At 38.9% G+C, this 70,437-nt stretch overlaps 6 protein-coding genes across 6 annotated transcripts; all 6 read left to right on the top strand.

Moving 5' to 3' along the window:
* The first annotated feature begins 17,920 nt into the window (after positions 1–17,920).
* Positions 17,921–18,694, top strand: LOC134842548 (large ribosomal subunit protein uL14-like). The gene is made up of 2 exons (XM_063858941.1): positions 17,921–18,151; positions 18,467–18,694. Exons 1-2 carry the CDS (start codon positions 17,930–17,932, stop codon positions 18,662–18,664), a joined length of 420 nt encoding a protein of 139 aa, XP_063715011.1. The 5' UTR covers positions 17,921–17,929; the 3' UTR covers positions 18,665–18,694.
* A 104-nt stretch (positions 18,695–18,798) lies between these two features.
* On the top strand, positions 18,799–27,416 carry LOC134842539 (serine/threonine-protein kinase 26-like). Its single transcript, XM_063858929.1, has 7 exons — positions 18,799–18,926; positions 19,016–19,138; positions 19,291–19,476; positions 20,518–20,784; positions 21,516–21,701; positions 25,907–26,100; positions 26,379–27,416. Exons 1-7 carry the CDS (start codon positions 18,888–18,890, stop codon positions 26,755–26,757), a joined length of 1,374 nt encoding a protein of 457 aa, XP_063714999.1. The 5' UTR covers positions 18,799–18,887; the 3' UTR covers positions 26,758–27,416.
* A 2,274-nt stretch (positions 27,417–29,690) lies between these two features.
* LOC134842531 (glycosyltransferase 25 family member-like) lies at positions 29,691–34,210 on the top strand. Its single transcript, XM_063858917.1, has 6 exons — positions 29,691–30,139; positions 30,375–30,487; positions 30,743–30,817; positions 32,977–33,168; positions 33,482–33,678; positions 33,992–34,210. Exons 1-6 carry the CDS (start codon positions 30,065–30,067, stop codon positions 34,153–34,155), a joined length of 816 nt encoding a protein of 271 aa, XP_063714987.1. The 5' UTR covers positions 29,691–30,064; the 3' UTR covers positions 34,156–34,210.
* A 2,901-nt stretch (positions 34,211–37,111) lies between these two features.
* Positions 37,112–51,869, top strand: LOC134842521 (uncharacterized). Its single transcript, XM_063858907.1, has 7 exons — positions 37,112–37,305; positions 37,438–38,612; positions 39,383–39,802; positions 41,259–41,419; positions 44,372–44,592; positions 46,154–46,327; positions 51,601–51,869. Exons 1-7 carry the CDS (start codon positions 37,117–37,119, stop codon positions 51,817–51,819), a joined length of 2,559 nt encoding a protein of 852 aa, XP_063714977.1. The 5' UTR covers positions 37,112–37,116; the 3' UTR covers positions 51,820–51,869.
* Positions 51,870–52,918: 1,049 nt separating this feature from the next.
* On the top strand, positions 52,919–55,403 carry LOC134842511 (uncharacterized). The gene is made up of 2 exons (XM_063858895.1): positions 52,919–53,219; positions 54,566–55,403. Exons 1-2 carry the CDS (start codon positions 52,943–52,945, stop codon positions 55,153–55,155), a joined length of 867 nt encoding a protein of 288 aa, XP_063714965.1. The 5' UTR covers positions 52,919–52,942; the 3' UTR covers positions 55,156–55,403.
* A 2,773-nt stretch (positions 55,404–58,176) lies between these two features.
* Positions 58,177–59,779, top strand: LOC134856329 (lysosomal acid lipase/cholesteryl ester hydrolase-like). Its single transcript, XM_063872692.1, has one exon. It carries the CDS (start codon positions 58,486–58,488, stop codon positions 59,728–59,730), a length of 1,245 nt encoding a protein of 414 aa, XP_063728762.1. The 5' UTR covers positions 58,177–58,485; the 3' UTR covers positions 59,731–59,779.
* The last annotated feature ends 10,658 nt before the right edge of the window (positions 59,780–70,437 follow it).

Raw genomic sequence — 70,437 nt, 5'->3', positions numbered from 1 at the left:
GCAGAGAGGACACAAGGTAATAGAGTGGACTTCGTGGAGCCTCAAAGGAACAAACGACAGTCAACACCGTTACCAGCAACCAGGGAGGCCGCTATTACGGCACCGGTGGGGGCCAGGGCCATTGTAAAGAATGGAACAGTGAACACAACTAGTGGTCCAGGGGACTCCACGACTCACAATAACGTGGGACCGGATGCCATGACTTGGGCAAGCACCTGGGAAATGATGAACAGGACGCTAGAAGCCTTCGCCACGAGGAACACCGACTCGAGTGACAGAGGAGGCAACAAATCCAGGAAAACCTTCAAGAAACCGAAAGAGTTCAAAGATGATTCAGATGGATGCATTGACACTTGGGTAGAAGTCATGAGGTTGCACTTAGAACAAGACAACTTGAACGATGAGAGGCAGGCATGCTCAGCGATACTGAGCAATCTGGAAGGAACGGCATTGAAATGCGTGGTTGCGAAGAAAGAAGAGGAACGCGACACAGCGGACAAAATCTTTGAAATATTGTTAAACAGATTCGGCTCAGGCATGAAGGGTCATCAAGCGATGATGCGATTTGAAAAGAGGAGACAAAGGGATGATGAATCGATAGACAGGTTCCTAGATGATCTCGAGAGTTTGAGAAGAAGGAGTGACCCGGAAGAATCTACCAATCGAAGGAACTTCAGCATCGCCTCAAAGTTCATTGATGGGGTAAAGAGTGATGACTTGAGAACGATGTTAGCAACGTACTATACAGTGTCGAAAGACAGTGCACCAACTCCAGAATAGATGAGGCAGAAGTCAAGAGAGTACATGCTGATGAAACCCAAGAAATACTCGTACTCAGACAACAGGAACACACAAGGGGGAAGTCAGCCACAGAGGTCGTCATGGTACAAGCCCAGAGATGACATGGACAAACGCAGGTCATGTGCTAACTGCGGGTCGGCGGATCATCATGTGGCGGATTGCACGACATACAAACAGGGCATGAAGAGTTTGGGATATGCACCCGAAGAAGAAGATATGAGCCAGATGGAAGAACACGAGTTCTATTGTGGCTTGATCATCAAAATAGGTGCAAGATGCTTCTTCTGCAACCAAGAGGGGCACTTCAGGATGGACTGTCCGTTGTTTTGGGAAGCGGTCAAGAACCAGAGTCATCCAAAACACAAGTTGGCGCTAGCAGCAGTGCAGAACCAAAGAAATAGACAAGGTGAATTTGAGACGAAAGACCTAGAAAGACCAAAAGCGGAGCTACCAACAAAAACAGTGAAAGCTGTAACACAATTTAATAGTGCAATAGAGGCCACGGCGAAGAACGCACAAGAAATAGATTATGAGAAGGCGGCAGCGGAGGCCATCAACAAAGTGAAACAAGACCTAGCAGCGAAAGAAATAGAACAACGACTGAAGCAAGAGATCCAGAGACAGAGAATGAACGAAGCATTAAGTAGCTCACAAACAATACCAGAAGCTGCTGAGGGGTCGACAAAAAAAGAAACTGCAACACTGTAAAAATGGTTACAGGAAAGCCATTTGGCATAACAAAGATTGGGGCAAGAATAATGTCAATAATCACTGTGGGCGGCCACGAAGTAACGAGAAACTTAAGCGAACCAAGTGACCAGACAATAATGCACATTGATGTGTACGCAGATTACTTGAGTTGTATAAGTCCACAAACGACTTCTAGAGCGTTGAGAGCACTACTCACGAGAGGGGGTAGCAAGTCGGTACGTGTTGATAACAGGTACACGGAAGCTTATGGTCCACATGAAGTGATGCTAAATATAGATGGAATCAACATCTATACCAAAACAATGATAACATGTGATGAAGACCTAATTGGGCAAATCTACGTGGGAAAAGAAGAGTTGAAAGTGAGATCGATCGGACACTGCGCCATGCTTGAAGAAGATGCGATGCACATCGGGACAGAGGCAGATGTGACAGGACACGTGCTAGACATAAGTGGCAAAAAGACTCAGTTACGTAGGTTACTTGATACGGGAGCAGTCTTGAGTGTCATACCAATCGAAACTTGGGAACGAATGGGCTTCAACAAAGATGATTTGATAGATTCGAGAATACGGTTGTCAGCTGCAAACAAAGGGGCCCTGCGGGTGTTGGGCAGAACGCCGATAATAGCCCTCAATCTGGGTGAACGTAACCTGTGGATGAGCTTTCTTGTGGTAGAAAACCTAGATGAGTCTGACCAATTTATTTTAGGCAGAGACTTCATCAGGAACTTTGATGTAGCGATTGATCTAAACAACGCAATGTTCAGGATACGGAACCCGGATAGGAGGTACGCAATCAAACCGGTAAATTTAATAATGGCAAATGAAACCAAAGCACCGGTATTCTGCAACCAAGAGGGGCACTTCAGGATGGACTGTCCGTTGTTTTGGGAAGCGGTCAAGAACCAGAGTCATCCAAAACACAAGTTGGCGCTAGCAGCAGTGCAGAACCAAAGAAATAGACAAGGTGAATTTGAGACGAAAGACCTAGAAAGACCAAAAGCGGAGCTACCAACAAAAACAGTGAAAGCTGTAACACAATTTAATAGTGCAATAGAGGCCACGGCGAAGAACGCACAAGAAATAGATTATGAGAAGGCGGCAGCGGAGGCCATCAACAAAGTGAAACAAGACCTAGCAGCGAAAGAAATAGAACAACGACTGAAGCAAGAGATCCAGAGACAGAGAATGAACGAAGCATTAAGTAGCTCACAAACAATACCAGAAGCTGCTGAGGGGTCGACAAAAAAGGAAACTGCAACACTGTAAAAATGGTTACAGGAAAGCCATTTGGCATAACAAAGATTGGGGCAAGAATAATGTCAATAATCACTGTGGGCGGCCACGAAGTAACGAGAAACTTAAGCGAACCAAGTGACCAGACAATAATGCACATTGATGTGTACGCAGATTACTTGAGTTGTATAAGTCCACAAACGACTTCTAGAGCGTTGAGAGCACTACTCACGAGAGGGGGTAGCAAGTCGGTACGTGTTGATAACAGGTACACGGAAGCTTATGGTCCACATGAAGTGATGCTAAATATAGATGGAATCAACATCTATACCAAAACAATGATAACATGTGATGAAGACCTAATTGGGCAAATCTACGTGGGAAAAGAAGAGTTGAAAGTGAGATCGATCGGACACTGCGCCATGCTTGAAGAAGATGCGATGCACATCGGGACAGAGGCAGATGTGACAGGACACGTGCTAGACATAAGTGGCAAAAAGACTCAGTTACGTGGGTTACTTGATACGGGAGCAGTCTTGAGTGTCATACCAATCGAAACTTGGGAACGAATGGGCTTCAACAAAGATGATTTGATAGATTCGAGAATACGGTTGTCAGCTGCAAACAAAGGGGCCCTGCGGGTGTTGGGCAGAACGCCGATAATAGCCCTCAATCTGGGTGAACGTAACCTGTGGATGAGCTTTCTTGTGGTAGAAAACCTAGATGAGTCTGACCAATTTATTTTAGGCAGAGACTTCATCAGGAACTTTGATGTAGCGATTGATCTAAACAACGCAATGTTCAGGATACGGAACCCGGATAGGAGGTACGCAATCAAACCGGTAAATTTAATAATGGCAAATGAAACCAAAGCACCGGTATTCTTGAGTAGGAGGGTGAGGCTAAAGGCGAACGAGGCGGCGATTGTAAGCTTACGAATGAAAAATTACAATGAACAAAGTGACAACAAGCAGGTATGTGTAGTCCCAAACCCAAATAGTCAAAGTGCTGCTGTTTTAGGAAGATCCTTCTCAATTACGAAGAGCGGCCTCTGCGTGAGTGTCTTGTTGAATACCCTTGACATGCCAATCACGATACAGAGGGGGAGGAAACTGGGATATGCTTTACCTGTTAAAACTTGATATGATATGACTGAAAACCATAAACAAAATGAAGTTGTTGATTGTCCCAATCATAGGGACAAAATTTGTATCTTGAGACGATTGAATAAAATAAAAGATTCATCAGGTCTTGTGAAGTCACTTAAGTCAGAGACGGACGATGGACTATCGAGCTGTTCAAATTTCCCGGAACGGCCCACATTAGACGAAATACAGGGTGATAAACCGGTCCTACCGGATATTGAACACTTAAGGGGCAAGTTCACGGACGAACAGCTCGAAGCCATCAAGGACGTACTAGAACGGAACGAAGAAGTTTTTTCAAGACATAAAGCAGACATCGGGTGTTGCAATTTTGTTGAGCATGAAATAGAACTTGAGGAAAACGCAATACCGCACAGGGAGGGGGCGAGGCGCATGACCCCACACAAATCGGATGCGTGTAGAAAGGAGATTGAAACGCTACTAGAGTATGACATGATAGAACCATCCAAATCACCGTGGGCGTGTGGAGTAGTGATGGCCAAAAAGAAAGGCGGCCAGTTAAGGTTTTGCTGTGACTTTCGATACCTGAACTCCGTCACGGTGAAGGATGCCTATCCCATACCTAGGATTGATGAGAGCCTCTCGAAGTTAGGTGATGCAAAATTTTTTACGACTCTTGATTTAGGCTCGGCTTTTTGGCAGGTACCGCTGAGGAAGCAGGACAGGGACAAGACAGGGTTTGCCTGCGAGTTGGGTCTGTTTCAATGGAAACGGATGCCATTTGGACTTTGCAATGCCACAGCCACGTTTCAGCGGTTGATGGCATACGCGCTGATAGGCGTGACGAAGAAGTACGGCAATCTGGTAATGTGCTATGTGGATGACGTGGTAATAGCGACACCCACACTAGAGGACCACATTGAGAGACTCGACGAAGTTTTTGCGTGTATGAGGAGGTCGGGGCTGAAGTGCAAACCATCAAAGTGTGAGATACTCAAGGACTCGATAAAATACTTGGGCAGGATGGTGGACAAACACGGCATCAGACCAGATCCAGACGCGGTAGAGGCAGTCCTAACTTGGAAATCGCCGAAAACGGAACACCAATTGATGAGCTTTCTGGGTTTTGCAAACTACTATAGGGAATTTGTCAAAGGCTACGCAGACAAGGTTTATCCGATGCAACAGTTAATGAGGCACAAGGGCAAGAAGTTCACGTGGAATAACGCAGCAGAAGAGTCATTCCAGAGAATAAAGAAACAGTTGTGCGAGGCACCAGTACTAGGGATGACAACAGAGAAGGGGATGTACGTACTGGTAGTAGCGATATCTGGAATCCTCCACCAAGAACAAGAGTGGAACGGGAAGACAGTCTTGAGACCGATAGCGTACGGGAGCAAAGTCCTAAGTGACACGGAAATGAAGTACGGAGCTCCGAAAGCAGAGATGTTCGCGGTGGTTACCTTTGTCGAGAAATATAGGGCATACCTAGGCAGCGAGCCATTCAAGTTGCGAGTCGACAACCGGGCACTAAGCTGGCTGAAAACGTACTCAATGGACCAAAGTTACATTGGGAGGTGGATAGTTCGCCTGGACGGATACAATATGATAATTGAGCACAGAACACGAGACAAACATCAAAATGCTGACAGCTTGAGCAAGAAGACGGAGTTCTACGAGAGACAAGAACAGAGGGAGGCAGATAGACCTGAAATCAAAGATGGCTTCTCCTTCATGGACAAGGAAACGTATGACAGTCTTCCTCTCACGAGATGGTTGGACAAATCAGGCAAACCAATAGAAGATCACCCCGAGTTACCAAAGGAAACCACAAAAAAAACAATCTTAAGAAAGAACCGAGGGATGCCTATAGGAATAATGCTTAAGTCAAAGATCGTGAGGGAGACGCTCAAAGCAAAAGGCTACGATCTCAACCAAGTAGAAACGGGGGAAGCACAAATAGACGAGGACTTAAAGGGGTTACTCGAGAGACTAGCAGATGATAAGCCCGTGAGTCAAGATAACTGTAGAGAGGAACCTGAGGTCACAACCCTGCGGAAGAACGGAACTGCTAGTGATAGAAACACCTCGAAGGTGACTAATCTAGATGGGAAGGAAGTGGTGCAGTCACTGGTTGAAAAGATCCCAGCTGAATTACTTGAACAGACTAGAGTCAGGAGAAAGAGAGTGGAATTCAAGGAAGAAGCTGAATACCTGGGACCAGGTCAAGAGTCCGGGGAGCGGTCCACGTCCACAGAAGAAGAAAACACTGAAGGAGAAAATTTGTCCGGGGAGCGTGAAATGTGGGATGTGGATTCGGAAGCGAGCAGTGACAATCAAGATAGTCTCTGCATGATATTGGCAGAAGAAAAGATTAGACACCACGACAGGGAACTACAAACAGATCCGTCCTCAGGAACCTTCAACTTGGACATGCAGGAGATACGAGGTGGTGAAGAACTTGAAAGGATTGCAGTTTCGAGGAAGCCATTCAGGGAGCTATCATGCAATTTGAATGTGAGAACAAATCTGGTGCCGGAAGACGACATGAAGGTGGTGAGGAGGATAGTATGTGTGAAGCTGAATGACGACGTCCACAACCCTGGGGAGATGAATGGGCAGATCATGGCGCTGAAGGAACATGTCAGAGCGAGATACAAGCTGTCGGACCTGGTAAGAGCCCAGAAAAATGACAAGATGACAAGCAATCTCTCCAAATGGATCCGAACGGGGTCTAAGGAGAAAGGGGAACTTGAGGAAGACAGCTACAAGATCCTGAGCCAGTTCTACAAAGAGAGGAAAGAGTTACTCTATCACACGGCTGATGGGGTTGTAGCATGCAAGAGAAAAGACGAAGACAAGATATTACACAAGCACAACCTCATCATACTACCACAATTATATCAGACAGAGGTGCTATTCAGATCACATGATCAAATGGGGCACCAGGGGATAGACAAAGTGCAACAAAGAATACTTCACAGGTTCGATTGGCCAGGATTGAGGAAAGCCTGTGAGAGGTGGGTGAATGCATGCCTGGCATGTTTGCAAGTGAAAGACCCTAGGAAGATGAAATTCCCACTCAAGTCGGTGGAAAGCTCGGAATTTAATGAAGTGGTGCAAATAGACCATCAAAAGATCTGTATGACGGACTCAGGGTATAACCAGATACTGGTTATAATTGATCACTTCACAAAGCTGGCAGAGGCGGTGCCGTGTCAAACAGCTTCGGCAGAGGAGACTTGTGACCACTTGATAACCCATTGGATATCAAGGTATGGTTGTCCAATGACTTTTCAGTCAGACAACGGCAAAGCCTTTGTGGGGGACTTGACTAAGGAATTAATGAAGAGGTCACACATAGCTCAAGCACACTCAACTACCTACCACCCTCAGACCAACGGACTGGTAGAGAGACAGAATAGAACGTTGGTGAACATGCTGAGGGTATACTGCTCTAGATACATGACGGACTAGGATAAGTATCTGCCTCAAGTCGTAGGGGCATACAACAGTACTCAACACTCAACGACGGGAATCAGCCCATTCATGATGTTGACAGGCAAAGAGAGAGCGATGCCCCTGACGGTCTTTTACCCGGAGTATGAAGAAAAGAGGACGTCGCCTCAAGCTTACGTGTAAGAGGCGATCAGGAGACAGCAGGAAATTAACGAGCTGTGTAGGAGGAACACTGCACAGGCACAAATGAGACAGCGCAAGAAATATGATAAAAAAATATTACAGGCGAAGCCATCTGAAGTGGGCCAGTATGTGTGGGTTTTCCAGAATGTGATACCGCCTAAAGGGACGAAGAAATTACTCAAGAAATGGAGAGGACCATTCATGATAACTGAAGTACATCAACAACGACGGTTCTACCGCTTGAGTACTGGGCGAGCAGCACATTATGAGAACCTGAAGCCTCATATCCCATCCCCAGAGGACTGGTGTGTACCAAAAGACATGGAGGGATTAGAGTACCTACTGGTGGAACCAGCATGTGAAGTGAACGAGAAAGGCACCAGAGATAAAATGGATGGCAATGAAAACTTGAGTTTGGATGACAACGAAAAAATAGACGCGGACTCTGAAGCGGAATCTTTTGTGGAGGAAGATTGGAACGATCGAGATCAAGGTGAGGTGCCGAAGTGGACAGAACCAGACTTGTCAATAGCAGCGGGGACAAGGAGTGGCAATTGCAAACGCACAGGCATGAGGTACAACAGGTACGGAGACGATTTCCTGATTGACAAGATAAAGCCCGATGACCTAAGCAGAGAACTAACAAGTGTGGGCGAGCTGGCGGCAGATGGTGAATGGCAGATCATCAATGATAATGAACACTATCCACAGGAAGACTACTCGACGCCAGAACGGGAGACGGATTTAGAACAGAGCGAGATAGATAGGAGGGAAAACACGAACCTGAGGATATTAGAATGGATGCGCGATGTCAAGAACGAAAGCGAGGAAGGACAGAGCATACAGCAAGTTGACATATCAGCGGGGAAGTACATGAAAACGGAGGATCCTCTTTTCGGCTGGACGGCAACAGACAGCCCGCTCGACATTCCGCCAGATAATTCAGACCCAGCATCATCGACGGGGACGTCGATAAATATTTTTGTCCGGGGAGTGGGGGTAGGACTTACCCACACCGAAAATTTGATGATAAAGAAACTCAGAGAAGTGAGAGAAAAGTGCGGACTGGAGCTGGAAGGGGAGGAGGCCGAGCCTACCATAGGACGGAAAGGAAAGGGTTTTAACTATAATAGTAAAGGGGGTTTTTAGGTTAGGAACACCACCTGCTAGTCTAAAAATGGAGTGTTATTTTCAGATTGATTTGGTAAAGTCAAATTGACTACTCAACTGTATTCAATTGAAGAAAGAGAACACAAATTGAACGACACCTCAAGAAGTAATACTCGAGTTGCTCAGGTAATACTCAAGTTGCTCAGGTAATACTCAAGTTGCTCAGGTAGAACTCAATACTCAAGATCATTTGAAAGAATTGCACGAGCGGCTACAACTAAGGAATCGCGAGAGTCCAGCAAGAGTGGACCTGCCATCGACGTGGGGGGAACAACCTGTCAGGAGTGTGGTAATCTCGAGTTACAAAAAGAATACGGAAGGTAGATACCATAGGCACAATCGGATGGACTGGAGCACGGCGCATATGGACAGGAGAGATTGCTTCCATAACGCGGCTTGGGTGGAATACTTCACGCAGCCACGTGTGCCCGAAGGAGCGGTCCACTTGATCATAGGGGACAGCTTGCTGCGGGTATTGACCCGGATCCAGTCCCATTGGCAAACGGGAATCTTGAGTTTCGCTGGAGCCGCGACGCCGCAGATGTTGGCGATCCTTGAGATGCTAGGTATGGCAAGAGTATATACGGTGACACTGATGATCGGGACGAATGACGTGTCTAGGGGGGAAGCAAGGAAGGTGATGAGGCTGCACGACAAGATGAGCTGCATTCTCGAGGAATTGCGAATTCAAATGGATCCGGCCGTTCTTACGGTGTGCACCGTCCCTTACAACATGAAAGCGGATCAACATGCAATGGAGATGAACACAAAGGTGCGGAACCTGAATGAAATAATCAGGCTGATACACAAAAGGAGCGTCCTCCCCGTTGGGTTGTTGGACGTGGCCGAGCAAATGGAGCTATCTGCTTTCCCTGACGACGCATCTACGGATGGGATTCATTTTGATAGGCCCAGAGGGGTGGAGTTGTTGAATGACGTCTTCCAAAGGCACATAAACGCGTTGGAGACAGAGTTACTAGAGACGGCACAGGTCACGTTCGGACCACCGCCAAATCCACCTTTCTTCAACTCGAGAGCTTTGTCCAGCCGCTTGGGGGCGATGGCTGATTCTAGAGACAGTTCGAGGGATAGCCGAACCAAGTTGCCGGGCGCTGCGCCCATGGAGGCTGATGAGGCAACGTCATCAACGCCCCAGGGATCGATAATATCCTCGGTGGTGGTGGCGGAGAAGAAGAAGCCGGAGAAACCAGTGGAGACCAAGAGGTTGAAATATGAGGAGAAGGTCAAGGATCTGGACCTGGAGGACCTCGAGTGCAGGCTAGAGTTAGCGAAAGCTTTGGGTCTTGAGCAGATGTCGCACGAAGACTTGGGCAGACTCCAGTGTGTGGACTGGCTGAAGGCTCACGAAACACACTTCTCGAGAGCAAAAATAGCAGAGACGGCGGATCTGACTGGGATTCCCACAAAATCGGTGATGGGACCCATTAACTATAGACCTCTCAAGTCATTAGGGAGTCCGGGATTCGTAGTGGAGCCTCCCAAACACCGAACTAGCATTGCCAGGATTAGGGTGGCCACTCCAGCACAGTTGAGGGTGGTGGACAAGCTGATGGATCCCAGGGAGATAGAATTAGAAGACGCCGCGCATGAAGGCACGAAACTGGCCAACGATCCCAGATACGGTAAACCCTGCGGGAATATGCAGCTGGCCAAGACCTTAGCTGTTTATGACAGGGCGGACCCAGCCGCAGCGAGGGTGGTCATCGTAGCGGGATCGGACTTTGAGGGAACGTCTCCCAAGTTGTTTTGGCCGGAAACTCTGATATACTCAATGCCGCATACATGTTCAGTCGGGGCGTGGACACCCTCCGGATAGACGGATACTTGACATTGGTGCTTCTAACCCACGGGGAATTGGAGTCTTTTCACCGACTGATGAAATACGGAGAGCCTCTGTCGATGGGGAGAGCACACTCGAGCATTGGCACCTACTCGTATAAGTGTGCTGCCGGGCTAAAGACGCTGCTGGTACAGTACCTACTGATGCAGAACCGGCACCTAACTGGAGAAGAAAAGAGCCCGAAGACAAGAGAAGAGTGGAGGAAAGTGAATGGGGGCATGCCTCTATTGACGGATCTATGCCTGGCCATGAGATCGGACCCCATGGGGATGATCCGGGGGCTAAAGGAAGTCGTAACCTGTATCTATGGACCGGCAGTCACGTTCGCGTTTCCAGATCCTCTGGTGGAAGCTTATCGACACTCAGTGACCCACGTGAGCCTCATAAGCATACTAGATGGATTGACACTTAATTGGTGTCAACAGGAGGTGCTAAGGGCGCAGATGAGCAACACGGTGCTCTTCGGAAAGGTGAAGGATCCGGAGTTGGTGGCATACAGTTTTCGAGGACAACTGCAGTGCAGGATGGGAGGCAAGCGCGAAGGCCCCATCGAAACTTATCCCAAGTTCTGGAACCTAAACCCCCTGACAGCAAGTGGGCAAGAGATCTTGAGAATTCCCGCATGGAAGAAGAGCTTCGAGCTGGTGAAGAGGGAGTTAGAAGCGATATTGGAGAAGGAAGTCCTGCCAGCAAGCATTCCCGAATTCCCGACAGTGAGGAGAATGACCCTGGGGATGAACAGCTCCCTGGTGGTCCCATCCCTTTTCGCAAGAGCAGCAACCGAAGAACAGCAGAAGGAGTTCATCGACGGCTGGGATCCTCTCTTCATCGGCTACACTGCAGTGATTTATTTTCACACCAGCGATGCGAAGATAAATTCATGGACAACTCAAGCCAAGAAAATGAGAGGGTCGATGCCCCCGAAATTCGAGGTGCGAGATGCCTTGAGAATACTTGAGCGGGCAGGTCTAGAGAACCAGTTGCCGGTGTGGGACGATGGCAGGATGATAGTGAATGAAGGGCATATCGCACTGAAAGCAGACGAGGTGCTGTTTGCCACAAGGAGATACCGGGCACCTTACGGACTAGAGCAGGTGCAAAGGAATCAGGAAGGAAAAAAGCTGGATGCAGCAGGTCCATTGCACGTGGCCCTGACAGAGTACAAGGAAACGGGTCCAGCTACGCCAGCACCCCTATCAGTGGATACCCCTGGGGATAAAAGGAGTGGTCCCGTAGAGGATCGATTCAGAAGGATTCTTGAGAGAAGAGAAGCAGAATCGGGGGAGGAGAGCATGGATGAGACTCTCAGCGAGGCAGGAGAGGATATGGAGGTGGGAAATACCCCGGAGCAGAAGCCATCAGAGGAAGAGTTCACCACGCAAGAACTGTTGAAAGATCTGAGTGGAGAAAATTGGGCAGACACCCCCACGCCACCTTTGACCTCATCTCCTCGCAAGAACCTAGAGTTGCCACTGACGAGTGAGAATCCCAACATGGGAATGATCTTCTTGAGTGCGGACAAAAGGGAGAAAAACACCTTCGAGGGAAACAGGGATGCCTTCCTAGGTACCCTGGATGCGGATGCTTGGCGACAATTCTTGAGCGATTTTAATCGAGAAGTGAACGACGACACCACATTGGACGATTTCAAGGAGGAGCTGTGGGACACGGTGGTGAAGTTCGGAGAACCTATCCTGGTGGGGACAGGTCTGGAGGAGAAAGCTAGAGAAGAGCTGCTGAGCAAGATGGTCGAGTTGAGGAAGGCACCACGAAAGACCAGAGATGACAAATGTAAAGACAGCTCTACTCCGAAACAAAAAACTGACGATAAAATAATTGAACATGTAAGGGAGGATAAGGTCGGAACTAGTAATATAATTAAAAGTACTAATATCCTTAAGGCTCGAGCAGGGGGGAAGCAAGAGTTGGAAGGGTTGGGGGGAGACAAGGAAGTCGAATCAGTGATGGTAACGACAACGCCCCCGAGTAAAGACGTGAGGTCTCGCAAGAGGAAGAGAGACGTGGAGGGCTTGGGAAGTCCTTCGGCGGATGCGGTCTCGGAGAAGAACTTGAGAGAGACGGCCCCCATGGTTCTGGCACGATGGAAGACAGCAGCCTACAAGAGTAGCTACGAGTCGAGGAAACTGCTCGATGTAGAAAAGGAGATGGAGATCCCCGCCAGTTCAGCAACGGAAGAAGACTTCAAACCTCAGAGGATAAAAATGAAGCGAGGTTCAACGAGCGGGCAGACCTGGGAAGTGGACGTCGGTAATGAATGGGTCTCAAATGAACACCAGGCTACCGGGAAGCAAGTGACTAGCGATCCTCTTGAGAAAAATAAAACGAGGAACACCGCCCGACCGAGGTGGGTGGCCCTGGAAACATTGCAGGAATTGGAAGACTGCCTGAAGAAGCTCGACAGTGGAGTGTCACGCAAACGACGCAACTGGGCTACCCAGCAGAAGGCTGGTATCAATAAATTAGAATTGGGGAGCCAGTTGAAGAGAACTTGGCAGAGCTTGTTAAAGGATCATTTTGAAGAAGCGATGAGAACATCATCATCGGCATCGCCGTTGATGGCGAATCCCTTTATTAGGACCGCAGGGCAACTGATGTTTGCGTGGAGCCTGTTGGGAATAGAGTTAGAGACACTAACTTCGTACGAAAAGTTGAAGTTGGGAGGCAAGAACCTAGAGGTATATCGAATGCTGATGCAGCATGTTGCTAGAGACAACTCAGGCTTGAGCCTGGCAAGGAGGAAGGATGCTACCTGCTTCTTGAGATGGACGATGTCGATGATGACTGACAGTACCATCCTAGCATGTCACCAGAGAGCAATTGGAAGCAAGACGCTGGAGAGGAGAGTCTCCATAGTAATCTTGAATGTGTACCAGAGTACTGGGATAGAAAAGGAAGATGGTTCTAGGCAATCTCTGGAGAGCCACAGGAAGTTAGATGAGATACGGAGGTTCTACAACAAGAAGTTCGAGGAGAAACACGACGTTCACCGTAACCTGGCCCCTCCAGGAGAGTACTCGAAACCCAACAAGAAGGGAGAGTATCAGTATGTGTCTGGAGTGATGGGGATGGCATATAACCCTTTCCTAGACTTGGAAGCTGGAGGTGCCCACAGAAACTATGAGGTGGCGGAGCTACTGAAGTTCTGGATAGAGAGGATAATGGAGATAGACCCTGTGGAAAGAGAGAGACCTAGTCTGGGTTTGATTCTCGAGAGGACACCGGAAGTAATAAGTGTGCCACGCTCAAGTAAAAGAGTAGAACTAAGAATGGGTAACGGGAACGGCACGTTGACCACGAATCTGGGAGTGGTGTGGAAGTTGCTCAGGCCCTCTTGGTGTCCACATCCCCATGCGAGCCTGATCGAGGAAGTCACTGAGCGAGTGAGATTGGCGCCGACAGAGGATGAAGATTTAGCGACCTTGAGTATAGTACATAGACTGATCCCGCCTCAGATGAAGGAGTCAAGTGAGATGACGAGCGGAACAGGGTCGGTAAAGAAGATGGAGCCGGGCAGTTGTCTTGACTCGACGTGTGGGAATGGCGAGCACACCTGTGATGGACGATCGTGCATCAGGATACAGTCTTTCCAGAAAAAAGACCTAGTCACCTGGTTTGAAGATATCACCGAAAGGGAGAAAAGTGAGATACAGATAGTGGCTGAGTGCTACGCGAGTACCACTGTGAACCTAGCAACAGCTCTGGGTTTCTTCTCGAGAATGTGTAGTCTCCAGTCATTGGAGAGGCTAGAGTCAGAACACCACTTGGTGACCGCGTTGAGCGTGGAGTCATGGCCCGGAGTGTTGCAGGTGACCCAGAAACACATCAAGAGTTGGAAGGTTGGACTCGAAGCGGAGATGGGATTTCCCATGAGCGAAGCCTATGGACTGCCTCTAAATGCGAAGTCCCTAGTGGGGTCAGTGATGGCCAACCTATGTGGCAGCCACTATCCATTGCACATGGCATTGGTAGAAATATCCAGCCAGAGGGTATTGATAGACAAAGCCTTCTCAGTGCCCAAATGTGTAAGACTGGCTCGGATGTCACATCATTCACACAAGCTGTTGAGGAAGATCCGAGGAACAGTGCCTAAAGAACAAAGGGACGACTTGAGTGAAATCTGGGGTGAAGGACTTCTAGGCTTGGAGAGCGAAAATACAAGTGACCTCGAGAGACAAAACGTGATTGGGAAACCCATGGTAAGTGCCCCAAACTTGGAAGAAGTCGACGTGATACACGAGAAGATGATGGAACTTGAGTCTCTCCTAGAAGCCTTGGGAGAACGCAATCTTAGGAGCATTGACCTCACACACGGGGATTGTCCGTGCCACTGTCTGGCGCAGACAGTGTGGTACCCAGACCAAACCAATCTCTGCCTGATCTGGGATGTAGAAGAAATCAGGTCGTTGGGACTACCCGAGCATCAACAAAAAGTGACCATCTTGGTGGTGAGCACAATGCTGGCTCTACGATGGATGGAAGAAAACATAGCAAAGTATTGAGAATCGAAGACGCCAACAGCAGAGTCGATTCACGCGATAGATTACAGCAGGAGACTTGAGTTGTTCCAGACAGCATGCAAGGTGTTCGCCATACCAATGGAAGTCAGACACGTGTGGAGCCGCTTGAGATTCTTTCCTTGGTTTCGCGCGACGTTGACATCCTGGTTATATGTAGCGACGAAGGATCACATGAGGAAACATCAAAAGGAATATCGACAATTCCAGGCCGAGATAGGACCAGATGCCTTCAAAAGACCTCTGCTGACCCATCGGAATGCGATCACGACGGGGTGGAAAAGAGTGGGTAGAGTATCCAGAGACAACACTAGAGCGAGGGAGTCAATACTGGAGGAGGACCTGGCGAAGAATGTAAGCCTGAGTCTTCACAATTCCTTCTGTTTGAACCGGGAGTCGAAGGTGAAGAGCTTACCGAATCAAGCGAAGAGAATGCAAGAGCAAAGGGAGTGGATGCGATCCTATGAACAGCTGAAGGCTTGGGAGGAGATCGTGATCAGCTCCGATGACGAAGAAGCACTATTGGAACAGATCACAGTGTCAAAAGTATCTGGATCGGGTACCTCGAGGGCAAAGAACACAAGGTGAGCCAGTGGCTCAAAAGGAAAATTCTAGAGTCTTGAGTCTTGAGAGGGAGGGCGCTCGAGGGTGAACTCTGATGAAATCTGGGTTCACGAAAAAGAAATTTTAACGAATAAGATATTGTTATTAATATGCTAGATCTATTATATAAATCAAAATGCTGCATGACGATTTCCTGATTGAATAGGACAAAAGAAATTTTAAATCACCAGCTTAAAAAGCGGGAATTCATAAGGTGCAGGTGTGTGCAGATTTTGATTGCTGTTTAGCGATAGTGTGAAAATTTTATATGGTCGTGAATTTTGGAAGGTAGATAAACTTGAGTCTGCTGCAAACTTCTGTAAATGACCACTGGCACTGTATCTTGAGTGACACTCGGGCTTCAGGGGATTCACTGACAACGACAGCACGCGATGAGGACATCGATCTTGAGTCCGGGGAGTATGTGCCAGTCGGTCATATCTGGAAGTTTGACCTTGAGAGACACGAAAATACGTAATTTTGGAGTGAAGTTTTAATTTTCAAAATTTCGAATGGAGCCTGTCATGCTCAGTTTTCTCGTACCAACTGAAAACATAAAGTAAGAAATCAGAACATCCGAATTTACAATTGCGGGAAAATACTAAAGAAAAACAGCGGGAAATTGCTATTCGCAATTTCCAGATATAAAATAGGACACGGGTAGAGCTGTCTTATCCCGAAATAGGAGGAGAGACGATAAATAGAAGAAAGAACGACTATTCGGAACGAACTAGAGTGAACCTTCAATGGAAAGGTGGACAGCTTGAGTGTCCCAATGCTTCATACAAAAACTCAAATTCTAGAGCCAGAATTTACTTCTGTTACCAAAACTGACCAGTATTAAACTTATCTAGTTATATTATCTAATTCTTGAGCTGCTTACCAATTTAATTACTCCCTGTACTCGAGTACATCAACATGTGAGTCCCCAATTTAAATTTCTCGAGTGTGTTTTATGATTGTTATGTTGAGATAAGGCGAGTTTTAGGTTGATCCATCTGAAATGGATCAAAGTTTCACTGTCCAATAAAAAGTAACTTAACGGATTGTTCCAACCCTGTTTTTAACGGCGTTCGCGTATTTTGGGTATTTTGAGACCTAAGTATGGGGACGTTCTTATTTTCTAGAGTGGAGGGATATTTTGGTAGTAGCCTTCAAGCTGTAGCGGGTTCTAGTCTCATGTCGCAAGCGAACCGAATTGGCTCCGACCGTTCTTGAGGTAGAAAAACACAAGAGATAGTGTCCCTGACTCTTGAGCCAATGGTTATTGGGCCTATTTTTCTTAAGCCTCATATGTGACTGCAGTAGGCGACTGTTACAGAAACTATTGGCCTTACAGAAGCATCAAACAAAAAAGATACTTCAAAACGGATATCAAAAACGATGAGCTTCAACTAACTCAAAAATCACTGAGCGGTCTTCGAACCTTCTTCAAAAACAACGTTTAGCAAAAAAACGTGGTCCTTGACAGCATTGCAAACCAACCATCCAGAATTTTTTTCTTGTAATCAGTGGTGTAATTGTTGAACATACAAGCCTCTCTAGGTAAGCTTATAGCTCTCGGAACTCCCAAATTAAACATTCCAAACAAATGAGTTCAAACACGGAACAAAAAAAAATTGTTGGGAATAGAGTCGAAACTTAAGACAGCAGCTACTTCCTAGTATCCTCGATGCAAAGTTTTCAACCCCATGCTAAACCCTGCCCTAAAACTATATCTGACCCCTAAAATATTCTGGTTTGCTATAATGGCTACTGGTCATCTGAAGTTTTTTTCTATTCGCTCAATGCCTGATCGAAAATAGCTACCGTGGAATTGCTTGTTCACCTAATCTAATTTATTGATTTCTCGCGTCGACCATTATCATATTCAGGTTTCTGCTCAAGGACCGCTCATCTTATTTTCAATTTTATTATGCTGATTTTCTTTTTTTAGTGGGCATCAAATATGCATTGAAAAAGCACCTTGAAAATTGCATTTTGTTGCGTATAAATTTTCAATGTCTCGTTAGCTGTTATGATATTATGTTTTAGAAAACAACAAAGTTTGACGCGTTTCGATTTTATTATCATCATCAGAACTGAAAATCAAAAAAGGAACTGATTATAAATACAGACACTAAACAATGACAGAAACAAGTTACTAGCTGATATACATCAGAACATAGAAACAAGAAAATCCCGCGCCTGCCTCTGCTCACAGTTTCACAGTTGATATTATGTTTTCAATAAAATATCATCTACTAATATTTTCAGTTGAAAATGTCTCGTCGAGGAAAGGGAGGTGGAGGAAGCAAGTTCCGAATCTCTTTGGCACTTCCTGTTGGCGCTGTGATAAATTGCGCAGATAACACGGGAGCCAAAAATTTGTACATCATTTCGGTGAAAAGAATCCACGGAAGGTTGAATAGGCTTCCCGCAGCTGCGGCTGGTGACATGGTCATGGCAACAGTTAAAAAAGGCAAACCCGAACTGCGGAAAAAGGTGTGTTGAACATAATTTTAAAATCTCGATCCGTTTCTTCATTCTCAATGTTTTCTCTGAACATAAAATAGTTTCAAATTCTCTATCCCTTTCTTCATTCTTGATGTTTTCTCGATTCCATGTCTTAATATCATAATGATCATTCTAGCACCTTTTCACCGACCTGTTTTCCATTCATTAACTGGCATTTTTTGGTATGATCCTGCATGAATTTTGAACTAATTGTGCTAGCTCTCAGCAATCACTTTTCGCATCTGTCAATTGTTTTTTTTGGGACTTTCCAATCAGTTAATTGTACTGCTATTTATTATACAGGTTATGCCCGCTGTCGTCATCAGGCAGCGCAAACCCTACCGGAGGAAGGACGGTGTTTTCATCTACTTTGAGGACAATGCAGGAGTCATTGTCAATGTCAAGGGCGAAATGAAAGGTTCCGCTATCACTGGCCCAGTTGCCAAAGAGTGCGCCGATCTATGGCCCAAGATCTCGTCCAATGCTTCATCAGTAGCTTAACTTAAAGTGAATTGAAGTTTGATGAACTAATTTTTTTCTGCACTACCATTCAATTATTCAAAGCTCCCATATAAAGTAGTAATAGTCAATCAAACCTCTTTGCTCTGCCTACACTAGCAACTACTGATTTGTTTTTCAGTTAGGGCATGTTGAATAGTTTTGAGTTTGTTTGACTTACCTCTTCCATGGTCATCGAGTTGGCCAACCATCAATCAGACTGGCGATGGACCATGTCCTTTTGCCGAATTCCAGAGGATCCTCTGTAAGTTGATGCTTAGATCATTATCACCTTGAAGTAAACTCAGCTGTTTTAGTTTCTGTAGATAATGAAGTAATGATTTTGTTATCTAGAATGCCTCGGGAAGTTTTGGAAGCTCGAATGGTGACCCCGAGAGTCTCTACACTAAACTGGAGAGAGTAGGGAAAGGTTCATTTGGCGAAGTCTTCAAAGGGATAGACAACAATACGAAACAGGTTGTGAATCAAATTCAAATCAAATAATCCAAAATCTCAATTTGTTCTTTTTGTATCTAGCTAGTTTTTGTAGTTTAAGTTATAGTTCCTCGCGTATACAACGTGCAATTTTGTGTTACCTCTTGGTCAACTAATACTCTTTATATGGACAGGTTGTGGCCATTAAGCTGATTGACCTCGAGGAGGCGGAGGATGAGATAGAGGATATCCTGCAGGAGATCAAGACCCTGTCCCAATGTAGGTCCCCTCACGTCATCAACTACTTCAACTCATTCCTTAAGGGCACCAAACTCTGGATTATCATGGAGTACCTCGGAGGAGGATCGGCCCTAGATCTAGTGAGTAATTTAAAATAGAAGTTGACGGGTTACCAATGATGATAAAACCATCTTTGTGGATCAATTAAAAGTGATGTTTGTTCTTAATTATTGAGCATAATATATAGCATGCTCAATATGGTAACGCTTGCGATTAGCAAGCGTTATCAAAGCGGAATATATACTTTTTTTCCGGGTGAGCAACTTGTTTAAAAGAGTCACTAGGTATCTTGGCTCATAATGAGTTCACTTTTCTTTGCCTCTCCGGCTTGCTTGTTATGAAGCTTACGAATACGTCTGGGATGGCAAAGGTCCTGGGTTAGAATCTGACCAGGACATGTTTTTGTTTCCAAACGGGAAATGTTCAGTTTCAAGAGAAATGTCAGCCTATTATTTTGTCACATTGGATCCAATTTTTTTCTGCTTTACGCAATTTTCCCTAATTTTGCTTTGTGTTTTGATTTACCCCTGCAAATTGTAATTTCACTAACCTTGACTTGGTATATTTTCTCGCTCATAAACTTTCTTTGGCAAAAATAATTTCGACTAATACTTTATTGGCTTAGTGACCTAATTATGGGTCGTTTCAAGGAAAGCATTAGTTTATGCTTCCCTCCGGATTGCACATAATGATAAAAAGTCTTAGAATAAGGATTTATAGTTAAAAGTTTTTCATGACAACAATTTGTTTTCGAATTTACGGGAAGTTTTGTCGGCTCAGTTGACACTTGATAACTGTTTTTGAGCTCTCATTAAACGCTGTCTATTGCATTTCTGGACGTGTTTTCCGCAAATAAAACATCATTAAAGACAAAATTTTGAAGTTTTGATTTGAACGTTGCAATTTTTTCACTTTTTTGGGCTTAGTGGCTCTCCTTTCCTGTCTGCTAGCCTCAATGCTACTTTTGCGTGGGACCACAAGTGTTGCGAAGCCTCGCTTCGCTTTTGTGCAATTTATCGTTTGAATCAATAAACCACTGAATTGTTTTTTTCTGAGTTGGGAAGTTTTGATCTGAACGTTCGACAATTTTGACACAAAAAAAATTTTCAAATCTGTTCCAGATGAAGCCAGGTCCTTTCGAAGAAGTCTTTATTGCGACCATTCTACGTGAAGTCCTAAAGGGACTGGAGTATCTGCATAGTCAGAGGAAGTTGCACAGAGACATCAAGGCGGCCAATGTGTTGTTGGCGGAGAATGGGGACGTGAAATTGGGGGACTTCGGTGTGTCTGGTCAATTGACAGACACGCAGATGAAGAGGAACACTTTTACTGGCACTCCTTTCTGGATGGCACCCGAAGTGATTCAGCAATCAGAATACGACTACAAGGTAAGGATACTAAGTTTCGACTCTATGAAGGTAAATGCATGTCTATTTTGTCATTAGATCAGCTGCAAATAACCTACATTTGATCGTACTTCTATCATGAAATTGGAAGATGACATTCGGTTTTATGGATGTCAGCTTTGGTTTCGTCAGTTTAAATACAATTTTTGCTTAACTGAAAAGTCCCACGTGATACTTTGCTGTTGAGTTGATACGATACGGACGAAATATTTTAATGAAAAAGTAATATTTTCTCGCTTTGAAGAATTTAGTTTGTAACGTTTATCGACTTAGTTCCCTTCATGAATGGCAGGGAAGATATTGAGATGCTATCTTGTTTTTGGTTTGCGTCAATAGAACAGGGATTTTATGCTGCCCAAAACAGCGAGTTTTCAGAGCTACTTTTCTATTGCATGAATAATCTGTAAAATTCTGATTAAAAAATGATCTGCCTTTTTTTCTTTAAGTTTCAAAACTGATGATAGCAATTTCAATGAAATTAATTGTCACCAGGGTACGCTCCAAGTGGGTTTCATCAAACCCTTAGCGTATCCACTTTAATTATCGGTAACGATTGACCATTAACGATTTGTGTAAAAAAGTTTTGCCAATTTGTTTAATTTTGTATTTTTGTTAATTGCTTGTGTAATTCTGATTCTTAGAGTGAAATAATTTCTTATTCTGGTTTATTTTGAGAAGATTAGACTATCCTAACTCCCTTCTTTGTGCTCTAGGCAGATATCTGGTCTCTGGGTATAACTGCAATTGAGTTGGCCCATGGGGAGCCCCCGTTCTCGAAGCTGCACCCGATGCGAGTTCTCTTCCTCATTCCTAAGCAACCCTCGCCTGTTTTAGAGGGCAGCTTCTCCAAAGGCTTCAAGGAGTTCGTAGAACACTGTCTCAACAAAAACACTGCATATGTAAGTGGAATACCAAAACATATATTCTTCTCATAGTGTTAACATATATATATGTGAATGAAGGCTTTTTACATGTGAATGAATGAAGCTCCCTTTTTTTGTCGCTTTTGTTTAGTTCCTTGACTCTTTTCCAATTTCCTTTTGGCTATGATTTGTAGAATTCAATTGTGCTGGCTAACCCCTGAACCTCATTGTTCTGAATTGATTTTGGATTTTCTTAACCCGCTGGTAGTCGATCGATTCTTGAATCATACTTACACTTCGAAAGCAAGTGTCTTGTAACCGGGAAGTAGAATTTTTTCCCGTAAACAACTTTTCTTACACATTATCAGCTTGATTAATCATTGAATCTTAACAACTACGAGGTTCCTTTGCACTTGGCCAAGAGGTAACGAAGGTCCCGAATTTGTATCCCTGCCGGACCTTGTTTATTCAGTGTGTATGAGTCTTTCACTTTTTGAAAAAAAAAATGTAAAAAATTTAACCGATTTTCAGAAAGGTATCAAGGAAAGCCCGGCTGCTCCCCTGTGTGCACGCATACTCCCATCGTCTCTTTTTACTTTACATCTATTTACTTTACTTACTTTGAAAAAGTCTGTGGAGGCAATATTTGAGCTATATTTTTGTTTTCGTTTTTGAAAAAACTACCCCCTCTAATCTGCAGTTTTGGTTTCAATGAATAGGACAGATTTTAGAAAGTCACCTGCATAATTGGCTACGCCCAAATTATTATTTTTAACACATAAAGATATGGCCCTCGGAATAGTCAAATTGTTGATTTTTTGACCATTTTTGATTTTTTTCACTTTTGTAAAATCCCCCTTTTCTAAGATTGTGGTTTCAATGGACATAGCGCTGATTTTTTGACATCAAATTTTTTGACCGTTTTTCTAAACTTTTTTGAAATTTCTCGAAAACTATCCTCCGTTATCTAAAAAAAATGGTCGGGAAAAGCTCCTTTGCGTACGCATCTACGCCTATTTTTTTTTGAAACAGGACGTTATGGGCCTCAGAGAAGTAAAAATTTTGACCGTTTTTTTTGAAAATTTTTGACTTTTCTCGAGAACTACGTCCCAAATCCAGAACTACGTCCCAACGTACGCAATTCTGATTTCATTGGTTAAAACGAAACAAGAACTACCGTTCGAATTCTCAGGTGAAGTGTTCAGTCAAAAGCCTGGTTTTGGAAATCTTCTATCTAAATTAGCTCCTTGTCTTGCTTTTTGCAGAAAACATTTGTGGAATTCGAAAAGTCAGGTTTTTGAACTTCTGACCGTTTTGGTAGATTTTTGAATTTTCATAAAACCTACTTTCAAATCTGAGAAAAAACTAAATTGAAAAAACAGGTTGCGATATTTTTTCTGTGGAAGAGGCGACTCCTCAATTTTTTAAAAGTGAAAGGTTATTTCCTTGGAAAAATTCCAATATCTCAAAAGTTTTCACCCTTCTTTAGTATTTTAGTAGAGAATCAACTAAGGTTTTAGACAAATATCAATTTATGAAATAACACATTTCGTCTCGCATTAGTATAAAAAATTTAAAAAATAACAAACAGGTGCGTCCAGCTTAAGCTGGGCCCCTAGTTGTCTTTCATCGAAGCATAGGAAAGTTTTTTGGTTCTTTGTTTTTTGTTTATTACTTTTCATTTTATCGACTTATTTCTTTTGTTTGTGTTTATTTGCAAGTGATTCAAAGCATCGCTTTGCCTTTGTGTATAACCTTTCAATTTTTCTTACTTACGAGGTGACTTGTGATCAGGATTTAAGACTTTTTTCCCGTAAACAACTTTAACACTTTGTGCCGACATTCTCACATGCTTAAAGACTGACATTCTCAATTTCCCGAAAATTCAATTCTTTTTTTTAAGTTCAGATGGGGTAATAATTATGTTTTTCGAATAAAAAAACTGAAAAATGTTCATTTTTTAAATCGAATTTGTGTTTTTCGTTTTTCGTCCTAATTTCTGTGGGCTGATTTTGGGTTTTTTTCAAATGCAATTTATATTATCTGTCAACCCTTTCGAGTGGTTTTTTTAAAGCTGGGTTTTTATTTTTTGATTCCATTTTTTTTTATAATTTAAAGTTGCTCTAGCTTGAATTTACCAACTCTGATTGTTTGCACAAGCAATGCTTGTGTTATACTATGAACTATCTTTTTTTTTCAACCTAAGTCGCAAATATTGTTGCGATAAAATGTGTTCGTTTTGAAAGTGTTCATTTTGATCAGTAACCAGCTATTAAGTGCATGCAATGCTAGGGATAATAACACAGACTATTATTGTTCGCACTTTTGTAAACGAAAGTAACGGAATATTTGTGCTCGTAGTGGTTTTTTTCTTCAGTTAAATTTCGACTTTATCTAGCCATTTTTGACGGATTTTTTTCGATCAGTCGAAAAGTATTGTCGTCCTGAGTTTAAATTTGGAAAAAACTTTCACTTGATATTTTTTGATTCCAACTTTTTTATAATTAAAAATTGCTCTTGCTAGAATTTATCAACTCTGATTGTTTACACAATCAATGCCTGTGTTATACTATGAACTATCTTTTTTTATCAACCTAAGTCGCAAAAATTGTTGCGATAAAATGTGTTCGTTTTGAAAGTGTTCATTTTGATCGGTAACCAGCTATTAAGTGCATGCAATGCTAGGGATATTAACACAGACTATTATTGTTCGCACTTTTGTAAGCGAAAGTAACGGAATATTTGTTCTCGTAGTGGTTTTTTCTTCAGACAAATTTCGACTTTAACTAGCCATTTTTGACGGATTTTTTTTATATCATTCAAAAAGTATTGTCGTCCTGAGTTTAAATTTGGAAAAAACTTTCACTTGATAAACTTTTGTAAAGTTATGGAAGTTTTAAAATTGCCATTTTGGCCAATTGGGGATAATTAACGCGCGATACATTTCGAGCTATTAACGCGGAAGCGGAGATTTAATTCGTCATAGAAGTCGTTCCAAATTGGTTTAACGAAGCTTATTTGGAACGATTAATGAAGCTTATTTGCCATAATTGAGTTGTTACTAGAAGCGAAATGTATCACTTTGTTTTTAATATGGCGTGTGGGGGAATGTTTTTTACAAAAAAAATCTGAAGTTAAAAAAAATTCGTTTTATTTTCATTACTTTTAATTTTTTCTTGTTATTACTGCTCGATAGACTGCTCTATAAATTGAGGCATGTTAGTTGGTGAATTTTTTTTTCAAATTGACTGGTACTGCCAATTCGTCATAATTGACATACGTCAAGAAAATTTTAAGACTCAAGGTTTTACTCATTCAGTTTTTCCAGTAGCGTTATCTGTCATATTTTTGCTTGTGTATGCGAAATGCAGCTTCGCGCCTCTGTGTAATAATTTTATATCGTTTTTTTCGGTTAAACGAGCTGAACGTTTATGATATCGGCTTCGTCAAATTTGCGGTGAGGTTTCAAGGGGAAATTATAATTATTGTTTTTGTCTGTTTTAGTAGGGATGGGTCGTAAAACTTTAACTTTCTAAAAGATATTTTTTAAGCTAGAATATTTTTATGTCTAGAGTTGAGGTTTGACGAGGGTCAATCCAATTTTTTTGCCTTAGTTGCCTCGCGGGCATTGATTTTTGGTACGTTTTAAGTCTGTTTATCTTTCAAGTTTATCTTTCAAGACAATGGTATGAATTAAATTTTTGTAGTTTTCGTTTTTCGGCTTTTAATTTAATTTTTTTATCTCATTTTTTTGAAATTATTACTTTTATTCTATTCAATATTTTTCAATGCCATGTGTTAGATGTATCTCAGGAGTTGCAAAGCTCCGCTTTGCCTCTGTATAAAAATTAGTATCAGAAATTCTCAGTGTCGGCTAAATACTTGCTTGCAAGCCGTTCGGGCAAGCGAGTGTAGTGTCTTATGAACTAGCAAATTTTTTCAACCCAACTAGCAAATAGAGAAGTGCAGCAACAATTACATAGCATCTCTTTTATCTGCTTTTTTGTTGGCTTATCACGCAAACATCGAGCAGTTGTGGGACGTGGTTAAGTCGAGGACGTGATATATTTCTTCATGTCGGGGTTCAAAAGTATCAAAAAATTTTTAGCCACGGCAATTTAATTGCTCTCACTTTGATAAACTTTATTATAGCTTCTTTGCTTTTTTTTCGGTTCTGTTTGCGAATTGCAGCTTCGCCTTATGTAAAAAAAGCTGTGATTTGTATTGTTTTGTGCGTTTAGCGACCGAGTGCGAAGGAACTGCTTAAGAACCGATTCATAGTGCGCAACAGTAAGAAGCCAGCTGTGCTGGTGGAACTGATTGACAAGTACAGGAAGTGGCAGGCGGAGAGGGGCCACACAGATAGGAATGGGCGGTCCACCCGAGACGAAGAGGACGACCAGAAGGACGACGAAGACTCAGATTCAGCCCACAAGTAAGAAAAATGAGTAGCAGAAAGTAAGATATGTTACTAATACTTTTCGATTTAATCAGTGTTTGAAAGCACTTCTGTTGCCTGAAACGTTTACTTTTCCTTATACTGCAGTAATTTAAGGAATACTGTAGTAGTAACTTATACTGCAGTAGTTTTTGTATATTATTAATAGAGAGTTTGAAGAAAACGTTTCCCTTAAACTTAGTCTATCGGAATGCTCCATACATCTATCATCTATTGCCCATTTGTTCTTTCACTTCCCTTTTATTGCAATCTAGGTCAGTGGGTGAGTGGAATTTCCCGATGGGCACAGTGAAAATGCGAGAGCAGCTAGATTCAATGAGTATCTCGGACTCCAGCGGCACTCCTAGTCCTGCGACAACCCCCTCGTCAGAGGGGGATAAGAATGTCACCAACAGTCCCAACAAGAGAATCAGTGTCGTCTCGGACACCTGGAGCAGCCAACTAGTGCCTATGTTTTCCCGACTCAGAACTCAACACCTACATCGTCACGAGGCAGTGGACGAACTAGAGAGTTGCTTCTCTTACGTAGACAACATATCGCCTCTCAGTGTGGACAAGTTCACAGCATCCATCGTCAAAGTGATCTCGACAGCAGGAACTCAGAACGGAATCACAAGCGGCAACACCTCTTGATTTTTATTACAAGTAATCTGGAACAACATCTCGTAAATTGATTTCATCACAGCAAGAAATGAAGCCTTAAGTTTTCTTGTTAAGAGAAATTTTTCCAAAGAAAAAACCCCGCTTCAAAACTGCTTCATATTTCCAACTTCAGCTAATGATTCCTCTGAAGGACCCATTGCTCCTTAATTTGCTTTCGAGATTATTGTTGATATCGTTAACTGCAGTAAAGCCCACATTGTTCCTTAGTGTAAGATTAGAAAGTTTTCTCTCCTGCAATTGTTTTGATTTCTGTCGTTTCTTTTTGTGCTACTATTGGTTGTTGCGCGCATATAATTTGCTTCAAATGGAATGAGGCTGCAGATGGATTGGTTTGACTGTATTGGCTTGGCTCCACGAAACTGTTATTTTTTAACGTTTAAACTTTATTGACCTCAATTAGATGTCTCCAGTCTTTGTTTAGCTGAATTTGAAGTAAATTATTTAATGAGGAAAATGTGAATAATTTCGAAATACACCTGGGAAGGCGACTTAACTTGTCTTGTCCATTAGTTATTTAAAGCAAAATAAATTATCGAGGAGTTTCTATTTTTCGGATTGCTTATATACATACCATCATAATACTATTTGTGTACATTTGATGCGCTTTCTAATAAAGTTTACGAAATTTTGCTACCTGTTTTCAAGAATGTTTGGATTGAAATATCTTAGATATAAACTGGCTCAATAAATGTTACATTTTCAGATCGGGTGTTGAGTTAAATAGCGCCTGTAATTTAAGAAAGATCGGATTTTGTCTCAATGTTCCGATCACGTGACGATTCTCCTTCTATTCTGGACCGATGTCTGGTGCGAAACAGCACAGACATTCCACTACATGAACGCTTCTACAAATTATCTCAAATACACTCAGAACTAAGTCGCTCTTCGTATAGAAACCGACCAAATGTTATAGCTCCCGATGAAGTCAGAATTCAGATCAGACCCTTCTCTGCAAATCCAATGGAAACGGCACGAAGACATCAGAGTTCGATTCCGGCTTCAAACTTCAGAGCCGACAACATGATGACCTCATCTTCTAGACCGACAGCGTCTCGATTACAGAATCGCTCTTCGGGTGGCCGCTCAACAATGCGAATGGACCTGAAGCCGAAGAGTCTGAGTGAACGGATGCGGGATCTGTCGCCTTTGAGGGAAGCAATGAAAGCCAAATACTCGCCCAAGAAACGCCCAGAAGCCATATCAGAATCGGCCAGAGTGAAGAAGAAAGTCACTCAAAGATTGTCCGTGCAAGCTCGTTTAGGACAAAATACACAGAAATTGAGTGCAAAAGAGCGTCTAGCGAAAGCAGCGGGAGTCACTGGGTTTAAAAAGCCAATTCAAAACAGGGCACAAAGCAATCTGAATCGAACTTCTTTCAAGCCGAAAATGGAAAACAGACTGAAAGGAAGCTTCAAAAATAACATCAGCAAAAATAAGAATAAAAAATATTCATTAAACAATAAACAGAAAGCAGCAGTTAAAAATGGAGCTCTGGCTTCCAAAACGGCACGTAAACCAAAACCGAGTGCAAATGACCTCGACAAGGAGCTGGAAGATTTCATGGCGACTAAAAACTAGTTTTCTTCTTTATTTAAAGATGTATTCCTTCTCGCAATGCCTATTCCTGCTTTCTTGGTTACTGGTTTCACGTCCTTGGATTTTTCTGATGTATTTAGAGCGAATACTTTGCTAAGTGAAATTCAAACTGGATTCGCTGGTATCATGGAAAGTCCAATCGACAGTGTGACTTTAATTTTTGCCCATATGAATTGTTTCTAACTTTGATTAAGCTTTTTTTTTGATCGTGATAATGACCTATCGTGACATGTATTTTACCATTTGTTTTGTCAATTATAGTTCAATTTAATAACTTCTGGATTTTTTTTGATCTGAAGACATTCAAGAAGAAGAGTTCTCATTGCATCATTCATACATAATCAAGCTTTAAAGAACAAAAAGAGTAGCCTGCTGCTGTGCAAGTAGCAGAGAATATTCCGACCGCAGTTGCAAATAAGTAGATCAAATTGATTTTTAAAAATGGAAATTTGTATTTTTTGAGGTTAAAAGAACAAATCTGCTAAATTCAAACCTCCTAAAATAAAAACAAAAAAGGACTCGTAGTTTAAAGTAGAATAGCAGAATTTTTTCTAAATTACTCGGAATAGCTTTCTCTGAAGTTTTTCTGAATGGCCAAAAATTCAGAGCAGTTTTTCTTTAAATAATTGTCGAATTAATTTTACCAGTAACTAACAGTACCAGTTTCTACTTAACCCAAACCTGATATGCCGTCATTGTTTTTCTGATGTGTTGTCAAAGCTGAAAATTTTTCAAATAGTGAATACTTTTTTGTCTCCTTGAGTGCATCGACACTTTGCACCTAGTATGTTGGCTATATTTGTTCCAACCACTTCATGTTGAAAGTTTATGGTTTGGTGCTTCGTGCGAGATTTCAGCCAGCCCGAAAAAGCTTGCAGGGGTCCAAATAATTTTCCCTTTAAAGTCTTTTCAGTTTGATTCCGAGCTGTTAAATTTAAGACAAAAAGAACTGTTAAATTTTAGACAAAAAGAAAGGTAAATTCTTTTTGTCTAAAAATGTGAATGAGTTTTTGGTTATCAGTTTAGCTTGAGGCTACTTGAGTTGATCGGAGGGCTGAGAAGATTTTTCGGAGTCAATCAAAATCTGGAAAAAATTATGTTGATGTTACCATCCATAGTTAACACAAATACAAAAGTGCGTTTTTTTGTTAGTTTCTTCGATGTTCTAAATTTTGTAAAAACATGCAAAAACCGTGAATCCTGGACTAACGTTTTCTTAATTAATTGGAACGAATTCGGAAATAAAGCATTTTTTTCTGCCTAAGGTCTAAGAATAATTTATGCGTGAAAGTATTTAAAGGCAAAGCGCAAAGACTATGTGTGTAATTCGAGCAACTCTTGGGACAGAGGTATGAATCCGACGTATCTATCGCGTTTTTTCTTCTTTGACGATTGTAGAGCTCCAATTTGCGGTTTTTTGCTTGTGTTTGCACTAAGGAGCTTTAAAAGATGCAGTCTTTGGCACTGACAGATTTTCAGCCTGATTTGTAAATATTGCATAATGGTGTTTTCTCAAAGGTTTAACAAACATGTACGAGTGGGAAAGGGGTGTTTAAGTAAAGAACAAGTCCTGTTTGTTTTCCTAAGAGCAACTTACCATTTGGTTATTAGTTGTTTTCAGAATAGCACATACTTTTGATTCTGTAAGTTGTATCTGGTTGTTTCTTTTCAGTGTAGAATAATGAAGACTTTCATTCTTATTTCTATCTTTTATATCCTAATAGAGGCTGTTTTCTGCGCTTCTCAGAAATTTGAGGTAAGATTCAAAATCGTAATGTTGTATAGCATTATTATATTAATCGGTCTGCTTTTTTTTAGATGAGAGTTGAATACAGTTAGTGATACCCTGAAAGTTTGGCATTGCCTTAAAAGCGTAGTCAAAGTTGCTAATGTCAGAAATCAAAAGTTTTGGTTAAAAAAAACTGAGAAAATGAAGTTGTTATTGCCTTAAACACATCTGCCAAATTAGAGCGTCTTCTTTTTTTGTCTAGATTTTCTTCATAAATCTGGATAGGAGAGGAGAAAGGCGAGTGGAGGTGGATCAAGAACTCAATTCTGTCTTCCCGAATATGACTCACCACAGACTGAAGGCGGTAGATGCCAGGCAAGTCAAACATACTTTAATGATCGGTCAATCTGTTTTGCATGATCGGTCAATCTGTCTGGATTTGCATGATCGGTCAATCTGTCTGGATTTTACTCTACCCTGCCAGAAGGATAGCATATTTGGCATGGAATTTTCAATTTTGAGTGAAATTATGAAGTTAGTGTTTGATATCTGACATTGTCTTCATAAAAACTCAAATGAGATGGCTTCCCGTTTTTAGCAAAATTTGTTGTTTCATTTTGGTGGATTTAGGGAACTAAATAAGGACGTGCTGGTTGAAAATGGAGTGAAAGTGATGGAAGGATACCTGGACCCATATCACAAAAGGTATGCTAGTCATTTAGTTGATACATTTTCATGATTTGTGTTAAACCGCACTATTAAACCGCACTATTGGTGTATACTCATGATGGAGGGACCGAACGGTGGAAAACTTTAACCAATCAGAATAGTGGGGAGTTCCTATCGGCTAATTCACTTGCACGAAAACGAAGTCATTTTTAACAGAAAGTGAGTTATAGCAGCACGGCAAAGCTTTGCTGGACAATTCGTGCAGATATGCAGTAATTTTCTTTTCATCTTCTAAAATCGGTTTTAAATTTTTTTTTCCACAATACCCGACTTAGATTTCGCAATATTTGATAATTCATGTATCTACTTATTTTCTAATCAGTCATTATTAATTTTGATGGCCTGGATTTATTAGGTTTCTTGGAGATTTTTGTGATTTCTTTTAGATTTTTCAATACTCGATTTTCCATCATTCGGTCCCTCCATCATGAGGGACGCCACCAAAAGGTAATATGCATGTCAGTTTTATAGAACTCTTTTTTGCACGGCTCTCTTTTTGCGGTGTTGAGCAGATAGCTAAAAGCTTATTAAGTTTAAAAGAACGAAGTGATTTTAACTTAAGTAGGTCTTGATGATTTTTTGATTTTTCGCGGTTTGATTTTTTTCGTTCTTTTGTTTTACTTGTTTCAAGTACCAAACTTTGCAAAAAAGTGCCAATCATAAACAGTATTCGAAACTCAAAGAGCTTCAACGTGATATATTTTTTTCAATCGGCTTTTTTTCGTTTCCCTGTTTACTTACATTTTTCCAACTGTCTGTTGGCTATTTTTAAGTAGTTTGTTGAATGGTTTGTTTGGTTTGGCAATCGATGGATCAAGGGTCATCGATCTTTCAAATAAAAGCATATTTTCAAACTGATTTTTGGTGAATAAAGTGTCGAAGTCGTATACACCAGTTTCCTCATGGCACTTACGTAGCAAAGTGTATTCGTGCGAACTTTTTTAAACCTTAATTGCAAATAAAAGTGCAAGTGCTACTTTTGGTTGCATTTTTGAAGCGGAAGGATGCGGTAGCAGTATAATGTCATATGTGCTTTGACATTTGAAAAGTAAAAAGTTAACACAGCTGATGCATTTTTAATTCATCAAATGAACCGTAAAAATTTATTTGTTTCAAACAGCAGTACAATAATAAAAAGCTCGTTGTCAGAAATTTTAAAACTCAGGGTATCTCGCAATTTTTTTTGAAATGCATAATTTAGACATAATTTGGCTTTATGCTTTCCAATTTATTACATGCAAAATTGTGTCTTTTTGTATTTGGTGCTACTTTTGCTGCATCGAATTGGCAATTGATTAGCATATGTAGCTGCGTTATTGGTGGCTAGTTTTTGGGGATTGCAATCTTCCGTGGCTGAGTGGTTACTGCGTGAGACTCAAATTTGCTTGGTCGCAGATTTGAATCCGACATGTAGACGAGTTTTTGCTAATAAGAGGCTTATTCCTACTTTTTTCTTATTTCACTTGATAGCTGCTTTTTGGTCGTGTTCTCGCAAGTGTTTGCGAAGCGCAGCTTCGCCTCTGTGTAAAAAATTAGTGAATAATGTACGCATATGAAATTAATTATTCAAAAGTAATCACGAATGACGTTTCAGCTCCTTCGCCCCATTTTAGTGCCACCCATATTTATGCAGAACTAGAGCACGTGAGTGAGATCTAACCTTCTGTAAAGGTCATGTCATTCTTTATCTATTTGATTATCCCTTCACTTGGATTGCTAACTCTTCTGTCATACTAATTGTGCTGCATGCGCTATTTTCTTCCTTCAGCTATGCATTCAAAGTAAAAATTGGAATTAATTTTTTTTCTGTCTTTTGAGTCTTTAGGGGAAAAACAGCCTTTAAATTGATATTTGCTGTATGTCTACTCAGTTTTCAACTATTCGTGGCGCAACAGATTGTAATTTATTAATCAATCTATTTTAAATAAAATTTTTAGCTTACTTTTTGAGCGTTTTATTACATGATTTGGTGAAAACTGTCCGTATTGCTTGCATGCTGATTGTAAGTGTTTTTGGTCATGAACGGAGAAATGAATCGTGGAAATAGAAAACCTGTAGTGCTAAGGTGTCTGCTTTGTTTGAGCGAACATACCCAAAATCTGTTGTTGAAATATGAAATTACATATTCTGTTCAGGCCGATGAAGATGGGCGAGGTTGCGTGTTTCCTTAGTCACCACTCAGTGTGGACTGAAATATCCAACAGTAATATCCCACTCACTCTTATTGTGGAGGACGACGTCAAATTCAACCGAGGAGGAAAGGAGAACCTCGAAAAGCTTCTCAACGCAGTCATTGAGGAATTCGAGGAGAAGGGAGGGGAGCTGTTGTAAGTGGTTACCATGACCATACCCCGTAGTTTCCCATAGATAATATGTTATCTGTCTGTTGTTATGGGTCAGACATCTGTAATATTTTTGTAATGCGTGTATGCCGAATGAGCTATGCTCTTGGGTGCCCGTCGCATGCATTGTAATTTCAATTAAGTACATGTTACATAAAACATTGGTTTTCCAGTACGTTTCACTTTGTTTCAGGCATATGGGAAGTACAAAAATTCACCATTTAACTTTCGATGTTTTCGGGTAGAGCAGCGTTGAAGATTATTTTTCAGTAAGCTTCACAGTGTCTCTTATTTTTAGGTATCTGGGACGGAAGCCACAAGCAGACGATCTTGCGTGTGATGACTGTAAACTTCTGTCCAGACCAGGCTACTCCTACTGGACAGTGGCCTACATGTTGACTGCAGAAGGCGCCAAGAAACTCCTGAACACGAAGGTGCTGAGCCAGATGATTCCAGTGGACGAGTACATTCCCATGATGTTTGATCAGAATCCAGGCATAAATTTAACTTCGTAATCCTTTTACTTGTAACCAACAATAATAAGAGTTAATAAGACTTGTGATAAGCTGGCGTCAATTAACAGGATGTTTGATTTGTTGGATCTTTTTATTGGGTAAGTCAATTATTGATCCAAATGTAATTTAAAACACCTCAACTCACGAATTTCCAAAATGATAGTGTGAGAGTTTGAAGACCGATGTTTAAGTATTTTTTGAAAGGTTTCAATTAGTTTTGTTTTATGCTGCAATTTAATTACGCGAATAGGAATTCATGAAATCTTAAGTTAAATTGGTGAAATTGGATGCAGAATTTGATTCTTGGAGTGAGCGTCTCTCAGAAACAGAGTTGGAGAGTGTACTTTTGAAAGCTTACTCTGCGACGAACTTGTTAGCAGAACCCAGATGGTACCCCTCGGATAATTCGAGCTATGTCAGCGACACGGAGTTGTCAGACATCATTCATGAAACATAGTTTAGCTGTGTTCTATTCTGTTCGCCTTATAATTTCAATAAAAGTTCACTTATCACAGAAAAATTTGTAATTTTGATTGAAATTCATTCTTCAATGATTCAATGTTTTAAACTTGTCGTGAAGATTGTCTGTAGAGCAAAAGCTTACATTGCTTCAATTGGGGCAAACACAAGAAAAAAATCAGGGCTCAGGCTTTTTTAAGAGTAATGAACCTAGTGAGTGCTCTTATATAGGTCTTGCTGATTTTTTAAGAGTAACGAACGCAGTTGAATTTTGTTTTGTTTTTTTTTTTAGGAAAAAGTCTAAAATTTGTTCACGCTCAATTTTGATTTTTCGCGCGGTTTGACTTAAGATTTTTTTTTAAAATTCAGTGCATTTCTATAGTTAAAAGGAAGGCAAACTCCACTATTGAACAGCAAATTTGTTAAGGTCACGAAAACGCGATTGTCTTCTAATTGCGAAAATGGAAATCAATTATTAGATTTCCCAGCGAAGTAAAAGTTTTACCTATTGATCCAGTTTTCTCAAATTGGGTTAATTTAAAAAGAAAAAGTGCGCATCATAAATTGTGCTGCAAATTCAGAGAGTTTAAAGCCCTCTATTTTTTTCTTCGAAATTCAAAATTTGAAGATTAAAAAAACAAGTCGGTGTTTTTTTTCAGTTTCCTTGCGTTCGTTAATCTTTTCCAACTGTCAATTGGCTATGTTTATTAAGTAATTAATTGCTGCTTCTTAAGTTTCATAAGCTCAGTTTATTTGCGCAGCTAAGTTTTTCACTGTAAAGCCAGTTTTTCAGGGGTCTAAAAACAGAGTGGATGTGCAGTACTCAGATCATTACAATGCGAAGCGAGTGTTTTAGTACAAACCTTCTTTTTCTCCAAACCAAGTCGCAAATTTTGGTGCGGCATCTTTATAGTGCGGTACTCCAATAATCCAATAATGGTGGGACACCTTTAAAGATTTTTGATAGCATGTGCTTTGACATTCGAATAGTAATAAGTTAACAGAAATTTTCGAACTCAAAATCGCGCAATTTTTTGAAATGCATAATTTATAAATAATGTGGCTCTATGCTTTGCGATTTCTTACATTCAAAGTTAGTGTAGATGCCTTCAGTTTGTTATATTCCCCATAATTACTTGCAAAATTGAGTCTATTTTTATTTGGTGCCACTTTTGTTGAATCGCATGGGCAATTTATTAGCATATGTAGCTGCTTTTTTCGTGACCAGTGTTTGTCGGTTGTTAAGCTTGCGTGGCTGAGTTGATAGTGCGTGAGACTCAAAATCTTTTAATTGCAGTGTTTCGCAGATTCGAATGCTTCTCGTTGCCGAGGTTTTGCTAATTCGAGGCTTTTTCTACTTTTTCGTATTCCACTTGATAGAGCTTCTTTTTAGTCGTGTTTTCGCAGGTGTTTGTGAAGCGCAGCTTAGCCGATCTGTGTTAATTATTTGTGATGCATCTCGCGTATGCGTATTTGGATATTCTCAAAATAGCTGAGATTGTGCGATGTTTTGGCTCAGCACTTGCTGATATTGAGGGCCAATCTTCTCATTTTTGACAGCAAATCGATGAAATAATGAAGTGTGATGTTGAGGTTCGAATTTCGGTTAGGCTACATTTTTATTCTCGTCAAATTATTTTTTTTTGCAAATCAGTAATTGAATATCTAAAATGTAAATGTCACTTGAAAAGCCAATTTTCAATATAAGAAAACAGAGTGGACGTTTCTGGCAAAAGAGTTTTGTTACATCGCAGAAATTTGCTTGTTAGCCTGTGTGTTTGTTTGACTGTATTTTCAATGGTAAGAAATATAAATAATCGTGAGTATGTAATGCTTGATAGTTATATGATTCAATCGTGCCTCAAGCTGCAACGAAAACTCCTGTGCTTTGAGAAAAAAACTTCCGAGCATTTTGAATTTCACATCAGTGCAGAGCAAAAGTGGTAAGACACACGTAATATTCAGAGTCTCAGGCACGGATGTCCATTTAAATAAATAAATGAAAAGTTTTCGCTTGCAAAAAGCAGGTGTTATCAAATCCGATGAATCTTTTTCTTATATGAATTTTTAACCCAGTTTTTTGAAATTTAATGTTTATTGAATTTTTACAATATCAGACTTGGTTAAGTTTTTTTTGTTTTGTGTAAGGATAAAAGAACGAAGTGATTGTCATTCACAGGGGCGGATATAGTGAAATGGGGCTGCCTAGTTGATTTTCTACACAAGATCTGAATTGCATTTTTTGCTTTATTTCTTATGTTAATTCTCAGATCTTAAATTCGTTATTCCAGATCTTAGATATGAATTTCAAGCGTTTAGACCTGAAATAACCATGAAAAACCAAATTGTATGCATTTTGAGCAAACGACTGAATTTGCAATTTTTTGCAAAAGCTGTATCAGAATCATTCATGAAAAACAAACTTCAGAACTGAAATTAGATCGGAAATAATCCATTCATAAAGTATCCAAGCCTTATTTTAACATTTCACAACTCATTTCAGATCTGAAATATAGGAGGGTTTTCTGAAACAGATTATTTCAGATCTGAATTAGAACATTTGCTAGGTACCGAAGAATGACCGCATTAAAAAGGAGCATCGAGGTTTTCAAGTTTTTTATTTTTTGACGATATTTCGATATTCAGATCCATATTCAAGATGGTGTGTTTCAATCGTAAAATTTGAAGAAAGTTCATGAAGAGAACCGTCCGTTTACTTGCAGTAACATCCTCCTTACAATTTCACCGGTTTAAATGGTTAAGTTAAACCGGTTCAAACTTTTTAACCGTTTAAAATACCATATATTTGGTTAACCGCTCCATGCCTTACTAACATAGGAGTTTACTTTTGCAAGACAGTTCGACGAAAGAAAGTGACGGAAATCTTTTCTTTGGAATCAGTACTCTGAGAAACCTTTAGATCCACTCTTTCATTGTTCATTTTTTTCAGATGAACTGAATGAATATGAAAAGAGTTCATTTTGGGAAGAGATCACGTGCGTCGAACCTGTTCAATGCAGCACTCACCGAAGAAGAGAACAATACACCCCCGAGATACAACATGAAGATGAAGCCATCCTTTAATTTCACCGCATCCTCCATTCAGCCACGGCTTCAGACGCTTGCAGAGGGTCTTGATGATGAAAAGGTTTACTTTAAGATATTATTAGTGTATTTAAGAGACGTTTTTAAAGAAACTGGTACTTATTGAGTTTATTGAGAAATGGCTTGGTATAATTTCATTTTCGACTACCTTAGTTTTTAGTGCTTTGTTTATTAGGAAAATATTTCTACCGATGAACTGCCACATGAAGTTATCTACTCGAGTAATCATAATCAATATCCCAGAGTAGAATATGCAAAAGAATGCGATTTGAGTGGTTCAAACTGTCGCTTTTCTGATGAGGCGCTTTCCAGTAGTTTAGAAGAGAAACAATTTTTATCAGGTGAAAAAAGCTCGCCCACAACTAGATCATTAGAAAATAACTACAATTCAGTGAATTCGAAACGTTGCAGTTGCGAGGAGCAAAATGATCCTACGGCGTATCTGGAGGATGAAAACAGTTTCAGCAGACATAAAACAATTTCAGCAGACATAATAGATAAGTTGGGAGAAAATGAAAATGACAAAGAAATCTCAGATGACAGCGGTGAAATGTCTGCTGTTTTGTTTCTAGATACCCTTAGCGACATCAGTTCTACGTATTGCACACCAGAGAAGTGGGATAATTCGAAAAGCGTGTTTGTCGAAGTTATTCCCGATCAACCTAGTGCTAGTGAAGGTACTCGTTGTACAGCTAGTAGTTATTCTATGGTTTGCCCAGCTAATGTACACGATAAATCGCGCGAAAGGGATTCCACTGAAGGTACTTCTGGTCCTTATTTGAATTCATACCTGGATGGAAGTACTGATACTATGGGTTCGAAACATGTAGAAGTCGCGCAAAGTTCTCTGTTAAATGCAAAAGAGCAAGTAACTCAAAATATAGAACAGTTAATTCAAACTGAAACTGAGGTGTTAAAAAGAGAGGAAAAACCTGAAAACGAGAAAACACTAGTGAGAAATACCGAGGAACGCGCTTCATTTTTATCTGTTTCGCCAAACGCGCACTTGGGAGTTTTATCTACAGAATTTTCCAATGAAGATTTGTTAGACGGCGAGATGGCTGAGGTGAATAATCGCGAAAGTAATCATTATCGAGTAAATCCTGAAAATGCTAAATCTGAACAAATTTCAGAGGATAAGAAAAGCTCCGCTAAGAAAATTTTTGTTCCCCCATTCGCGGACATGAAATCGAGGATTTCTAAGAGGCGAACTACTATCATAAATTTGCGAAGAAATTTCCAATCAAATGTCGACTCAAAAAGCAGGCCTCATTTGAGCATGTGTAAATTAAGCAAACAGTCGCTCAGAATGGTTGCTAAATCCAGACAATCAGTCGTGATACACACGAGGTAACAGGGTTTGGAACATTTACATTGCAATTTAATGTCTGTAATTTGATGGTTGAAAAATTCATATTATTCTGAAACTCGGTAAATTCGATAATTGTACGATAACGGTGTCCAAATTAGTAGGTTTGACTAGTAGATGTCGTTTGAATGAAGTTAGGTTTTTGTTCCAACCACTCTCAAAGAGGGAAAGAACTAAAGCCTAGGATATTCTAAAAACGCTCATAGGGCATCGCGCGGGGTATCAAACTAAAACCCTTTCAGTCGTGACTGAGATTCCGAAAGAAAACTTCAAAAAAATCATTCGAAAACTTCAAAAAAAAAATCATAAACAGGGGCACAACAGCGGTTCGCCGTGATGAGCTGTACAGCTCTTGTGTTGGTCCTTTCCCCCGTGGATAAATGGTCTTAATTCTATGTCGAAAAGTTTTGCATCTAAATCTTGATTTTAGGCGGTAACTTTTAAACCAATGAAACACTAAGCCGAAAACGAGTGGAGCAGGTCAGTTAACCAAAAAAGAAATGACCTGATCCGCAAACCAAAAGTTATGCACGTATGCATTTAAAATCATGCATTTGGTAATACAAATGGTACATAACCCTCGCTAATTTTACGTGGTTCATTTTATTGATCTGATCTGGTAAAATACTGATACATTTAGTTACTGAACGCACTTAATATTTCAACGTCCTCATTTTTTGTATAGAAACCTAAGTCAGATAGATTTTGCTTACTTCTCGAAAGTTAATGTAGTTGTTCCAACCCCTAAAAGGACAGGTGTGTCAGAAATAGACGTCACAGTAGACAAAGTTAACTTGGAAATCGAAGCAAGTAAGATAGAAGCTACAAAATCTTGCAAAAGTTATCTCAAACTGTTGACTTTGGAGAATCGGGAAATCTTCGAAGACGCTAAAGGACTACTGGATTCATTTGAGCAAGTTGACAAAATAGGCGAGGGAGCATTTTCTGAAGTGTTTCGAGTGGCTCTACATAACAGTGTGGACGAATCTGAGAAGAGAGTGTTGAAAGTGATGCCTTTGAGCAGTGGGACTGAAAATGATCGGCTGAATGCAGACAACGAGTATGTCATTACAGATTTGTTGAGCAAACTATGTCCCAATTTCGTGCAGTTGTATGGCGCCTGGTATGTCACCGGTGCTTACCCAAGGATACTACTGGACGCCTGGGAGAGGTATCTCATCCTTTGCTCCTCATTTTTGACATCATATGTATTTTAAGTTTTTTTTGCGTAATCTAACACCCATGACCTTGATTCTTTCCTCAATCTAGGCTAGAGTACGATTTTTGAACTTATAACGGTAAAACTATCACTACACTTTTTAAGAACGTAGCAACTCAAGTTAGGAAAGGTCAGTTTTTGAAAAAGGCAATTTAATGATTTGGCCTAAATTGGAAGAATCGCATGATTTTTTCATTGAATTCAGGGGCGGATTTAGAATTTTCTCGAGGGGGGGGGGAGGGCGGATTTTCAAAAAAATTTTGAAAATTTTGTCGACCTTTTTTTAGGTCGACCAAATTGGCCAAAAAAGGCGTTTTTAGGCACTTTTTGGAAAACTTTGACCGAAAAATCGCGTTTTTTTCGACGCGCGTTCCCCCCTCAAAATTAGTATATATTGGCACTCGGCCAAAACTGGATTTCTTAAAAGTACCAAAGGGGGGACCCTTTGGGTCGGCAGGGGATCGAATCCCTGAGGGGAGTGGACGTCCGCCCCCCTCCCCCTAAATCCGCCCCTGATTGAATTGTTTTAATATGCGAATATCTATTGTAGCTGATTTTGTAGCATTTTGTTAACTTAGTTCTATAGCCTTTGAAAAAATCTGAGGGGGGGGGGCATGGTAGTTGTTTTTTTTAAACAAACCTGCCAAATCTAATAATTTATGTATTAAAAAGTTATGCACCTCGGAAAAGTCAATTTTTTGATATTTGACCCTTATTTGAAAATTTTCGAAAACTACCCTCTCAAATTGGAGATTTTTGACTCAATCGAAATAACAGGCTGTGGAAATTTCCCCTACATAAGTCAAGTTTTTGATTTTTGGACCGGTTTTTGGAAACTTTTTAACTTTTCTCGAAAACCAGCGTGCCAATTCTCAGGTTAATGATTCAATAGAAATACAGGCTTGGGGATGTATTCTCTGCTAAAGTTTGTACGAAAAAAGTAATAGCCCTTCGAAAAGTCAAATCTGAATATTTTGACCGGTTTTTGGAAACTGACTTTTTTTCAAAAACTACCCTACCAAATTTGAGATTAAGGGTTGAATCGAAAGATCAATATACGAGAATTTTACCGCAGAAGCGGCGACTCCTTACTTTAAGTAAGAAAATTATCTTTTTGGAAATTTTTCGCTCTTTTCAAAATCTACCATACTAACTTTTAGGTTAATGATTCCTTTGAAAGAACATCATGCACAGATCATCCCGGAATAAACTTTTATCTTCATTTTTGTGGGAACGACGGAAAATTCCAATTTTTTTTTTCTAGAGAACTACTCTGCCGATTTTCATATTGAGTTTAGTTGAAAGATGGTAGTAGGCATCTGCCTGAGCATCTAGAAATGATAGGTTAAAAGCTGTATATGTTAAAGGGTTAATAATCAATCATTAACTTGGCCACAACGTTGTTCAGGTTTAGCAGACTGTACCCTGATCTAGCCCTGAACTGTGACCCCAGCTGTCTGCCGGACGAGACAGAGTTCTGTGTGTTGTCTTTGGAGGATGCCGGCTTTCCTCTGGATCAGTTCGTGTTTACTAAATTCGATCAAGTTGTGTCCACGGTGCAGCAGATAGGTAACTAGTTGCGGCGCTTCCGTTATACTCCACCCCTAGCCTATCAAAAAACATGATATACCCAACTAGGACTGAATTTGGTATTTATTGGTTCTATCATTTTTTTGAAAAACTGAGCAGTAACGTGAAACGGCCGTAGTTGCCCATAATTACACATGCGCGCTGGCTAGCGTAGTGTTATATTACGAACATCTTTTATTAAGAGTAATGAGCGTAGTGAAGAATCTTATATAGGTCTTGCTGATTTTTTTTTCTTAAAAGTCTTAAAATATTGATGCACTTAGTTATAATGCAATTTTTGAGTTCCATATTTTCATAATTGATTTATAATCGCCCTTTATGTACCTTTTTAGAGCTGTTTTCTGTTTTCTCATTTGTGATTGCCTGATATTTTTCAGGTAAATATTTTTACCCAATAAAGCTCTTAGTGCTTTTTAAATGTCAATTAAATATCATTTCTTAGTTCTTTTTGAATGGCAATTAACAGAGTGAAGACACTAATTGAGGTCGTTTTTTAAGGAAAAAGTATTCAAATTTTGTTCACGTCCCAATTTGAGTTTCGCTGTTTGAGTATTTTTTGCACTTGCAAGCGAGTGTAATAGTACGAACCTTCTTTTTTTTCCAACCTAAGTCGCACATATTGGTGCCACTTTTGAGGCACCTTTACAGCTTTTTCATAGCATGTGCTTTGACATACGAATAGTAATAAATTAATACAGTTGATGCATTTTTAATTCATCAAATGACCCGGAATTTTTTTTCAAACAACTTAACAATGATAAAAACTTGATTTCAGAAATTTTTTAACTCAATATATCTCGCAATTTTTTGAAATGCATAATTTATACATAATGTGGCTTTATGCCTTGCTATTTTTTTCATATGAAGTTAGCATGGATGCCTTCAGTTTGGTATATCCCAAATTATTACTTGCAACATTGAGTCTATTTGTGCTTGGTGCCACTTTTGCTGAATCGCGTTGGCAATATATTAGCATATGTAGCTGCTTTATTCGTGACCAGTGTTTGTCGAATATTAAGCTTGCGTGACTGAGTGGATAGTGCGTGAGACTCAAAATCTCATGATTGCATTAGGTCGCAGATCGAATTGTAGACCTAGCCGAGCTTTTGCTACTTCGATGCTTATTTTTTCTTAATGCCTTTTCTAGAGCTGCTTTTTGGTCGTGTTCTCGCAAAGAATACTGCTTTTTGTTCGTGTTCTGTTTGTTTTACACTTGCGATAAGCAAGGGTATTGCAATCGGGTACTAGACGTTTTTCCCCGTAAATAACTTTGTCCACGAGATCTTACTTCTAGAGTATCACTTTTAGAGAATCTTTCATCTTCTGACATGCTCAATTTCTTGAAAATTCAAATAAAAGTACTATCACTTAGCTAGTAGTTAGTTCAAGCCCGATTCAAATTGTAATCATCTCTTCTCAATTTTTTTTCGAGTTCCTGGTTTTCGTCCTAGTTTCTGTCCGTTTATTTTTCGTTTTTTATACGCCAATTTGGTAGGGCATTTGTTGGTTTACTTTTTAAACCATGGGTTTTGTTCCAATTTAAAAAGTTTTAACTATAACTGAAACTTCACAATATTGTTGATTTACTATGTCTGATTTTGAGTTTTTTTTTCAAATTTTTAAAAAATATTCAAACAGTTTTAGTTCATGTTATATCGACCTAGTCAACTTATTTTGCTTAATTTCGAGGGCAAAGAATATCCTTTAGGAATGATGTGTTTCGGTTTGGATAGGTCGTAAAAAAATTAATGAAACTTAATTTAATGATATTTTTTATGACAACAATTTGTTTTCGGCTCAACAGGTTTCGACCCAAAGTTTGATTCCTTTTTGTCGCTTGATAAATGTTTTCATTTTAAAGGGCTGTTTATGAATTTCATCTGATAAAAATATGAATTTTTGTACTTGTAGTTTTCCAACTTTTGTCATTTTACGTTTTCAAGTATTTTTTCCAACATTTTTTCAGAACTTTTTTTGACTTTTTTCTCTTTTTTGATTGTATTTTTTGTCATTTACTTTTGTAGCGCAATGTGCTTTTTTTTGCATCGCAAGTGTTGCAAAGCTCCGCTTGGGCTCTGTGTTTCTAATTTCGTTTTCAAATCTTTTGCTTAAAGGATCGCAATAACGCTCTTCAATTACGAAAATTAGAATCGTGCGCGAAAACCTGAATGACTTTAAGGTTCGAAAATAGATTTTAATGTTTTGATTTCCCAGCGGAAGAAAAAAGTAACCTTATGAACCAGTGTTCTCTGATTGGGGTAGCCTTTTTACACTTGCGGTCAGCTTTGTATTATTACGAACCTTATTTTTTTCTAACATAACTTCGCCTCAGTGTGAAAAAATACATAACGCAAAAGATTGTTGAAACTGAAAGAGTTGTATTTGTTGATGTATTTTTTCTTCAAAGCTTGAAACTTGTTGAAACAAAGACTCAATTTTTCGGTTTTCTTGAGTGCATTTGAACTTTTCCAACTTTCTATGTTGCTTTGTTGCAATAAAACCTGCCGCGGAGTCGAACGCATCACTTTGAGGCGTAAACAGTGAAGCGTAAAAACTTGGAAAGACATCATTAAGCTCAAAATGAGATTTGCTCATTCATGAGCTTAAACTTAGATTTGTTCTTCAGATTTGATTTGAAAAAATACAAGATTTGAAATGGTAGAAGGTAAACGATGGATCAAATATCTGAGCTCAATTAGTGTGTTATATTATTAGGTGTGTTGATGCGAACTTCTCCGGTACATCGGAGTAACGGATCTCTTAAACTACCCCCCTCACCCCTTTCCCGCTACTAGGTACAAAATACGCATCTGTTTAAGCCTCAATATGTTTTTTAAAGGGGTGGTTATAATTTACTTACAAGGCATATAGAGGGGGGATGCTGAATATTTAGTGATTCAGAGTAGCAATAACCTGGTGATTGCGTTGCAGCATGCAGTATAGCAATGGCTGAGCAAAAACTGCAGTTCGAGCACAGGGATCTACATATGAGCAATGTGTTGGTGAGTCCCACAAGAGTCAAGAGATTCAGTTACTCTCTGAGCAATGAAACCGGTAACAGAAACAAAACTACTACCGTGGACGTGAACACCCGTGGGGTCAAGGCCACAATAATAGACTACACTCTATCAAGACTACTAGTAGACAATCAGGTAAACGTTTACACTATCGTATCTAAGCACCAGTCCAATCAAAATCTGTTTTTATCATCATGCGAAATTAAATTATCGAGGCTTAAAAAATCATTAGTTTGTGTTATCTAATTCAGTCCTAATTTGTCGAAACTTGGGAAATCAGGACCATTTGAGATTTTTTTTCAGAATCCAACCCCTTATGTTTTTTTACGGTAAAATTATATTTGGTCGCAGTGGCTAGTTCGTTGTTCAACATTTTTGAGAAGTTTATTTTTCATTTCGAATGTTTCAAACCTGCTTTAATTACTTTATTTGATAATCAAAAACTCCTTTGGAAGCTTTTTTTTTTTAAAAAAAAGTGTTCATTTAACAGTCCATGTACGTATTGAAGACTCTTAAATAGGTCGTGATATATTTTTTAAGGCAGTCTTAAAATTTGCTGACGCTCAAATTTGATTTTTCGCGGTTTGACTTTTTTAAAATTCAGTTAGTTTTTTTGTTAAAAGGAAGACAAACTCCACTATCTAACAGCAAAAGTGTAAAAGTCACAAATAACGTGATTGGCTTCTAGTTTCAGTAGTGGATTGTAATTTTCAGTTTTTCCAGCGGAATAATTACTTTACATATTGATCCAGATTTTTCATATTGATTTAATTTTATTACACTTGCAATCAGTGTAGTGTATTTTTTGCGAACCTTCTTTTTTTCTACCCTGACTAATGTGTTCCTTTATTTGGAAATTTCACTGTAGCATTGGAAATTGTATAGCATCTGTTCTCTGCTTTATTTGTGGCTAGTGTTTGGTACCTATTAAGCGTCCATGGGTTAGTGCAGGGGCAGATCTAGGATTTTCTCGAGGGGGGAGGTGAATTTTCAAAAAACAAATTCGAAAATTTTGTCGACCTTTTTTCAGTGCATATATTTTTTTAGTTTGAAATTAGAACGCTAAAGTCATTGACTTGCGGTCATTTACTCTTTTCCAACTGTCTGTTCGCTATGTTTACACTTGCGTAGCGAGTGTTTTAGTACGAACCTTGTTTTTCTTCCAACATAAGTGGCAAAGATTAGTGCCACTTTTGGGACACCTTTACAGCTTTTTCATAGCATGAGCTTCGAAATTCGAATAGTACTAAGTTAACACAAATTTTATTACTCATTATATCTCGCAATTTTTTGAAATGCATAATTTATACATAAATTTCTTACATGCAAGATTAGTGTGGATGCCTTCAGTTTATTCCAAATTATTACTGGCAAAATTGAGTCTATTTGCATTTGATGCCACTAGGGGATAGTGCGTAAGAATCAAAATCTCTTGATTGCTGTAGATCGCATATTCGAATTGTACTCGTAGCCGAGGTTTTGCTGATTCGATGCTTTTTTCTACTTTTTCTTATTTCACCTGATAGACTGCTTTTTAGTCGTGTTCTTACAAGTGTCTGCGAAGCACAGCTTCGCCTCTGTGTTTATTAATATAAAATGCAACCCCTTTTTCTGAATACAAAACAAACTAGTGTCTAACAGACGAAAAAATTTGCATCACAGAATTGTAAATATAGCTTCTCATTTGAAATTCCAGCTGAAGTTCAATGATCTTTCTGGCGAAGAGAATGCGGACTTGTTCGTGGACCAAATAGTCCCATCACCAGAAGGCACTTCTTCGTCTACCTGTGATTACAATGAGGAGGAGAAGGGGACAATAGACAAAGAGAGTGAAGGACAGTTCAAAGTGTACAAGTTCATGCGCACCTTGGTAAGACATACTTAGTATCAAAATGCAAATCAAAACAATGATAGCCGGTTGCTGAACAAGTTGCACAATGTTCTGACCAGGATCCTAAAAAAATACTTCTTGTAAGTTTTTTTTAAAGTAGTGTGGGTCGTGTTTTGGGCGCGGTATGATAAATAGGGGTCTAAAGAAAGCCTAGGACTTGGACTTATTGTGCAATCACAGTGTAGCAGGCAAATTGGGCAACAGATTTTTCAACTAGAAAACCCATTTAAAAAATAATAATGATTCGATTTTTTTTGCCAAAATTTTTACAGATCTTACTAATAAACCTGCTCGCTCGCTTAACTTGCTCGAAATTGAACTGAAACTCTTTTTAAAAAACCAGTTTTTCTCGACACTGGGTTAACTTGGCGAAATTTTTATGTAGTTCGAATCAGGGCTGAAAGGGTTTTCATATGATATATCACTCCACCCATTCCGATGGTTCTTTATGGTAACTGCCTTTGTTTGAAAAACACAATACGTTTGCTGACTCTATTTATTCGCTCAAAAGTAGACCTAAAAGCAAAAATTTTAAACTGATTTTTCTCGACAATAAGAAAACTGTTTGAATTTTTTAAATGTCGTTTCAATCACGACTGAAAGTGCTTTTATATGATATATCACTCGACTCATCACGATGATTTTTTGTGGTACTCGAAAAGAGAAACAATAAACACACCTGAATGCAAAATTTCACCGCATTTTGAATGGGCAGAACAATGACGCATAATCCGATCAGCATTGATATTGATGGGATTTTGTTCCTAGCCGAACCCAAATTCTCCTGTAGGGCTGACGTTAACATAAACCGATCAGCATTGATATAGATGAGCTAGTTTTTAACCGAACCCAAATTTTCCTGCTGATGTTTGGTCTATTTTTATAAGTAATGAAGACAAAGAGTAACAGGGTAAAGTCTTGAATGTTCTGATGGCCTTTTGTTGAGAACGAACTGTGTAGAATGGTCACTTTATTCTTTTCTATATTTACACAAGCAAAGCTATTAAGTACAGCCAATGCTAAGGATATTAAGAAAGACTTTTATTGTACAAATAGTACTTTAGCTTCAAGGTATCATGGATCTGTAGCGTAGAGGTAGGGAAGGAGACCCGAACAAACTAAGAGGTTTGGAACCTGGCCAGGGTCGGATGTTTGTAGTGATCTTTTTCGTATGTTATTTAAAATGCGTCCGCATTATAAATATTAGTTTTTGAATTTCACTGAAACTGCTAATGCGTCATAATTGGCTTGCGTCACTTAGCAATTATGTAGACTCATAATTGGCGTGCTTCACTTAAGAAATTGTGTAGACTCAAATCAAAGTTGTACTCATTCAGTTTTTTCCAGTAACGCTATCGGTCATTTTTTTTGCTTGTGTATGCGAAGTGGAACTTCGCGTATGTGTAGAATGTTACTGTTTCGCGAATTTGAATGTTTTGAAATAATTTGTTGCACGTAATAGGTATTTCAGTTTATTATAATTTCCCTTTTTGAGTTCATCTAAATCCAGTTAGTTTCCGGTTTTTCATATGAACAGCTTGGTTCGACTTTTTGCATTTGGCAGGTCACAGATCTGCGGCTTTGTATAGTTGGTCTGCATTAGTTGTTTTTGTCGTCTCTTGAGTCCGTTGGTGATTTCAAGTCTGTTAGTGATTTCAAATTAGTTGCAAATTGTTCTGCCTGTCGTGTGTTCTGCCGCTCGTGTTGCAGATTGAAGATCAATTGGCTGGTCTGCCAAGAGTCCGTTACTGGTGCTGCTGATATCTGATGTCGGTTGTTGGTTGATTCAAGGGAAATAGTTGCTGTCGCCTGATGTGCAGAAAATATTTTGTCTTCTTTGTTGTCTGTCTCGTTTGGTTCTGCCATTATCAGCTGTCTTGTCCATCCGGCGAAAGCGATGAGATTAGGTTGCTCGATGTTTGGACAGTGATTTGTTGCGTCCATTGAAGTTGCTGCTGGTGTTGCTGAGGGAAAATGTTCGGAAAGTTCCAACCATGTTCCTGGCGAAGGTCGAGAATTCTATGTACGAATCCTTGCGATGATTTGATGGCTAGTTGAACTTCTGGAGTCGGCTAACAAAATCTTTGATGATGATGTACTGTCGTCCATATCGTCGTCGTAGTTCTGGAAGAGTGGCGTTGAACAATTGGCTGCTGCAAAATCCACAGATGGCTTGGTTGGCTTTCCCAGTGTCTGGAGATTAGTAATCTTTTCGGCGTCTGAGATTGGATGGTTGTGAATTGCTGTTTTTGAACAAACCAAACCACATAGTCGCACGTGTTGCTGCGGTAGCTTGATGTTCACTGGCGATGTTATAACTGGGGATTGTCTCTGCTGTCGAATGAGTGCTGCTGGTTGGCAAAATCAGCTGTGTTGGGGACTTGATGGAAATTGTAATTAGTATTCTGCTGTTGTGGACTTGTCTCAGCTGTGTTTTCTGGTAGCATCTGTCTGAAGTCATCCATGTCGTCGTCGTGCTCATCTTGTATTTTAGTGAAGCGGTTGATGAGATCCTCTGCTGTCGCGTGTTCGTTCAGGTGGTCTTTAAGTAGGTAGTGGCATCGTTCAAATTGCTGAGTAATTTCTTCTTCTGTCTCTGAGTCAGTTATGTTGTAATTCAATTTGATGTCAGTGGTGGCTTTTCGTACTAGTTGGGCGACGAGCAGATTTCTCTAGGGGTGAGTGGTTTTGTTGGGCATGGCTAGCTCGATCGTCGCAGTTGTCGTATCCAGTGGTAGCTGTGACCTGTCCCTGTTAGATCTTGTCTAATTTAGCTAGACAATAGAATCGTTCAACAGGAATCGGGCTGCTGTGTTTTGTTCCCTTTAGTTCCAAAAATTGTGCTGCTTTTTGTGATATCTAGCTATTCGTACTTTTATACTGCCGAGACAAGCGTACACGTTGATGAATCTGTGGTGATGCTGGAGGGTCTTTGGTACTAAATAGAGGAGTGAGTTGGTACTAACAAGCGTCGGCTTTTGACTGGCTAGTAGTTCGACCGATTTGATTTCAGACTGGTGTTGAACTGCGCGTGCTGTGTTAGTAGACCTTCGTGCAATGTTGAATGATCAAGTTATTTGCATTTGCTGCATGTGTGTTTTGTTGTGCAGTCTTTCTGTTGATGTTCTAATCCGATGCAATCGTAACAGAGTTTTTTTGTTAATAACGAGTTTCTTTTTTTTTCAAAAGACGAATCCTGGTACATATGTTTGGTAATAATTTTGTCTGTCGAAGGGGCATAGGGCCCCGGTATCGGCATTCCAGGTGCCGGAGGTGTGTTACACGCTCTGAGCTTCAGAAGAAGCGTTCATACATACTAATGCATTTATGAGTCCTCGTAGGTATATGTTCATTCTTAGAGTTCACTTCAGTTAAGTAGTAACAGGTAAGCAATTTCGCTCTAAAATTTTGAAAAAAGAAATGGTGCGGAAAACGTGAACAGTTTCTCGATTCAAAAAATGGAATTCAATTTTTAGATATCCCAGCGGAACTTCACCTAACACTCCAGTTTTCTGAAATTGAATTATTTTTTTTTGTTAAAGTGTTAATGATTTTTTGTTCTAGAAATTCAAACAGCCTTATTGTCATATATTTTTTTAGTTCGTGAATTTCGATTTTTTCAAGAAGTAAATCAGTTTTTTTTCTGTTTCATTGTGTTCAAGATTTTTTCCAAATTTTTGTTTGCAATGTTTCTTAAGCGCTGGCTGGATTGGAAGTGAGCAGATTTTTAGCGCCATGGGTTTCGTTCCGTGACCAGTCATTTCCGCCCCAGACACTTTCACCCCAAAAGCAGTCATGTTCGGAACTGACTTGACATTTAATACAATCGTTTGGACCATCGAAAGGTGTTCAAGTTGACATTTTGGCTACGTTTTCTGGTCGACTCAATTGTGAGTTTTAAAAGGCAAAAATTTTGCGAGTTCAATCAACAAAGTTTTTTTTATTAGACTGTCAAAAGAAGAAAATCTGAATGCATTTTTTTTATTCATAATCGTTGCGATAAGCAAGGGTGTGGCAACCGGTTACAAGACTTTTTTTTATCCCGTAAATAACTTTGTTCACAGGATTAATGAATTTAATGGTAATCTCTAAATGTGTACTGCCACAATTTACTAGACATATTTTGAACAGGTACAGGGGCGGATTTAGGGGGGGGCGGACGCATCTCCCTCAGGGATTCGACCCCCTGCCGACCCAAAGGTTCCCCCCTTTGGTACTTTTTAAGAAATCCATTTTTGGTCGACCGACCCTAAAATTTTTGTTAAGGCGCCTTAGGCGGCAATATATACTAATTTTGAGGAGGAGCGCGCGCCAAAATAAAGCAATTTTTTCGTCAAAATTTTTCAAAAATGGCCCAAAAGCGTCTTTTTACTGCTTTAGGAGAGCTCGGAAAATCAATTTGGTCGACCTAAAAAAAACGATCGTCAAAATTTTCGTTTGAAAATCCGCCCCCTCGGAAAAATCCTAGATCCGTCCCTGAACAGGTATACTTTTCAAATGCCCCGTTTCCTGTTTAAGAGTAATGGACGTAGTGAGTACTCGTATATAAGTCTTGCTGATTTTTTGTGTTTTTTTTTTCAATTTTGTTCACGCTTAAGTTTGATTTTTCGCGGTTTGACTCGTGATTTATTTTTAAGTTCAGTGCATTTCTATAGTTAAAAGGAAGGCAAACTCCACTATCGAACGGCAAATTGGTAAGGTCACGAAAAACGTGGTCGACATCTAATTGCGAAAATGGAAATTATTTATCAGATTTCGCAGCGAAATTAAAGTTTTACCCATTGATTCAGTTTCTTAAATAAATTATTCTACAAATTCTTAAGATCTTTAAGGACATCTGTTTTTTGTTCGAATTTCAAAAATTGAAGATTTTTGAAAAAAACAACTCGGTTTTTTTAGCTTTCTTGAGTTGCTTTCTTTTTAGCTTTCTTTTTTTTAGCTGTCAGTTGGCTATGTTGTGAAATCTTCCACCAACACTCTATTTCAAGTACAAAGTGATACATATCTCATCTAATGACAAGATGTTTGCAACATTTAAGTTGCCTCAATTTCATTTGGATTTACATAAATTGTTGCGCATGCTTAAATAGAAACCTGCCGTTCTGAAAGCTCTACTTCATTTTCATGTTCACTTTCTACTTCTTTTTCAAGTTTTTGAGCCTTTTTTGATTGTTTTTCAAGTGCAGCTTAGCCTCTGTTTAAATTAATCTAACCTTGATGTTCATGTAAATTTATTCTGCATCGATGCTTAGGTGAACAATGACTGGGGACAGCATGTGCCAGAGACTAATGTGTTCTGGATGCACCACATAGTGGACAGACTACTCTATGGGAGGGATAGGAAAGCGCATTTGTCCCAATGTGACCCCGTAAAGAGGGAGCGCCTGAAGAAAGTCTATTCCAAAATGAGTTCAGACCAGTTCAAATCATGTGTCGACCTTGTGCAAAAATCGGATCTGCTTAAAATTTAAATTGAACTTTTTTGTGTTGGAATTGTAATTTGAAATTTTTGTTCACGTTCTTTGTTCTTCTTTGAACAAGTAGCACACATGAAATTTGATCCATTTGTTTTCTGTTAGGGTAACTGCTTGTCTTTTTGTGCTAGTTCTGTTTCTTGTTTGCGCGTTTTTGAGAAAAGGTTGTGGATAATACTTTTTAAAGTGTCCATGAAGGAAGTTACTGGGAGACCACGGTATCAGTGCTGTCAGTGCCATATCAGTGCCAGCAAATGAATATCAGTGCCAGTTTTTTTATAGCACTTCTCTACTGAATCATTCAAAATCAAAAATCGAAGCAGTATGAGCAGCTCTGAGAAAAAGAAATTAGTTGGGTCAAAAAAGTTGGTTCAAAGCCAAATTGGACCAATGAGATCGGCCAATGAAAAAAAGTTGTCTGACAAAGCCGAAAAAGGCTATTTTTTCAAAAAATGTCAGTTCCTAGCATTTAATTTCATCAGTGCGAGTAGCAGTGTCGTCAGTTCCTGCAATTTCGCAGGCCCTGTGACCACCTTGAGTTAGTTTTTTCAGTTTGATTTTTGTTTGTTTTTAGTCAAAAGTCTTCAATTGGTTTCATGCTTATTTTTTGATTTCGGCTGTTGAATTTTGATGCATGATACCGAAATTCATTTTCCTTAAGGAGCTCTTTAGGAGCTCTTTCCTATTGGGCTCTCCGATTCTGTAAGATTCAAAAGTGGATTTGGTTGTAAGAACTTACAGTGTAAGAAAAATTGCATTTTGATCTCTAAAGAATATTGACTATCGTTAATTTTTATCGAAACTGAAACAGTATTTATACGATGTTGTTTGTTCTGAATAGTTCAATCATTTTAGAAAATTATTGGTTTCTTTTTTTTTGCAGTTCTACGTGTGAATTTGTGTGGTGCTTTTTGTTAGGTTATACGTTTTTAGTGAGAAAAGTTTTTTGGAGAATTGAAGTAAACCAGACCGTCCAAGAGGTTTAGAAAAACTTTAATTTAAAATTTTTGATATATTTTTGTCCTTCTTTCGAACTTGCTTACATGTTAGTTCTTTTGAAGGATTTAGTGGAGTAGTCATAAAACTAAAATGAAATGACAATCGTGACTTTTTTCAGATTATGAGAACCAGAACACGAACGAAATTCAAACTAGAGGAAAGTCCGCCTACAGAAGAAATTGACAACAAAGAGAACATGCCAGTACGTGCGACAGTAAAAAGAGAAACACAGAAGAAATCAGGGAGCAGCAGTAAAGTAAAAAAGAGCACCGTAACAGACGCCAAGGCGAAAAAAGCTGCGAGGGCGGAGACTGGAAACCAGATTGTAATTGATTCGCTAGAATCGGAAACGGACAGGAAGTCAGTGCGATTTTCAGAAGCAGACGAAAAAGTTTCAGGTGATTAAACCAGGGTCAAATTAGATAGACCAGTAAAAAAGCGGTGCGTCGCCATAAGTTTTTAATTCCGGGCTGAGCTACCATAATTAAGGTCCCAGATTTAAAATCAGATTAGACTTCAAAAATGCAATTGTAATTATTGCTCTAATTGGAGGTATGAAATATCCTCATACCTTCAATAGCTCCCACGACTGATGACATTTTAGACGTGTGTTTTCTCAATTTAATAGTTGTGTTATCAAAAATGAGCACAATCAGCGGAAAAGTAGAAATGATGACAGAAACGCTCAAAGAAAAAAAAACGCTTTCAAAAATAAGATTTTATGCAATAATTCACGCAATTGATCAGGAATAAAACCTGGTAGATTGAACTTGTTTGGGCTAAAATTTTGACCTTGCTGGTATTGTTTGTCTGGGCTATGATGGTTTAGCTATGCAAAAGTTATTTTTTTTTAAATCTGATAAATTGAATCAAAGGTTTATTGATGACTTTGCCAGAATGGTTTTGTCTGGGCTATGGTTTGCCTGGCTTATGTCAGTTTCTACACTTCAAAAGGCTGTCTTAATGCTAAAAAAATTGTGAAGACATTTAAAACAAACTTACTGCTGCTTGTTATCGAGTGAATTGAAAAAAGCGATTGAGCCAAACATGAGGTAGTTTCGAAAGATTTTTTCACGTATGCATCCACGAGCAGTTTTTCGTATATTTAAAATGAGACTTCAATTTTCCTAAAATACCACCTTAAAGTGATCTGCTGTAGTCCGACCATAAATTCCTGAATAGCTTTACTAGTACTAACTTCGGACATTTTTCCAAAAGTTGGACGAAGCTCCTATGTCTACGTGTTACGAGCTTGCCAACAGAAGGTAGCACTCTATGAAAATTAGAGCCGGTTATCGCCATAAGGCAAGCGAGCCCACCGGCGACCCTAAACCTAGAGGGCTAAATTGGAATTGGCTAATTGAACTATATCTTGTGTTTGAAATTATTATGTCATATTGTTATGTAATTATTGCATAATTTCGGATGTTTGACATATCGGATGTTTGCCTTAGACACATCGCCGCTAGCTGTTTTGCTGCTTAAGTAATAATTCTGTTTGCATAGTTGATTATTCTCTAATTGCCCCTGTTAATTGTTCCGGAAATATAACATCACCTCAGAAGACAATTAAAATAAATTTCCCACATTTTCGTCAAATTGACATTTCGGCATAATGGCACAGCTTAAACGTGCAAACCTTTTATTTGAACCTTTTTATATATGTCATGCAAATAGGTCATTGAAAGCGCCTGAGTATGGCGAGATAGTGAAGCCTTGCAGTTAAATATAGAATGTGTTTCAGGAACTTATCGAAACGGTAGATTAAATGACACTTCGAGTAGTAGAATCTCAGCTACAAGCATAGAGGAAAGCGCCTTCAAAATTCTGCTGAAACAGAGCTCAAATTCTTCGACCCCTTTGAGAAAACTAAGTCCCAGAAGCCTTAATGACACCGAAGATGACATTACAGACGGCCTTTCGATTGAATTACAAGGTGAACAAGCGGTAAAAGTTGAGTCAAAAAACATAAACAGCGTTGATTTGCAGCAGAAAGGAGATATAGAAACGGACGAAAATTATGGAAAACGGAAGCTACGAGACCGGAAACGTATGAGCGAAATAGGAAATATTAAAAAGAGTGAAAACAACGAAGAGAGTAAACAAGTCAAAAAGAAATCTAAAGCTTCTCAGAAAAACAAAATTCAAAACAAGGGCGAGGAAAAACCGGAAGAAACAAGTTCAAAAGATAGAAGTCACAATTTATCCAAGAGTTTCCTGAGTTTTGAAGCCAAATCGGCTGGAAATGAGGAAGTGTTGAGACAACTTGAACTTGAAAGGAAACTTTTAGAAGATTTCAATGACATAGACAGCTTCGAGTTGTGTATTGAATGATTTAGTTATCAATGTGAAAATTAAAAACCAATGTGAGCTCTGATTTTAATTTTATTTGTCTGGAGTTCTTGAAGCTGAACTATTCTGGCCAAAATGCGTGCTTTACAAAAACTCGGAGCTCAATATGGTTGCAACATTTATTAAAAAAGTATATTGTGTTTGCTAAGTTTTTGGTATAATAGTGTTTTGAGTTGTTTTTTGTAGTTTTGTCTGGATGATGTGAAAATTTAATTACAATTGTTTGACTATTTACACTCTTTTTTATTAGCAGGATCAAGTGAAACTGCACTTTGGCTCCTTTTTTCTCTTCAAGCATTGTGTGGGCGTAATATAGTGGTAGACAATGATGCCACATACTGGTTTGTCCAAGTGTAGCAAGTTTGAAGCTTGTGTTCAATAGTAAATATAGTATAATATTTGATTCCGCTCAGGATTGAAATATACCGAATACGAGTATTATTTTAGCGTTTTTTAATAGCAAAGCCTGTTATTGTCATTTTAGAGCTGAATTGGCTCAGTGGCTGAAAGGCAAGCTGTTGATCAAGTCGGGTTCTTGAATCGAGTACATGTAGAATTCTTTTCTTTGGTAAGTAGTAGGTCTATAGTGTTTTAAAAGATTGCAAATCAAAAACCTTCATCTAGTATGTTTCGACTCAGTGACAGTTTTGTTTCGATTTATTGTAAATTTCGTGTCACAATCGTTAGTTGGGTAAAAAACTTAGTTAGGCGGAAGCCCTCATAAGTGAAGGACCGAATGGGAGAAAATAAAAATCAGCCAATCAGATTTCAGTATTCCAAAATTTGGAAATAAATTGAGAAAATCTCAAAGAAAGTCAACATTTCCAGGGAATTAATATTAATATTGGCCAAATATAAAAACGGCAAAAAATTCAAAACTTTCAAATTGTCACTGACCGCCGGCAAATTGGAACAAATTTTCTATTTCAAGGGTTTTTTTTTTTAGAAAAGAAGCAAAATATTGCTTCGTTCATTTTTTATAGTTGAATAGCAATTGATTCCTGTTAATAATTAACTTTCGATTGTTTTTGTTTTCGGTTCTGCGCCCTTGATTTTTTTGCCCATGAGAATAGCCCCCATTAGGATATATCAAAGAAAGAAAGAAAGAAAAAAAAAGAATTTCTTTCTTCAATTGTATAAATATGAAAGATATGCAAACAATATCTATATTAGACTTGATTATATTTTTATCCATCAAAAATTATACAACAGAAGTGGATGGACAAAGGGCAAATTCAATGCCCACTGAGAGTCTACCCAGTGCTTACTTAACAATTTACTTAACTTACTTAATAATGTAATGATTAACAAAATGTATTGTAATTATATAACTTATGGATTACTTCAGAAAAAAAATTTAAAAACGTTTGTGACTCACAACAGTGTATAAAGCATGAGAGCGATGCCTCACTTCACTCGAAATCAGAGAAACAGAAGTTAATGAAAGAAAATTTTAAAAAAATTCGAGTTTTTGAGAAACTCCTAAAAATCTAAAAATTGTCAGTATCTCAAGTACTAGCAACATTTGAGCTGTCATAAGTCTGATTTCGTCGTGTGTTACAAGCCCTGACAATTATTAATTCAATTTTTTTTTAAGCTGAAAATTTTTTAACTTTTAATAAATCGAAAGAAAGGAAATGTCGCGGAATTTTTTGGTTAATCGCATCTTTGTTCACGAAATTTTTACGCAACATAACGGGATAATGATCGGAAAAGCACTCATTGTTGAGAACTTCGAAAATTGGATTTTTCACCTTCATAGAATCCGGTGATTCGATAGCTTCTCCATCGCTTTTCCAGATATTTAATATCGTCCCCTCTCTAGTGCAGGTGGATGAAATGCGGTCATCTGATCTCATGATGTTGATGAATTTATTTTTTGGCCTGCTGAGGTCTTCAAAAGTTTGTAGATGTTTTAAATTTTCTCGATCAGCTAGGGTTTTATTTTTCCTCAGGATTTCAATTTTTGCTAGACGTCTCGCAAATCGAACAATAATTGGTTTATCTCCTGGCGATATTGACGGTAAGCAATCGAAATGTCTTGTTTGCTGATGGTGGCTGATAGTTCATTTGCAACAGACATAACTTTCTCAATGGTAGTTTCCATGCTTTCAAATTTGTTGGTGCTTGAACTTGTTTCAGTCATTCCAATGATTTTAAGGTTGTCTCTTCGATTGTAAGACTTTAAGAGCTCCGCTTTTCCGATGTGAACTTCAGATTAGCCTTGGCTTCTGAGAACTCTAGGTGGTTTTTCACAGCTTAGTGATCTCTTCTTTGAACCCCACTAGTGACTCTTCGATTATTTTTTTTCAAGATCTTTCAGTTGCGTGCTTAGCTGATCGATTATTCCAGGGGTAGTGTTTTGCCGGGGTCGACCAATAGTTTCCCTGATTTTTGCAGGCATTGTTTCAATGATAGGTGAGCTTTCTTCACACGGGCTTAGCACTGCGCATAATCTTTTGTTATCTGGCCTTGAAATCGGAGTTTGATCATGGAATCGCAGATTTGGCAACCCTTCAGAATTCTTCTCTAGTATTGTGGTGTTCAATTTTTCATTAGTCATCTTCAATCTCTGAAACTCTTTAATAAGTTTATCACATCAGTTAGGCTATAACATCAAATACTTTGTTTTATGAACAGAATCAAAAATATATTTGGAATGTCTTGTGGCCTGGATATAAGCTCATGTTTCTATTTCTTTAGCACTTAATGAAGGGTTGAACAAAAAAAGGCGTCTGATGAACATCAAATTTAATTTAAGAGTCAAGAGCCGAAACCTATAGTTATAATTTTTTCTATTGAGCTGATATTCTGTTTTAACTTCTAGAAAATTTTGTTTTCGGCAGTTTTTCTCAGATGAACTCAACAGCAATATAGTTAACTTGCGTATGAACGGGCCTTTGAATCGAGATGTTTCAATTCTTATTAAAATTGGCTGTAGCCGAAAATAATTTGAATAGTTATGCTCTCGGGAATTCTTTGAGTTTGCTTTCGATTTAGGTCGGATATGAAAATAAGATGAGTATAATGGTCATATAAATGGTCTCGTGTTTGCTCAATTGTTGTTTGAATGAAAAGATTATTGAATAATGGTCTAGAAGTCTGAATCTTTGACCAGTCATTGAATTTACGCAATGATAGCTACGACGGACGCCTCATTTTCAAGCTTTCTATTTGGACTTTCAAATCACGTCACATTTGAAACACTGAAGGTGAATTGTTATATTTGTTTAAAGTTATTCGATTTAGCTGACTAAGAACTTAAATTGAGAACTTTTACTATCTCCAATTTACAAATTGCCTACTTTAGTGATGAAGAAACGCTGGCTTTGCGTCGTTTGTGCTCCCATCATTCTTTTTCTTCTGCTAAACGCACTTCTCGCCATTATGCCCCTGGTCGTGGAACCAGAAGTGTTTGCGACAAGTTGTCAATTAGCCGAAATGTACAATTTCGATTGCACAGAACATTCTGTCACTACTAAAGATGGATACATACTCACTGTTCATCGCGTCAACAAACAGAGTTCGAAGTTGAAAAAACCTCCAGAAACGTCGGCAAATATGAGCGAAAAATCGAATGGTCGATTAGCCGAAAACAAAATAGCTTTACTAATGCACTGCCTGGAATGTGATTCGTCAGTTTTCTTAACGAATACTGCCAAAAAGTCGTTAGGATTCATGCTCGCTAGCTCCGATATCGACGTCTGGTTAGGAAATGTGCGTGGAACTTACTATTCCAAGAAACACAGGAAACTTTCAATTGAAGATGAAAAGTATTGGGATTTCACGTGGCAAGAAATGGCTTGGTACGACTTGCCAGCGATTGTAGATTACATAAAATCAGCTACAAACCAACAAAAGATTTACTATATTGGCCAATCTCAGGGAACCCTCATAGGTCTAACTCAGTTTGCTCAGGACCCAGATTTGGAAGCATCTATCAAACGTTCTTATATGTTATCGCCTTTCGTAACATTACAAAACATAAGAAGCCCAGTGAAATATTTTCTTGGCCTTTTGTATACTTATGGAAAGTTTATTGGTGACCGACATTTTTTTCCTTTTTCCCACACTACCGCAAGTAAGCTGGCAGCTTTATTTTGTCCCAAAAATGTGCAAGGGTTTTGTCTTATGGTTTACAGACATTTCAGCGGGTTCAGCAGTCCTGACAATTTAAACCCATCTCGTATATCAGTTTATTTCGCCCACGCAGTTTCAGGAACTAGCCTGAAGAATGTGCGGCATTACGCTCAGTTGCATGTGCAGAAAACCGCTGCCTATTTTGACCACTTAGACTCAGACGTGAACTTGAGAGCGTACGGAGTGGAGAAACCTCCTATTGTTGATGTGAGTAATGTCGATATTCCCGTTGCGCTTTTCGCAGGCGATACTGATTGGCTAGTTTCAGAGGTGGACGTTCAATACTTGAAAGACAGACTGCCTAATGTGTTTTATTTTAAAAACTGCACCGATTTTGCACATTTAGATTTCATTTGGGGAACGCATGCGGATGACTGTGCGTATAGAACTATTGTGTCTGATATTTTGAACTCTTAGGTAAATCTTTTTATGCACCTGATCTTTTTATACCTGAATAAAATTTTGATGTGCCTTTTTTGCTGGTAACCAGCAGTAGGTTCAGGAATATCCCAAGGTGGGCAGCTACATTTTCCGGGAAAAAAAACGTTTTAAAAGTTTTGATCTTTTAATTAGAGTCATGGACGTACTAGTGTGCCGAAAGAAGGGGTGGGGCGACATCAGTTCATTTTTTTCTTCAAAGGAAGGCAAATTCTGCTATCGAACAGCAAAATCGTAAAGGTCATGAAAAACGTGATCATCTTCTAGTTGCGAAAGTGGAATTTAATTTACATATTTCTCAGTGCAAAAAAATTATCTGTTGATTCAGTTTTTACAATAGAGTCAGCTTAGTGTATTGCTAGACTTTTTTCTAACCTAAGACGCAAATATTGGTACCACTTTTGGGGAACCTTTACAGATTTGATAGCATGAGCTTTGACATTCGAATAGTAATAAGTTAACGCAGTTGATGCATTTCAAATTCATCAAATGAACTGAAAAAGCTTCCCATAACAAGAATAAAAGCTCGACTTCAAAAATTTTCTAACTCAATATATCTTGCAATTTTTTGAAATGCAAAATCTATACATAATGTGGCTTTATGCTTTACGATTTTTTACATGCACGAAGTTAGTGTGGATGCCTTCCGTTTGTTTCATTCCAAATTATTACTTGCAAAATTGTGTATATTTTTATTTGCTGAATGGCATTGGCAATTTATTAGCATATGTAGCTGCTTTATTCGTGACTAGTGTTTGTCGATGGTTAAGCGTGCGTGGCTGAGTGGTTACTGCGTGAGACTCAAAATCTCTATATTGCATTAGGTCGCAGTTCGAATCCTCAACCTAGCCGAATTTTTTATTAATTCTAGGCTTATTACTATTTTTTTGCACTTTCTAGAGCTGCTTTTTGTCAGGTTCTCGCTTGTGTTTGCGAAGCAAAGCTTCGCCTCTGTGTGGCAAGTTGAGTTACTTTTATCAAAAAAGGGCCGGTCATAATTTGTTTTGGAACTTCCCAGATGTTTACGGCCGTACATTTTTTTCTTTGAAATTTGAAGTTTTTTTTTCAGAAAACAAGTCGGTATTATTTTCTATTTCGTTGCGTTCATGACTCTTTTCCAACTTATGTTGGCTATAATTTTTTGAATTTTTTCAGAAAGGCGATATCTCTGAAATTGTTTATGCGCATCTACATCGAAAAGTTTTGTTTTAAAGCACACCTAACATTGTGTTGAATCTAACTGCAATACCCTTAAAAGTGCTCACTCAAAGCTCGGAGAGTTCTTCGGACAGTGTGCAAGTTTTTATTACACGAGCGTAGCGTAGTGTGATAGTACGATGCAACATTTTGTCTAAGCTATGTCGCAAATAAAAGTGCTACTTTTAGTGGTACTTTTGAAACGGTTGGCTGTATTAGCAGTATACTGCCAAGTTGTTTGACTTCTGATTAGTAATAGGCTAGCACAGTTGATGGTTTTTCAATTCATCAATTGTTCCGAAAAAGCTATTTGTTTCATACAGGAGTATAGTAATTTAAATTCCTTTTCAGAAAATTTTCAACTTGGTTTACTTCGCGAGATTTTTGAAATGCATAACTTATTCGCAATTTGGCTGAATACATTTTAACTTATTACATGCAACGTCAGTGGGGTTGCATTTAGTTAATTACATTCCGAATTATTACATGCAGAGTTTTTGTGCATTTTAAAGCTGAGTTTTCGCCGCTTTCTCGCTCGTGTTTGCGAAGCTGCAGCTTCGCTTCTGTGTTAATATTGTCCCGTTTTGAAGATGTTTTTAAAGTCATGCTCAGGTAAAGCAAACACTATACAACACTTTTCTCATTATCACCAAATAGTGGTCCTGTTATTAAAGCTCAGGAAGAAGCTATTCGCTTACTTTTTAGCGCCAACACAACTGCCATTCATCAAAATAGCTTCCGCCTTTTGTTATGATTAACAAAATTATAAACACATTTCAATTTCAAAACACCTAACAAGGCCCTTAAAAACAAAATATCCAAGTTCCTCTAATGGTTTCTCATAATTACGACTACTTGCTTACTCCTTATTTTTTTAAACGAAAGTTCTCGAAAACTTATGTATCTCTCTCAGACAAAAACTAGTTAAAACTATCTAAAGACTAAATCAACTGAAAGTAATTTAAAGTCTAGCCCCGTCTTCCTCTTGTCTCTTTTAAAATGCGAATCGAAGTTTCATTATGCGATCATTCTGTAGAACAACAGATTTGATCGCAGAGGTTCACCAGCTAGAAATATCGAGCTTAGTATCCTTAAATGCTACTTTTGCGCCGAGTTGGTCTGTTTGTCAAAAACGGAAAAGATTTTTTTCTTCAATTTTATTTTAATGTTTTTTAATTAGTTGATTTACACAACGCGTCTTTTCATTAGTGGTCTGCTTAAGTAAGGCTAAGTTTAGTTTACGATTAAACTAGAATTAAGTTTTGTAAAGAAGACTTTGGTCGGATTTTTTTCACGTTAATTTAATTCACTTTTTTGTTCAAGTTAAATCCCATTGCTTAAGCTTTTCAAACAATTTTTTGCCTTGTCTTCATGATTTTTAAAACCTCAAATAATTCCTTCAAAAACTTCTCTTTTTTGCTTTGAAAAAGAGGATAAGCCTTCTTTTCAAATCTTTCTTTCAAGAATTATATCATGTTCTCCTCACAATTGTAGTTCGAAATGCCGAAGTTATTGTTCTCCAACATGTGGCGAATTGTTTCGATTGTGAAATAAAGGATATTATTCTATAGTAAAGAGTTCTTTTTAATTTTTTGAAAACTACTAAATTTTCATTTATTCGTATGGTGATTAATTGTAACACAATTGCTAGCTTATCTCATTTGGAATTAAGCAGATTTACTCCTGCAATTTTAAATTTTGCTGTACCTTTTTCCGTATTTTCTTTGTTTGTTTCGCTTAAAAACTTTATTCCGCTCAAATTATTTCGGCCATTTTTTATTCGTTTAGTGACCTAATTGTGGGTCGTTTCAAGGGAAACACAAATTGTACGTTCCCCTCCGCAATTTTTAAGTTGATTGCATTTTTACTGCTCGGTTTGCTCAAGTTTTATTTTTTTTCGGCTTAATAGGTTCCGGCTTGTATTATATCGGCTTAGTAGTATCTTTTTGCGTCATTTGATGTGCGAAAAAATTCCTTTTTGCCTGTCTGTATTATTAGAGGAAAAGGGACCAAAAAGTTTTGAATTCGTTTTGACTTTAAAAAAGAAATTTCGGCTTGATGGGTTTCTGATCAGGTATTTTCGGCTTTGCGCATTCTTTTGTTTGTCTATATTTTTTCACAACCATCTTCTTTCATTTTGATAGATCTTGTTATATTGCAAGTGGTGCGAAGCTCAGCTTTGCCTCAGTGATAAAAATATGCTGCTGGAAAAAACCAATGATCAACTTGTGTGATCAAAGATTAATTTTTTAATTGAAAATGCTGAAAATTGTAATATTGTCTGTATTTTTTTTATTCCGACCCTTAAAACAATGGGGAGGAACTGTGTCTTAGAGTGAATTTCAGTTCTTTTATGTTTTCCTTGCGAATTCAGGTACCGCAGAGTTATCGGATTTGGTCAAATGATATATCATTTGAAAACTCTTCCAGTCGTGAGTCGAGCACTATTAAACAATTGCAAAAAGGTTTTCCTGTTGTGAAAGTTCAATTTAATGTGTTGTTAAAGCTCTAGTTTTATTTCAAGTGAGTAAAGCAAGAGAGAGTTAGTCATTATTCATAAGTTTGGAAGGAAAACCATTTTTGGAAACTGATTTTTAGCGCTTCCTTGTTAATCAAGTTAAAGAAAATTACAAACTTTCCCTAAAGTTTTTTTTCTGAATTTTTTATCATGTTTTGTTTCATTATTTTTTCGAATAATCGTAATTCACTAACGTTAAATTCCCTTATTGTATCATGCACAAAAAACGACACTTAATTGAAAAAGGTTTATGCTAATTTTTGAATGTGGTAGGAGCTTAATAATAGAGTATCTTAATTGCGCTAGCGATTAGCGTAATTAAGTTTTCTTCATAAGTTTGGAAGGAAAACTAATTTTGGAAGCTGATTTTTTTGCGCTTCCTTGTTAATTAAGTTGAAGAAAATTACAAAATTTTCCTGAGCGTTTTTTTTTCTCAATTTTATGTTTTGTTTCATTATTTTTTCGATACAGCGTAGTTCACTAACGTTAAATTCTCTCATTATGTTACGCACAAAAAACGACACTCAATTGAAGAAGGTTTCTGCTAATTTATGAATGTGATAGGAGCTAAATAATAGAGTATCCTAATTACTCTTGCGATTAGCAAGCGTTATCAAATCGGAATTTAGACTTTTTTTGATCTTACAACTTGCTAAACAGAAACACTTGGTATCTTGTTTTATAATGAATTCAAATTTCTAAGACTCTGTAGCACACTTAGTCTGGAAGTAACAAAAACGCTTGAGACGGCAAAGGTCCTGGGTTTGAATTTGACCTGGACTTGATTTTTTTTCAAACAAGAATTATTCCCTTTCAAAAAATTTGTCGGTTTGTTATTTTTCTGCTTATATTTTATCGTCTTAGTTACCAGATTTTAGATTTTTTGCCGAATGCAGTTTTCTTTGTAGTTGCTTTCTTTGTTTTCATTTGCTCCTGCAATTTGTAGTTCTACTTGTCTTCTATACATCGTAAATTTTCTTTTGTTTTTTTCTTGCTTAATTTTTTTTTCGCGTAAAAAAGTCTCTAAATAGAACTTAAATGCTTGTGAATTATCATTAAACGCCGTTCAGTAGGTTTCTGGACGTCTTTTCCGCAATTAGAACAGCATTCCAGACAGCATGAATTTTTTCAACTGGTTTCTTCCTTTTTTTCCGTTTTCTTTGGACCTAGTGGCTCTCCGTTTCTTTCCTGTCGTTTAGCATGCAATGCTAGTTTTTTTGGTTTCGCTAGTGATTCGAAGCGCTGCTTCGCCACTGTGTAAGTGTTAATGAAGGAAGTGCTTTATCACTTTTTCGGCTGTTTTTTTTCAGGAAATTGTCTTCAGATTTGTTCACGCTCAAATTGCGGTTTGATTTCTGATTTTTTGATCACATAATATTCTGAACGGAAGGGTGATCAAATATTTAATCTTTTGTTAGTGATGCTAAAGACGTTTGGTTGTGTTTATTAGTTTCTCGATGCGACCTAGAAAATGGGGAGGAAAGTTGTCTTCAAGATTGTTTTCCGCGCAAAATCAGTAAACACTAATGATAATCGGAATGATTGAAGTGATATATCATTTGAGAACTATTTCAGTTGTCATTCGAACGATATTAAAATGTAAAATGTTCAAAAACAAAACAGTTTGAAAGTCTAATTTCGAGGGAGTAAAGATGTTGGTCGGTAGTTTCTGTGCGACGTGCACAGCGACCGGCTATCCTAGTTTTACTATGATTCATGCCGCTTGCTATGATCAGATTTCGGATGATGCGAAGCTCCGCTCTGCCTGTCAGAAATTAGTGAAATTAAGTATTCATCTCTTATTCAGGTCGCGTTGTTTTTTTGTGTTTTTTTTTGGGGGGGAGTGGAATGGTCTTTAATTTTGTTCACGCTCAAATTGCGGTTTGACCTCTGAAGATTTTAATCTCTGAAATATTTAGTGAGCGGGAAGCAATTTTTAAACTTAAGATTTCCTACCAAATATTAAGAAAACCTATTCGTCCAGCGTTCCCAGTGTTTTTGCTATTTTTTTGAAAAACAAATATTAGACTAAACAATTCTTGATGTTCAAAGCGCTTTCACGTGATAATTTTTTTCCGAATTTCGAAAGTTGAAAATGTAATTGTTTTTTTTTCTAATATTTATTGTTCAATGACACTGTTTCTCAACTTTTTTGGCTACGTTCAGTAATGGGATTGCTAATTTAACCATTAATGATGTCTGGGTAATGATGTCCCCGTAATCGGCGTGAATAAAATGAAAAACCGTAAAATAGCTAGGGTTTTTTCTCAGTTCCCCTCCAGCAAAAGCCCCCTTGAATGGACATGCAAAACACCACTGGGCCCTTACAACTTAAAAATCGAAAGGTTGAAGCTGTAGTGGCAGTTTTGCTCACATCTCGGCTTCAAAAATATCCCCATAGAATGGTATTTACGCAAATTTGGAAAAAGGGCACATTCAGATCTTGAACGTAGCTAACCCTTTAAAAGTCACACTCAGTGCGCGACGAATAAGGCAAAACAAATGCAATAAATTTTTCAAGATCTTTCATTGTGGAATACTGGGAGTAGACAACAATTACCATAACTACTTTATAGTCCTGCCTAAAATTAGAAAGGACCCAAAGTTATTCTCTACGGACTCTATAAAAAAAACACTTATTCGGTGAATGTTTATTATCAGCATATATCTATCATAACTTATAAAGTGGTAGCAGTACGCAAATCGAAGTGGGTCTCTCAGTTCTTAGTGGTCTGAGATTATGTGGTTGGTCGTTTTGTTTCTTCATCTGTTCCCAAAATAAAACTTTCCAGCGCCTCTCTTTTCACCAGTCTCCTTCTGCACCCACAGGGATGGGTAATTTATTCACATAATACTACCATCCAAATTAGATAACACTGATACTGCGCCTCAATTGCTTAGAGTTGTTGCTTTAAAATTTAAAATTCTCTAGTTTTGAATGGCCGAGTAGTATCTAGGATTTTTCCTAAAGTAATAATTCTATATTGTTACTACTTCAAAGCTGAATTCAAAAATGAAGTAGCAAGATTTAATTGATTTTATCATAAGGGGTTGATCTAAGATTCTCTCGAGAGGAGGATTTCCCCAAAATTGCGATTTTTTAGGCCGAAAGACACCCTTTTTGGGAAATTTTTGAAAGACTTCGACCAAAAAGTTGCATTTACTAAAAATTTCCCGCCCCCACCACTATCAATCTGCTCCTAGTTAGTATTTCGCCCATCCCTGATCATCGCCAAAAGAGTCATCTCCGTGCTCCGTTAGAAGTTCGTTCATGTATTTTGCAGGCATGTATCCAAATCGCTTATGTGCGCCGAAGAAATGCTTTCCAGGAGAGCGAGCTTGAACTGATACTGTCAACTAAAAAAGAAGACATGAGAGGAATTTATGTTCCTTGCTTCTTAGCTTCACGGTTTTAGCCCGACTGCCTCCGGTGATAGATGGAGGTAACTAATGCTGAAGGTTTTTCCCTAGAGATACTTTTGAGGGCTCTCGTGTGAATCGAATAAATTCATCTTGAAAGCTGTTAAAGTGACGACTTACTTTTTAAGCTAAATTTCTTCTTTTTTTTCAGAGAAATCGTTTGATTTGAATGCTTCATTTATAAACTGGAGGGGGACTTATAGAAAAGACCCAAATTGAAATTCACTCCAAGTAAATTTCAGTTCTTTAATTATATTTCGTCGTTGTTACTTGAATTTAACCAAGGAAAGGACAAGTTAAAAACAATTTTCTGGTAGAGGTTCTTAGTCAACAGGTTTTCTGGTAGATTTTTGGTTAATATTGTGCACTTTTTATGTTGTCTTATCCCTGCTTTTCTATCTTACAAAGGGTGTGTCTGTTTGATGTAAATATTGAAGTTTCAACCCAAAATGAAGATTTTTTATAAACGTTTATTTTCTTAAATTACCTATAATTACTGCCCTGATAAACTTTTTGGGTCTAATATTTTTTTTGCATAATCTACTGGTTCTAGCGTTAAAATGTTTGGGGTTGGGTGAGTTCATATCCCTATGTTTTGGAATTCGTCATCGAATAGGCTTATTTAATAAAGATTTCCAATGGTGATGTTGAGTCTGATAATAATTTTATTTATTCATTATTGTACACTTGATAACAGGCATTCTGATTTATTGACCATTTTATTAATTCAATGTTTCTCTCTCTTTGCGATTAGTTTCGTTTGTCTATAAAGTGCCTAGGAGAGTTGATTGTCCCTATAAAAGTCTCTTTGTCCCTCACAATCTTTGTTTTTATCGGAAATCTCCTTTTACACATCCTAGTCATGTACCTTTATCATAAATTCAATTTTATTCGAAACTTAACGCCAAAATTTATGAAATCGACCGATACAAAAATTCCAGTAAAACAAGTTATGTCAGTAACTAAGGACCAATTCCCACTGGTACAATCGATGGATCATAAGCTCAAAAGGAAGATAACTTTCATTAATGAATCTACAACGGATGAAGAAATAATACAAGACATACTCCTTCGGTTAAACAAAATCGAAAACCTTGTGGATGAACACCACAAGCATCTGATACAAGAGGAAAGCCAAAGAGACGCCATACAAACCCAATCCCTCAGTTCATCCCGCAGAAGTCTCCAATCGCAGTCACGGCATTCAGTACATGCCCGTGAAATCCCGCATGAAACACAACAAACAGACCAAAACCCAATCTACTTTCGGTCTCCTCAAAAATTCCCAGTTCAGACCCTCCAGCAACAACAATCACCGGTGAACAACGCAACAACACAATCGACAACTTAAGGGTGGCACCTTAGAAAAAAAAAACTAGTAACCACATTTAAATTTATATACATAAATTTTATCAAAGAACGGTTGTGTAACGTCCTAGAAAAGTCCGTTATATTAAGAGTGCTATAATCATCCATATTTCCTTATTACCATATATGGAGCTTGAACTTGTATATCATCATAAGAATGTAAAATCACTTGCTCAAACACGAAACACCACAAACAATTCTTGTATTTGCTAAAACCACTCATAAACCGGAAAAACGTATTTATCTGTTACCTATCTGAGAACATAATTACTCCATCCTGCCCCAGTTATAACTTGCCGTATAAAATACTGTAAACTCTTGCCTTATTAAGTGTCGCTAAATTTGTTATTGTCTTTCATCTGGCGCGTGCCGGCGCAAGTAGATATGATTATATTTGAACTATTGAAAAGAAACCAGTGTAAAAATTATAACAAAGAGAGCGATGAGATTGAAACCTGACGAACAGTAAGACGAAATCCAGTATTAAAATAACTAACTATTTTTACTATCTAAGAGTGAGATCAGATACTGTCGACCCTGCTCCGAAGTAAAGTAAAAGCTCGCCATCGAAAGATTGAATTTTATAGCAAAGCATTGTCCAATATTCCTAGGAAGTAAATTAAAAATAGAGCCATCACATGGTGACATGAGTGGAGACAGTAACTCACCCTTTTGTTTCGTTTCCAAAATTCATTACACGTTCATACCTATAGCTTTGATATTATCTTAAATTTTCTCAGTTATATCTTTTGTTTTTTAATATGCTCTCACTTAATTATGCCTTATCTTACTGCCAACCCAAGTCATTATAACGCAATTTATGATTACTGCCAGGATTCAGGCCTTTTTATAGTTTACCTAATGAACCTGATATTGTCGTTTTTGGCAACCACAGCCATTATGGGACATCAATAAACCCCGAGATAATATTTTATTACGACACGTTATGCACGATATTTGTTTTTGGTAGATTGCATGATAATTCCCGAGCTTTCGTTATCGCACAGTATGGACCACATGAGTACTTCAGTGAGCAGCAGAAAATAGAACACAATGCATAAATTAATTTAGTAGGCAACGTTGTTTTCGTTCTTCACGGATAAACAATTCAATTCATTTTAATAAATGATCTTTCAACCTTCTCATAATTATCTCAATAAATTTCATTTTCAATGGCACATAGCAAGTATGATATTTCCTTTGACATTACTTGTGCGATCGTTTTTATTTATTTTTTTTCTCTCGTGTTGATCACGATTTATTGCTTGGCTACGGAATCAGAATTCGAGCTAGAGATCAAGTTCACCATTAACAAACTCAACACAACGGGCAGAGAATGAAGACAGTGATCATCACAGAAAGTGAGCAAAAAAAAACAAACAAGTAGGTTGAACAAATAAACTATACATAAACTACTCGACTCAATTTTTGCAAGTTTGACAATCCATAACTACTAACATGGCCGCTAACGCACAAATCACAGTCGAACCATACAGCGGAGCAGAAAAGGAGAACTTCCGCCAATTCGAACAACTCTTCCGTGGTTTTATCGGAGTCGCAGGAATCGCCCCGAATCAACAAGCAAATTTCTTGCAACTACATCTTCGAGATGCCGCGTTGCGATTTTTTCAAACGTTAGCAGCAGCGACTAGAGCTGACGTTAATCTCAGCTTAACTGCATTGCGAGATCATTTTTGCCATCAAGATTTACAAGAAGTTCACGTATTAAAACTCGAACAATTGCGATTTGATAACAAGACTGACACACCGGAAAATTTTCTTGTTAACCTGCAAACTAAAGCGCAACGAGCGTACCCAACGCCAGATTTACCACCAGTCGCGACCCTATCATTACCAGGAGACGGAGGAGCAGGCGATGCCGCTGAACAAACTCGATTTGACGGAGAAACAGCTGCACGAGCAACCCGACTTCAAGCGGCCGAAGACAACAAAAATGAACAAGTGAAACGCATTTTTATTAAAGCTATGCCTGGTTGATTAAGGTCGAAAATTATGGAACAACCGCCAGCTACACCGGTCGAAGATCTCTGCACGTTAGCCAGGAGAGAAATGACAATTCGAGACATGTGTAGAAAGGATGATTATCCCGAAGATGGCTTCAACGAAATTAACGACACGATCTCTGAAAATCTGATCAATGCGTTGAGTAAGATCAACCAAAA

This window comes from Symsagittifera roscoffensis, chromosome 1, assembly GCF_963678635.1.
Source record: "Symsagittifera roscoffensis chromosome 1, txSymRosc1.1, whole genome shotgun sequence".
In the NCBI taxonomy this organism is placed as follows: domain Eukaryota; kingdom Metazoa; phylum Xenacoelomorpha; order Acoela; family Convolutidae; genus Symsagittifera; species Symsagittifera roscoffensis.
This window is presented reverse-complemented; position numbering and strand designations above follow the sequence as displayed.

Excerpts from the sequence above, each read along its gene's own strand:
- LOC134842539 (XM_063858929.1), top strand. The coding sequence starts at position 18,888 with ATGGACCATGTCCTTTTGCCGAATTCCAGAGGATCCTCT. Across the intron at positions 18,927-19,015 it reads CGAATTCCAGAGGATCCTCT|AATGCCTCGGGAAGTTTTGG; the intron begins GTAAGTTGATGC and ends TTTGTTATCTAG. Across the intron at positions 21,702-25,906 it reads TCAACAAAAACACTGCATAT|CGACCGAGTGCGAAGGAACT; the intron begins GTAAGTGGAATA and ends TTGTGCGTTTAG.
- LOC134842521 (XM_063858907.1), top strand. The coding sequence starts at position 37,117 with ATGAATATGAAAAGAGTTCATTTTGGGAAGAGATCACGTGCGTCGAAC. Across the intron at positions 37,306-37,437 it reads AGGGTCTTGATGATGAAAAG|GAAAATATTTCTACCGATGA; the intron begins GTTTACTTTAAG and ends TTTGTTTATTAG. Across the intron at positions 39,803-41,258 it reads CTACTGGACGCCTGGGAGAG|GTTTAGCAGACTGTACCCTG; the intron begins GTATCTCATCCT and ends AACGTTGTTCAG.
- LOC134842548 (XM_063858941.1), top strand. The coding sequence starts at position 17,930 with ATGTCTCGTCGAGGAAAGGGAGGTGGAGGAAGCAAGTTCCGAATCTCT. Across the intron at positions 18,152-18,466 it reads AACCCGAACTGCGGAAAAAG|GTTATGCCCGCTGTCGTCAT; the intron begins GTGTGTTGAACA and ends TTTATTATACAG.
- LOC134842511 (XM_063858895.1), top strand. The coding sequence starts at position 52,943 with ATGAGAACCAGAACACGAACGAAATTCAAACTAGAGGAAAGTCCGCCT. Across the intron at positions 53,220-54,565 it reads AGCAGACGAAAAAGTTTCAG|GAACTTATCGAAACGGTAGA; the intron begins GTGATTAAACCA and ends AATGTGTTTCAG.
- LOC134856329 (XM_063872692.1), top strand. The coding sequence starts at position 58,486 with ATGAAGAAACGCTGGCTTTGCGTCGTTTGTGCTCCCATCATTCTTTTT.
- LOC134842531 (XM_063858917.1), top strand. The coding sequence starts at position 30,065 with ATGAAGACTTTCATTCTTATTTCTATCTTTTATATCCTAATAGAGGCT. Across the intron at positions 30,488-30,742 it reads CTGAAGGCGGTAGATGCCAG|GGAACTAAATAAGGACGTGC; the intron begins GCAAGTCAAACA and ends TGGTGGATTTAG. Across the intron at positions 33,679-33,991 it reads GATGTTTGATCAGAATCCAG|AATTTGATTCTTGGAGTGAG; the intron begins GCATAAATTTAA and ends AATTGGATGCAG.